We start from the raw sequence: 72089 nt of genomic DNA on the forward strand, positions 1-72089 counted from the left end.
CCATCGCCCGCAAATGTTAAGTTTCACATCTGGAGAGATTCGAAAACACGCCAACGGGGCATACAGTCATCCCCTTGGCCGGTAACTTTTCCAGGTTTTCCCTTCAGGATCCTCATCCTGTAGGCCCCCTGGAATATTTCCGCCGAAGTATCGTCCGATGTCGGTTGAGATTCGGGATCATCACTCGGCCTTGTCACTGTCAACAAAGGTTGACCCTGATTGGCCGATGCCGGTAGTGCGGCCGCGGTCTTTCGCGGTCGACCTCTAGCGCGCTTTTCGGTAGCCGGAGCAGCTGCCACTGCTGCTTCCTCGGTATCATTCTTATTTTTCAGCATTTTGTTAAAAGCCTGCTGGACTTGAGAAATGAAACCTTGGAAAGACGCTTCCAGTTTTTCCATTCTCTCGTCTAGACTCGAGATCTTTTTCTCCAGGTTTGCCTGGGAAGCATCGATAGCTGTCGGTTCTGCGAACTCATCAGAGTCGCCCGACCCGGTACTCCTCTTCCGTCCTGTGGACTCAGCCATCTACGTATTAATAATAGTGCGTTGTTCGTGTGGTTGGTCCAAGGGTTGTCGCTGGAGTGAGCCGGCAAAATTTTGTTTTGCCCCGTTAGCCGTCCGTCGGATAGGTTACCCCCACCCGAGCTTTGGGCATGCGCAGACGATCTAAGTGATTCTCGTATTCTCACTTATCGCTTCTGCTCGATAACAATTGCCCTTCGATTAATCGAATTTCGATCTAGGCGTTCGATAGCTCTGCTTCATCTACGAGCCGCTAGATGGCAGCACTAGGATCGAGTTTATCGACCTCTAGTACCATCGATCACGACCGATGGCAGCACTTCGACGAATTATTGATTCGTCTTGCCGTCGATTACCGCTAGATGGCAGTACCGGTAAGTAGATAGGCTAGGATGGTTCTATGACCGCGCGGCGAGGGGGTCGGGGTCCCGCGGGGGTAGGGGAAGTAGGGGAATAACCCCCACTTCTAAGCGGGGGGGGGGGGGAGGGAAAAGGAGGGATTTCCCCCACTCCTGGGTGGTGGGGGAATCACGTGACACCCGTGGTGGAGGGGGAAATTTAAGAACGTGACACCCGTGGTGGAGGGGTAAATTTAAGAACGTGACACCCGTGGTGGAGGGGTAAATTTAAGAACGTGACACCCCTGGTGGAGGGGGAAATTTAATTTTTTTGTAGATTTTGGTAAAATTTTTTTTTTGAGGGGGAGGGGAAAGGGGGGATTTCCCCCACTCCTGGGTGGTGGGGGAATCACGTGACACCCGTGAACGTATCGACGAAATTGATGAAAGAATCGAAAAATTGAATGATAAAATCGATCATAATAGTTACAAATTGCCAGGATCTAAATAGGAGAAGAAAGCGTTATTCTATATAAAAGAGATTGCAGTTTCAAGATTTTCTCAGTTCAACGTACTACTTCACTATGACAATAAATAAATTTGGAGCTGGTTTCAATACCGGTAAAGTGAAAAATTATTTCCACAAAATTGACAATGACACGTTAAAGTTTGATAAACAAAAGAATGCATTTAATGCCAAGAAGAAAATAATTTCAAACTTAGAATGCGATGTTACGGATGAGACAAGTGCGGTGAATATGGCTGCTCTGTTACGTAATTCGATGACTGTACGTGATAGCTTAACGAGAGAATTGTTTGAATACAGTGAGAAGCTAACTCACTATTACCTAAAATGTGACATTCTTGAGGAAAAATTTACAACTCTAATGAAAAAAATCGATGAAATTGATGAAATTGGTATAAGAATCGATAAATTGATTGATAAAGTCGATCATAATGATTATAAATTGGATCGGAAAGACAAGGAATTACGAAATGATATGATTGCTGGATTGAAAATTGTTGTAGAATATTTCTCTAATCAGCTCGCAAAAAAAGATTTTGAAAATGAGAAGAATAGAGAAGACGATATAAATTATGCCCTGAAGAAACTTATACTACCGCCAGTGCTTGATGACCTGCTGTAAACATAACACGTAGTGGAATAATTATGAGTAGTTTCCGAGAAGTGGAACGCAGAATATTATTTTGTAAAGTGGATGGATGGAAAGGTATTGAAGAAACACAAATTTAAGTAAAAATATATTTATTGGTTTTATTTACAATTTTTAAAAGTTTTTCATACATTCGATAGTATGATGAATGTATTGTTTACAAATGGAACACCACTCTGGAAGTGTACAATTAATTTTTAGGTGACCATACTTTTCACAATTAGTACACCAATAATGTGGTGTTAAATCCATTTCAGGTTCCATTTGTGTAGCCTCTGTTTTTGCGAAAATAGGTTCCGTCTGCGTGCTACTATTTTTCACCTAGGACATATTTGAAAACTTTTTTTTAATATTGTAATAACTACTTTACAAATCAAGTATACTTACAAAAATCACCTCCTCCTCCTCCTCCTCTTCCTCCTCCTCCTCCTCCTCCTCCTTCTCTAAATCAATAGCTGCTAAAAATAAAAGGAAAAAAAATTAAAATTTTTTTTTTTTTTTCGTATGTGTGTTGTAAGATTATTTCATGATTCTATGTATGGGTGGGTTTTCTTCTTTTAAAAATTAATAAAATAAGTACTTACAATGCATATTTCGCTGAAGCATCGCTTCATATTCTCGAAAATAGCGTTCATGAGAATCGTTAATTCTCCTAATATAATCCTGCATAGATTCTGCTGCAGTTTCCTCCTCTTATGCACGATTTATCGTCACAGAACACTTTTCACTTTCCATTTTTAATATTTTGCTCTTTCAACGTGTACTGCTGTAGGTTCGAGGACTGAATGAATCCTCTGAAGAAATCCCGTCGAGAAAGAGAGAGAGAGAGAGTCTTTATCGTTTGTTTTCAATATGAAATTACATTAGAAGTCCATTCTTTCTTTCTTAAAGGATACACTATACCCTCCCCGTATATAGAGATATCCATAGATATTTTTCCCTATTGTGTTATACTGTGATAAACCTACAGGTCAATCACAATGGAAATTTATCACAAGTAAGAAAAAAAAAAAAAATTACCCCTTCCATTATTTCTTTCTTAATTAAGAAGGATACACTATACCCTCTGAATAATCCCCGTATAGTGATATCCATAGATATTTTTTCCTATTGTGTTATACTGTGATAAACCTATAGGTCAATCACAATGGAAATTCATCGCAAGTAAGAAAGAAAAAAAAAAACAAAAATTGCCCCTTCCAAACATTGCATACGCTTAATATATGATAATATCGTTCATATAAAAAGTCAGTCTGTTAAACGAGAGCTGCATAGTCGTACCACGCGTGCTTGAACTATTAAGAAAAAATAAGTTTGTGTGTTTGAACGCATTACAAATAAACTTGATTCTTACATAAATAAAAAAAGGTAAGGATTTTCTTTTTCATTCGATTAGTAAATGCATTATTTAATTGATTTTTTTTTACTCTAATGAGACTAATTTTTTCATAGAGATAAAAATGAACTTCAATAAGATCAATGAATTGGGAAGTGTCATTCCAAAAAAATTCGTTAAATTAGATAGCTTAACGGAAAATGACGAATACGAAATATCTGAAGTTGAAATAATTAAGACAAAATATGGCATAAAAATTATTGTAAAGCTGCCAACAGCCGATTGGGTATTCTTGCCAGGGAGAATGGCAAAATTGGCGGAGGATACGGAGCAGTTGCAGCAGCTGCAAAAGGCTGCAACAGCCAAAAATTTAATAATGCTATACAAAGGAGGAAAATACCACAACGTGGAATTTAAGTGTAAAGTTTGATAGATATTTTGTATTAAAAATAAAAAATTAATTGATGCTTATAATTATTAATATTTATTTATTCCCTACGTTTAATCTCCCATAATGTAGAATTTAGGAATAAAACATTAAGAACTTTAAGAAAGTATTTTATTTTTTTTTTTTTATAAACTTATATTTCTAACAATAATTTTTTTTTTTTTTTTTTTTAACTTACATTTCTAACAATATTCGTAAGAGGATTATATTGTACAATTTTATCGTGTATGATTAAACAATAGGCTGTAGTATTATCCGGAATGATTTCCATACACTCGATCTCGAGTTTAACGTCGACCGTGCCGGTTTTTATGGACTCGTTCTGATGCGAGCAGTCGATGACGAAGAGCGGCCCGTACGTCAAAAAGTCCGTATAGTCGAGCATGGGTCTCCCGAGTTTCTCACCAGCGTAATAGGAGGTGAAAAACTTTACATACATGTCGTAGAGGACGGAGTAGCGGGATTTCGTGAAATCAGTGTCGAGACGATCGTACGGATAGGACTCGGAATTCAGATAGAGTTTGACATCGAGGACTTTGCAATGATTAAATCTCAGCACATCCTCGTGCTGATTACTCTTCTTGTTCGTTCTGAACGCCAGAATGACGTATCGCGGCTTCTCCAATTGCGTGGACGCTTTCACGGACCACGTGTGTCGCTGCGACTTGGGCAGAAGGGGATACTCGTAAAGTTCCCAGGCGCGAAAAGCGAGTGACAGACTCTTGTCCTGCTCGACGATACCGAGAAATTGGTGTTTCGTAATTTCGTTCAGGGTCACATGGGGTATTCTCCATTGCACTCGTAGCAGCTTGATCGACGAATCGGTGATTTTCACCGCCGAGTAAATGGCGTTTGTATCGTCGCGCGCGCGAATGAGAACGAGCTCGTGACGCGCGTTAACGACGACTCGCCGATAATCCTCGCAGAATCCCAGCAGCATTTTCAGGGGCACGCAAAAGCTGAAATTCTTAACAGCCGCCTCCTTTTTGAGCCGGTCTCTGGCCGTAGCGACGAACCATCCGGAATGATGTAGACTGGCGCTCTCCTCGGTGCTCAGGGAAACGAGATTCTTCAGAGTGCTGGTAATACCGACGTTTCTGCATCGGTCGATCTCGATACCGTTCAATTCATAACGAATCTCGTCGAAGAGGAAAGCCGCGGAATTGCAGTCGAGCGTAACTGTATCATCGTTGGTGGCGCTCGCGTCACGCGTACCCTCCACCAGCTGGCCCTCGACGTAGAGATAACTCTCGCACGGCAGGAGTATCAAATCTTGCTGCTGTATGGGAATGCGAATCTCGTCGCTGTTCGCCAACGAAGCGTTCGCATACGGATTGTAGGCATGCATCTCCATTTTCGTGATGCGATTGTCGTAGGTCAGCGGTGCGGTGACGTTCAAGGGATCTGCCATTGTTCCACTATGTACTACCTTCGCCCAATCTCTTCACGGTGAATCCCAATGATTGTAAAAATTCGATATTTCTTCTCGTTAGCAGGAAGCTCCTCTTGTCGCGATTTTCACTCCGAGCCGGTGTATTCGACTCCACGTAGGACGAACGACTAGCGAACGTTTCATCCAGTTTCACCGCTTTATAATCCTCGCTACTACTTTTGTAAATTAACATTTCTTAATGTGTAATCTTATGGTAATTTCTTCACGTCCAAAGTCTACGAGACGATCGTCCTGATCGAGGATACGTAACGTGAGACGGTCGATTACTCTGACGATGACCGGTAGATAAATGACGGTTTTCGGTGCCTCCGAGATTTTATAGCCCGGTGGTACGCTGGGAGAGAACTCGTGAATAATGTGTCGTGGTCTACCGTTGGTGTACGCACCACCCGCAATGTTGCACTCGATGCGTAGAATATTTGTTTTCACAATGTCCACGGTATCGTCGGATTCAGCCTGGACGTTCGGCTCGATCACGCGATTCGACGAGAAGCCCAGTAGCAAGCCAATGTTATTCGGTTTTCCAAAGTCAATCGAATATTTACAGAATATTTCACTCTTCAGTGTATTGTTATTCGCTCGTAGAAGAATGACGCTGTCAATGTTGTCTTTAATTTCATGTCTCGCAGAAATTTCAGACTGGAAAAATTCATTTATGGCACTCAACTCGTAACAGCCTCTGGGTATCGTCAGTACCTTATCGTTATCGTAGTAAAACTTATTATTCGTCTCGTCCACATTGGCTATCGAGTTGAACGTTTGCATGTCCAGGAGACCGATCTCGTAGCGATCGTCTTGCAGATTGATGGGGGGGAAGAAATCTGAATTTAATACTGATTTATGATCCGATAATGTCACGGTGAAAGACATTTTTGTTTCAAAGTATCTGTTCTCGCAGGAATTTCACGCACAACTGACCGCAATTGCTTTTATCGTACGATTGATATCGATCATGATTGTAGTAGATTGTAACGTTAGGGCCAAAGTAACGCACACATTCTTTCGGTGGTTTCAAATTTCCGAAGGAATCAAAGTATAGGACGATGTCGTTACGCTTGACGTAGGCTACCCAGTGGGTACCAGGACAGCATTGATCGTCGAGATTCACGATCGCGCACTCGTTGCACCGCGGCCCGTCTAGCGGCAGAGATGTGCGCATAAAGACTCCACGGAAGTATGGTATGCGTCGGCAGATGCGTGTCAATTGTACGTTACTAGTAGGACCTGAATCCGGGAAAGCATCGCCACGACGAAATTTTCCCTCATTCATTTTCTTCCTCGACCGTTTTTTTGTTGTTTTTTTTTTCCACGGATACCCTCTCCGACGACTCGCTTGTACGGTTTCAGATAAAGACCTCGGCCTCTCTCGCGCGACGCTTCCATCGCGCGATTGTGACGTTGCATTTCCCGCAATCGTTCTCTCTCAGCTTTTGCACGGTTTACAGCACTCGCTATACCCGATGCTCCACCTGCCAATGCTCCGACTGCACCTAGTAGTGGAAGTATAGGTATTATACCACCCCGTTTCCTCGGCATTCGAATTCTTCTCTTCCTCGTAATACCAATTTTTTTCTTGTTGTTGTTCTTTTTTTTAGCCGCTACTGCTTTCTTCATCGCAACAATATTATTATGTTATCCCAAGCCAAGTTTACGCTTAGCATTCATCGATGCCCACACGGCTGCGGCGACCGCGCGTTCACCCAAGGTCGCGTCTCTTGCGTTAATACGTTCACGCGCTCTCCTCGCTAGCACTTTATCGGCCTGATGACGCTCCGGTAGATCCTCGTTGTGCCAATATGCTAAGTCGTGATCGAGGCAGGCCTCGTCCAGCGGATTTATACCACGATCGCCGCGCTCCAATCTTTCGCGAAGTCGAGTGCCGGGTCCGCAATAATTGTAACCGGGCACGTGCAGCTCAAATGGCAATTTTTTCAAGACTTTATTGAAGAACGATCCAGACATTTAGAGCAACTGCTTCTCTTGCTGACATACGTAACAGTCTTTTATCCGTCTCGGTGGTCCGTCGTGGTGAGTGGTATCAGGTAGATTGTAGTGTTGCAAACAATATTGATATTGCTGCACATCCGAGTCCGCGCGAATGTGCCGAGGTAATCTTTCCCACACACTCGCGATACTGTCTGGAAAGTACTCGAGCAATACGATCTTCGGTATGTGTTCGAGCTGATGATTCGTCAAGTTATGCAGAGAATCGACGACGACTAGCATGAACGCCATCGTAATGGCAACTGACCGAATAGTTCCGTAATTCGCGAAATATAAATGAACGATACGGCTGTTCCCGAAGGTTAATAGCGAGGATGCATTTCGTGAAGCACGTGCCGACTATTCGCGTGACAAATTTGGATGCTCACAATGCTACCGCGCAAATAAAAAAAAAACGTCACGGATCGCTATTACCATCTACGATACGCTGCATAGTTTGCGGTCCGTCGAATTGCGGTAAGACAAACGTGCTGCTGAGCCTCATAGAGAGTCCGCACGGTGTGAGATTCGAGAACCTGTACGTCTACTCGAAATCGCTCCAGCAACCGAAGTATCGATATCTGGAGCAGCTTCTGCAGGAAACGGAGGAAATCGGTTACTTTCAATTTTCCAACAATTGCGAGGTTGTGAACGTCGCGGATGCAAAGCCGAATTCCATTTTCATATTCGACGATGTGGCCAACGACAAGCAGGACAATATAAGGGACTACTTTTGCATGGGTAGACATTCCAACATCGATTGTTTCTACCTCTGTCAGACTTATGCGAAAATACCGAAGCATCTGATACGAGATAACGCAAACTTGCTAATAATATTTAAGCAGGATGGAACTAATCTGAAGCATATTTTCAACGATCACGTCAACAGTGATATGTCGTATGAGAAATTTCTCACATTGTGTTCGACCTGTTGGAGTCGCGATTACGGTTTCTTAGTAATAGACAAGGATAGCTCTCTGAGGAACGGTCGTTATCGCAAAGGTTTCAACGAGTACGCCACGATCGAGTGAACGGCCTTGTCAGGCCGGTAAGGTTTCGACCTTGCCGGTAAGGTTTCGGCCTTGTGAATGTCGATAATCATGCCGGTAAGGTTTCACGATCACGGCCTTGAGTGTCAGTTTGATACTGGAGCGCAGGCTGTTCGGATCACCGTGTCAGGTCGGTTAAAACCCGTGTCGGTTCGGGGAGAATACAGCATCGCAACAGGTCGGTTAAAAACCGTTCAATTCGGGGGAAAGCTGTTTTATACAGCATCGCGATGGATGAAAAATCGCTTCTGAAGAGGATTGCCAAGACGAGCGAGGTCATTCGCGACAAGCATCGTGCCTTGAAATCGGAGAAGGCGATAATGGAGAGCAGTTTGAATGAGACATTCAAGCCGATAGTCGAACCATTGAAGAAACTCGTTTCGCAAACGGAGGATAACACAAATGATAATAATAGTTCGTTTGTCAAATACAACGATAAATTGAAGAGGGGAGCCTATTTCACATCGACACCGCATAAACGAGCAAAGAATCTTAGTGGTAGTAATATTAGTGAAACTATTACGAATCCATTGGATTTCATGACCGACGACGACGACGACGAGTATTCTATAACCGATCAACCGTCGCCCGATTCAAAAAAAAGTTTGCTAGAAAAATTAAATGTTGATGAAAAACAGGAACCAGGCTTGTTTCAACATGTCTTTCAACATATTCAATTACATCCGATCCCTGGCAAGTATATTAAATTACTTCTGACTGATAGGGATAACTTGATTGATCGTGCTTTTGGACCTCGTTATGAAGATGATCAACTGACGCTTGGTAAATGTAAATTTGAAATAAGTCATGAGGGAGATATTATTCTCGATAAGACGTTATACACCGGTACAATGGGTACTTATGAACTAATTTTCATGAGAGAACCCAATCGAGCCATTATAAAACCCGACGATTTGGAACAATACAAGAGTATTCTCAATCAAACTAAAGCGCATAAACTGTTAAACGATAGTCTAAAACAAATCAAAGGTAATAGAGGTGCAAAATATACAGAAATTATGAAACCATTGCTATTGGGAAAACCTATTTTACCGCCTTATCGGTTACCATCAACATCACGCGCAAGAAAATCGTCAACTTCTGACGCGTCAACATCGGGCGCAAGTAAACCGTCTAGCGCAAGTAAACCGTCGGGCGCAAGTAAACCGTCAGGCGCAAGTAAACCGTCATCAGCATCATCGAAAAAAAAGGGTAAAGGTCTTATGCGTGTCACCGAGGGACCAATCAACTACGTACATTGGAACGATCCGAATGAATTGATCGAACGTTTGAGACTTTTGATCGCGTCGGTGGCTGCCGGTAATACGAGTCATCACAACGAGATACAGTCGATAATCGAGGAGTTGCGCGACGAGGATCTCATCGTATAAAGAAAGTTGCACGTTACACTCTTACCTCAGTGTAATATCAACGTCTTTCGGTAGTACGAGGTAAAAAAAAAAAAAATGTCTGACTCCTGCTGCTGTGAAATTTGCATTTGTTTAACATACATCGTAGACTGTATACTCTCGACATTACGAGCCATCAAAAAGAGGAATAATAATAACGAGGAACAGGAGACTGATTTTTGAAATGTCGATAAATAAATTTGGAATTGGACTGGATGGTGAGAGTAGGAAACACGAACCAAATTTAGAGCATTTACTGCTTGAATTCAAGCAATATCTGACAATGGCATTGAATGAACAATTTGAGAAAAAGATGGACCAAATTTTTCAAACAATTTGTGAAAAATTGGATGATAAAGTGAGTAGGAAAGATCTGGAAAGAGCAATACTTAGCAACACTTTTCATTAGGAATTTCTAAGAATCTGTCTATTTTTTGAAAAAAAAAAAAAAAAAAAAATGAGCATAGAAAAGATACAGTTGGTGGAGGAGCTCCATGCACCGGCGAGGATAAATTTTCCACGCAGAAGAGTCATCGTGCGCGGCTTCGACGATCTCTGGCAGGCCGATCTTGTTGATATGCGCAATTACGTCGATGCAGGTTACCAGTACATTCTCACTGTAATCGATACCCTCTCGAAATACGCTTGGTCGGTGGCATTGAAGACCAAGAGCGGCGGAGAAGTGACGACGGCAATGACGAGAATCCTACTGAAGGACGGCAGATGTCCGAAAAATTTACAGACCGACAACGGCAAGGAGTTTTACAACAGTGACTTTCGGGCGTTGATGAAGAAACGCGGGATAAATCACTACTCGACCTACAGCGTGATGAAAGCGTCGATAGTCGAGCGCTGGAATCGTACGTTGAAGACGGAAATGTGGAAACGATTTACGTTGAACGGTAATTACAAGTGGCGCGCTATGCTGCAAGAGTTGGTGGACGCGTACAATGCGCGAAAGCATCGTACCACGGGAATGCGTCCCGTGGATGTGAAACCCGAGCATGCAGATAAGCTACTCAAGACAGTATACAGCCACATTAAGGTCGCAGGTCGTGCCAAGTTCAAAGTCGGTGATTTCGTACGAATCAGTAAATACAAGCAGATGTTCGCCAAAGGCTACACGCCTAATTGGACTACCGAAATATTCGAGGTGGCGAAAGTGCAGAGGACCAATCCCGCTACGTATCTCCTCAAGGATTCCAGGGGTACGGAACTGTTGGGTGGATTTTACGAATACGAGCTTTCGAAAACCATCAATCCCGATGTGTATCTGGTGGAGAGAGTATTGCGTAGAAAGGGCGATAAAGTGTTCGTTAAGTGGCTGGGATTCGACAGGACGCACAATTCCTGGATAAATAAGAGCAATGTTTTATAATAACTTTTATTAAGATGTATCAAAATATAGAATAAATAAATAAATAAATAAATAAATAAATAAATAAACAAATTATTTTAGACTATAATGTCCCCAGGGTAGAGTCGCCGCGGTGCCGGGTGTAACGAAACGCTTGTCGTCGTACGGACTGAGGGCGACCTTTCTCTGACTGATCGAGAAAACCTGGTGCAGCCTCGATCGAATCAAATTTTGACTGCGAGACTGTACGGTGAAATTATCCAAGCAATCCTTGTAGTCGTCAAATGTTATATTTCTATCGATAACGTAACCTTTGACACCTTTGGCTTTTTTGGTAATTCTCGCACAGTCCTGCACCTTGAAAGTATACATTTTTGCCCTCAGTCCTACGAACTCGGTCATGACACGACCATTGTTCTCGTCCTTCATCAGACCGGGTATCTTTTTGTTGACGCGTGGCAAGTCATACCGATTATCGTCAGGATAATCGCTGGTGTCGAATCGCGCGAGATCGCGTTTCATGACCGAGTAAACGTCGTCGCACTCGACACTGTATATCAGACTGTCCGTGTCGGTATACATCGCTCTACATTTACCGCCGAATGTAGGAAGCATATAGTCATAGTGAAATTCATACAAGCAAATTTTTGAAATATCTAAAATACTCATTCCCACGTAAATGGGTTTATCAAATTTCGCGGACAATTTCGACAATTGAATCGCGACCAAATTCTCGTTGAAAATCGCGAGACTGTGAAAATTCGGTTTGGAAATCAGGCTTTCCGCCCCGTATCTTCCCTCCCACTTGGTTGCGAGCCTCACGTCAACTCTATTCCTCACGTTCTCCATTGTTTTACCGAAAACCGCGTTGTTCATCAACTTGAAGAGATTCCTCTCAAATTCGTTGGTGGACGCGGTGCGCAAACGCGTGTTCAGCTCGATGTAATCGCGTAGCCAGGTGGACTGCTGAAACTTTAAACCGCGATGTATACGCTTCAGTACGAGTCCATTACGCATACATTGTTGCAGAGCGCGATAATGTATTACGTAACGGGTCTTATCGTTTAAAGTGGCCAGCAGCTTCTCCTGGCTCGCGCCCGGCGGATTCTCGCGCACCATGCAGAACGGTAGGTCCGCGTGTTTGTCGTGAAGCTCGCGCGGATACTCCAAATCGACCTCCAAAATATAACCCTCGGGATGATCCGTGGGTATAGCGGAGACATCGAGATTGGCAGCGTCCTCGATCCATTGGAATCCATGGGTGGGCAGCGGCTGACACATTGCCCACCCATACAGATTGTTTACGTCGTAATACATGAGATATTTCGACGGTTCCGCCGGATCGTAGTCCCGAATATACCGATTGTTGGCCCTCTCGTAACGATGGGAGCACTGACTCAAACCACCGCGTATACCGCGCTCCACGAACAGCAACATATCCACGTCCGTGAAAAGCTCCAGCCTGATTCCCGTATGCTTCAACATCGCGTCCCAGGTGAAGCCCGGTAGCGTATAATAATGGGCTGGATCCAACTCATAATTTAGCATGCAACTATCGCGAAAACTTTCGAAAACATCGGTCAACAATAGGACATCGGTCTTCAAGTACAGGTCACTGTACTCCCCAAGTGTGCGCATCTGGAATTTGGTCCATACCTCTACGGCATGATTGTATGCTTCCTCGCTGATATCACTGTCGGTCAGTCTGTTGCGAAACGACTGGCGCGGTGGTAAAGCCGTCTCTTCCAATCGAGCCTCACTATCTATATAGGCGTAAGGAAAAATACCTTTCCTCGTAAGCAAGTTAAACTGCTCGACGCTCAAGTCCGAAAATTGTGACCTCAAATTTGTCAGCTGAGATTCCGCCAAGTACGAGCTCAATTTGTCCAGACTGGAGGCCATAAATTTGAACGAATCGATAAATCTCAACCGTATATTATAATTTCACAAATATTTGGTGAATGAAATGTATTTTTCCTTATGTACAGGCAGCAGATATACCGATCCCTCGTACAAATTAGCGATCGTCTCGAGAATAAAATGTGAATCATAGCCGGAAAAATTGTGGAAAATAGCTGGAATGACATGCAAATCTTTAAAATTTAAATTACAATTATTGCGAGACGGTCCTCTGTATCTGCCGGTCAGATGATCGTGATCGCGAATTCGAAGTTTATTTAGCAGAAACGGCTTTTTGCATATATGACAATTGGGGTCATTATAGTGACGCGATCGTTCGGTAAGACTATGATCACGCATGGGCACGATAGTCCCCAGTTTCTAGCTCGCGATGCGCGCAATGACCTCGAGCTCGCGTACGAACCATTCGATGCAGTCGGTATCCCGATGAGCATCGTATCTCGAGAGTGACGCATCGCGAGCACTTTTTAAATAATAGCCTACACTTATAGGTTCATGTTTCTGATAAATATATTACTAGTACTGTTCGATTGTTCAACTTTTCATAATATGCACTCGAGATCCGCGTATACGAGGAATGGCAGTCGTTCCCCATTTTTGATGTTCTTGAAGGAAACCCAGCGATCCTCGGGCTCTCTCGGTAGCATCAAGTGGAGATTATCGTTGAGCTGCGCGCAATCCTGCTCATGCGACTCCAGCTTCTCCATTGTACAAAAGTAGTGGAGACATCTAAAAATAAATCATATGCAGTTATATTTGTATTATTATTAATACATACCGATCGCATATATAATGTGCAATTTTGCTCTTGGTGAATTGACTTCGCACCAATCTCGATAGATTCCTTATGCACATAAAATGTGCAGCTCCCTGTTCATCGTTGACGAGAAGAAGATTGGCATGCCTCGATCTCTTCTTCTTCGTCACCTGAAGAGGTACGATTTTTGCATCGATATCATTCTCCAAGGTAAAGATGTTGATCGACACGTCATTATCCGTATCGAATTTCGGGATCTGTTTTAGCGTAGTCGGAAAGGTTATGCTACCGACGTCTAAAACCGTCCGAAAATGTGGATAAGAGGACGTACGATTTGGATGAGCCGTAGATTTTGCCGGATAGAGTGCCGCCGTCACGGACCACGCGAAACATGCATTATCGCTGGTTTCTAAATTTATCAGAGCTTTCCTACTTGTGATAGCAGATGGCAGATTAATTCTACAACCCGCGTGCAACGGGTTAAAACGATTAATGTTAACTAATAAATAATGGATTTTTTGTAAAGCCCATCCACTATCACTCTCTTGAAATTCGCTTAATTTTTTCATAATAACGTCTAAAATATTTTTCCTATACCAATTACTAAAATTATCATTTTTATACAATGTTGCGTTAGTCGTACTGATGTTTTTTTCATCACTATTGTCCTTGGAGATGAATTGTCCGTTAAATACACAATTAACCTTAACACTATTTGCACTAACAAATACCTTATCTATACGCACACGCAATAATACTTCCGCGTCTACTAAAAAATCCTTAGGCTCTATATAATTACTGTTAACTACTATACCGCTGCATATTCGACTTCGAAACGCCGAATCAAGCTCCTCCCAGGTAAGTCCTTGTACGTCATTGCTACAACCAGCGCCTGATTTAATATGATTCAGTTCTCTCTGCGCTCGTAGCAATAGACACTTTATAGACGCGATTTCGGCGAAATTCTTTTGACGCGTTCCAACGGGCAAAGCTCGATCCGCGTTGCTCAATCGTCGAATATGCTCGCGACAATCCAGTACCCACGCATCGTACTCATTCGCGCTATTAATTGTAAAAAATTTTCTTCGCAATTCAGTCGACATTTTGTGTGTGTTTCTTAAAGAAATGACTCTGTCATACGGTGAACATAAACAATAAATTAATAATTGCGAATGCGTCTCTCGCGAAGAGTAACGCTTATATATATCGAATAGAGAAGGGAAGTAGGGGTATCTACACATTCCATTGTTTCATCCGAAATGCATACTGACATTGATATACATTGTTTTTTTTTCAGAAGTCTTTTATTCCTTTATATATTGATCATATACAGATTTCATATAGTAGACATTTTGCAGTGCTTGAACATATACCATAATGAGTCATACATTTGGGTAACGGTGGTTCGAAATTTTTACTCCATCCAAGACTAAATTTACCCCACTCACACTCCTTCGCATTGTATATATTTTCTAAGTTGCAAATTTTTCTCAACCAATCATATTTCTCCCGTCCTTTCACGAAAATCCAATCCTCCTCCTCGTATGACGTTACATACTTTCTTATTACATCTTTATACTTGTAATAAGGTGAATGACCGTCGGTCCAATTGAATCCATGGCGATTAAAATAAAGCCAACTTTAAAAAGCAAAAAAAATTATATTTTTTTTTAAAAAAAAAAAAAATAATTACTCATTCTGTTCTCTTTCGAGATCGCTCAACCAAGCTTCTTGAAATGGTGGTGAAAATACATTGTGATACACTTCATTATCACGCAACACCGCAAATTCTTTAACTATAAAACTTTTGTCGGTCAATACAAAACCTTGAAAATCAACGAATGTCGGTGCCATTATCGTCGTCGTCAGTCGCTCGATGCAATACTGAACGATCTTTTTTTTTATCGCATTTAAGAAATTTCTTTTCCCCCTCCATCAGGGGAACCAATATGCTAAACGTATTAAAATTCAATGTTATGGAGGGGATAATTTCTAAGATTTTTTCCCATTGTGATTAAGAAACAATGGACTCCTTATCAAATGTAACTTTATACTTTAAAGAAACGATAAAATCTTTCTCTCGACGGAGATATTTTTTCGGATGCTTCATTTCAGTTTTTTTCTTCATCGAGAATAGCACGAGCGCAACAATGCATAGAATAACTCACATAATGGATATAGAAGCTTTCTTAGTTTATAAAAAAGAACTTAAATATAAAGATATAGCTATAATTGATTTAAAAAGTAACCAAATTTCTTACGCATCTTTTCGTTTGCGTGACACTATGAAGAACCTTAGTGAGAAAGACAAAAAAAACTGTGTGGTATTTGCTCAATATGGTGCATGGTATAAAATACAGTGATACGGGATTCGAGAAATACGAGCAGGAGGATGTAGAAGATTTTATTGGAGATTGCTTAACCTGCGAGAATCCCGTAGTAGCCTACAAGGGAGGGAATATTGAAAGAAATATATTGAATAGGATGAATGTGGAGAATATCAATTTAGAAGTGTATGGTTGTCCTAAGTTTAAGGATTTAATTAAATTATATGATTTTGAAAAAACACCGTGTAATTTACACGTTCGAGAGACGAACTTGGACAATGAACGTATCCACTGTCCTTACGAGGAGGTGTCAGTTTTTGCCAAGTGGATAAAAGCAAATATATGATTCTTTGAAAACTATTTAGAGAAATAAAGAGGAGAACACAAGTCCTCAATTCTTCATTCAATCTTATACCGTTGTCGGTGCTGCACACAGGAAAAAAAAATGAACTGCGAAAAGTGTAAATTAATCATGATTCAAGAGGATATTGTTCCTCCTTCACCCACTCTTCCCAGAGAATTGACAGAGGAATACGTCAATCGAATTAACGATTTTTTCAATCGTTACTTCGAAGAGTATGAACGGAAACTGCATCTTTATTTGCATAAAAACTGTAAGTATTTATTTTTTACATTTTTTCATAATTATTGTTTGTTTCTTTGTTTTTTTAAATAAAGTGAAGAAAGACGAAGAGAAACAGGCTGAGGAAAAAGATATTGAGTCAAAGGACACGAAGAAGGAAGAGGAGGAGGAGGAAAAAGATATTGAGTCAAAGCAGACGAAGAAGGAAGAGGAGAAAAAAGTAGAGGAGGATATTGAGTCAAAGCAGACTAAGAGGGAAGAAGAAGAGGAACAACCACATTTCTATTTCTTTTACTATTAGATTTTGTGTATAATATTTTTAAAAAACATGAGAGAAAAAGTAGAGGTTAAATAAAATATTATTGAAAAAATATTATTGTAAATATTCCCCTTCCTATTTCATCAGGAGTAAACGGAAAGAAATCTAATACGTTTTGATTAAGAGATGTAACTCAATCTAGAGTAGAGATAGATAAGGATTATTCGTACTGGAGAGCAATCTCGACTTCAGTAGTGTTTCTGACAGTAGACGAAATGGATTCAAACAAACAAAAAATCAGTTTGCCAGACAAAAAAATGACATTATTGGATTATCAACAAACAGGAAAGCCTGTAGCCATCGTAAAGCCATTTAGGATTGTACAACAGCCAACACCGCAGTTAGTTGTACCAAATAGATGAAGACTTCTGCAGCAGCATCAACCACTTCGTAGAGCTTTAAATGCACCGCTGCAGCCTGATGCTGCTGGTGCTGGTGCTGCTGGTGATACCGATCATCAACCTATACCACGTATTGTAAGCTGTGCAATATGTGGTCTACGTGAGCATAGGGGTCGTGATTGCATTTAACAGCCACCATCACGAATCGGTAAGAAAAGTTTAAACTCTTCTAACATTACGTACTTCACGAAATTAAAAGTTAAGACTAATAATAAATCATTTTCAATTTTTTAATCGCAGATTCTGCTGCTGGTGCTGCTGCTGCTGCTACAGTTTAGGAGCAATATTATTATGTGTATAATATTATTATTATTTTAAAAATATATAAGTTTTAATTAAAAACTCCAACGATCGTTCAACTCGTAACCCCCATCTCCCTGCTCCTCACCCTTGAAATCACGCGAAAAATGATAAAACAATATTATTATTATTATTAACGTTCGTCGTATCAGAATGCTAGTTAAAATATTGAGATCATCCAAAGTATGGACGAGGTAGTGGAAGATAGTAGTAGTAGTAGTGAGATGGAAGAGGAGGAAAATAACGTGTTGATAGCTATTGTGAGGTGGCGAAAGCTAATACGTATTGATAGAGAAAATAATAATACGTATTGTTAATATATTTCGTATTGAGCTTACATCTCTTCCATTCTCAGTCTACCGAGTTTGCTTAACGTGATAGTTCCCACAAAAAAAAAAAAATGGGTGTAATTAAATTGTACAGATTATTTACTGAACAAAATATTGATAACATTCTAAATATGGAAGAATCAGTGGAGGAAGAAGAAGTAGATTTGGAAGGAGATTGGGGTGAAATTGAAGACGAGGATAACAACGTGTTGACCGCAATTGTGAAAATGTTGAGGAAGAAGCTTCAGCGGCAACAATCCTCACAGTCCGATGGGAATAATGACGATAATGATGATGATCGTCTATCAGATTTTAGTAGTGAAATGGAGTGGGAGGGTATTGATTTGGAACAAGAACTATATCCAGAAAACGTAATACGGTTCGACGAGGATGCAGAAGTTCTCCAGCTACTGTCCGATTCATCTACGGAGACCACCCGCAATCGTTAATAATCGATGCAAAAAAAAAAAAAAAATTTTTTTACATCGAGTGCTTGGATAAGTAGTATAATAAATATTTTTCCTTACTTTTTTCTCGTAGATGATACCGTTCCTACTGCTACTGTCACTACCATCTGACGCTATTTACTTAAAATAACCAATCAAAAATGATGTCAACATTTTTTCTCAGTATTTATTTATTGTATAAATAAAACCTTCAAAATAAAAAATTATACTTCCTTTTTTTTTTTTTTTATCAACCTTACAAATTAGAATTTGCATTTAGAGGTACAAATAAAAATATACGAGGATGCTAGTAGGTCTCTATTGACATTCTCTTTGACTGCGTTCCACTTCTCGGAAAGGAAGCTAATACGTTTTGATAAAGAGATGACTAATATGTATTGATAAAGAGGAAAGAAAGGCATCAGATTAACTAAAAAATACGTGCGTAATCAGTCAGTTCATATTTCATTGGAAGATCGTTTTGCATCTGAGCGACTAGTGACGAAAAATCTTGAGATCATTTTAACGCTAGCGATCAAAGTGTAAAGAACAATGTTGTGTAACATACCGAAAAAGCAAGAAAATAATTTGTGGGAGAATGTGGAGGTGGTGCAGGACATTGATGATGACCCAGATTTTGCCGCATTAGTTGAACAACATATGGAGATAACTAATGAAATGGAGCAAGAGGAGGAAGAGGAGCAAGAGGAGGAAAAGGAGCAAGAGGAGGTAGAGGAGCAAGAGGAGCAAGAGGAGGAAAAGGAGCAAGAAGAGAAAAGAGATGAAGAGGCGGCGTAAACCTAAAAATCGCGTGCTGAATTTTTGTAAGTATACTTGCTTCGTTAAAAAAAATAGAGCTATTACTATGCGAAAAGTAACAACATGATTTCAATTATGTCTAAGGTGAGAAATATTGGCTACGCGATCGGAGTCTTTCGTCACGGGAACACAAGCTGCGCGCAAATGGAGCCTGAGGTAGACCTTACTTCGACGAGGCAAAGTGGACCATTTTGATTTTAGTTGGAAGAACTACTCAAAAACGCAGAGCCCAACTATCTCGCTGCAGAATATCAGAAAAAAAAAATGAAGATTGTGAAAAATATATATATTTTAAATAATAAAGTGCGTTTTTTATGCCGCAAGGCTGTTTCACCAAAATCTACGTATATTTATACGTTCCCTCAATTCCTTTCATAATAATTTAATTTTACAATATGTGTTCTCTCTCTCTTATATCTCTCGCGTAAAGGGCTGGGACGTTAGGCGGACCCGTTGCGAACACCGGCTGGAATTTTTCATTTGAAATTAGGCATACCAATGGATGAAATAACAAAATAGGCAGATAGGCGCGCGATGTACTACTTAGATTCGCAAACTTTTTATAAAATTATACCACGTTATCAGTACCAAGAGATCTAACGATATAAATAAACCTTTTTGTTAAAGGCTAAACAATTGGAGTGTCACGTGATAAATTTTCCCCCACCACCGGGGTGTCACGTGATTATTTTTCCCCCACCACCGGGCTTCCCCCACCACCCTGGAGTGGGGGCAATCCCCCTCCGCTAAGAAGTGGGCGTATTTCCCCTACCTCCCCTTCCCCCGCGAAACCCCGACCCCCACGCCACCCGGTCCCAGAATCCCTATAGCCACACTACTGACAGCGTCTAGCCGCTCTATCTCTCCCTCTCTCCGCGGCGCGCTTGCGCATCTTCTGGCCCTGGCGCGTCACGGCCGCGAAGCGACACTACTTGCGCGCTTGGCCACTAGGTGGCCAGCGCCCGCAGCAGCACACTCGCTGGCAAGATTAGTGTCGCGTAATTATATAGATGGGTCCTTGATAAGGACCCATCGCACCTCAGCCTTGCTCGACCGTTGCCTTACCCGCAGCCACCGCAGCACCTTCTTTTTTGAGCCCTTTCGGCACCACCGCCTCCACGGCATTTTTGAAGCCTCCACCAGGCCAGCCAACGAGCGCCTCCACCGGCGAACTCTACGGGTCGACTACTTTGGTAAGTATCACCCACCACCCACTGCCAACCAAGAGGGGACTACCCCTCTGCGGCAATATCCTCCCTCCTAAGGGAGATTTCTCCGGGGACTTCCCGGGAGAAGTTAACCATCTCCTTCCCCTCCACACTGCCTCCGAGGACTACCTCGGACCCAGTGTTCCGACCCTAAACTCCAGGGCTCTCGACAGAGTCGGGTATTGGGAGGGGTAGAATCACCCTAGGGGTTGGGGTGGCTCGGAGCCACCAAAGCACTTGGAGAAGGAGGCTGAAGGGTAAGGGGACTTTCCCTTCCCTAAAACCACTTCTCCAAATCCGCTCCCTCCCGTGGCTGGGGATTTTACTAAGGAATACCCTAGGGAAAATTGTCCAGTCCGGGAGTTTATAAGTCCGCGCTCCTTTCCGGGGAATTCTAGTCTCTGGGGTTCTTGGGAATCTTCGGTTACCGAAATTCCCTAGAATTTGACGACAACAAATTCCCTAGGAATTCGAACATTTTAGTCTAGCGGTTCTTTTGTAAATATATTTTAAAATTTTTGTACATTTTATTTATTTAAATAAAAACTCCTTTTACCTCTTATCTTTGGCTTTGAATATTTTATTCTAGAATAAGACCTTCCCTTCTGACCACAGGTTCGGAGCCAACTTGGGACATTGTTTCGCACAAATTTTTGGTCCTTCGAGCCGGGTTTCCGGCAAAAAAACGTTCGAAGTGCATCAGTGTTCCTGAGTGGGCATTGCGGACTGTGTTTTGGATTGTGGTTTGTTCTGGAATAGAGTTTCAAAATGGCTAGCTCAGGGGAATTATTAGAAGCAATCAATTACGTGCCCATGATTCGGGATGAATTCGTTCGGTTGGTCGTTAACATCAAGAAGCGTGGAGTGCACAATTTCACCCTTCCCTTCTTGGAGGATAGGCTAGCAGCCTTAGAGAAGTGGCTTAACGTGTTGCATAAAACTCACGTTAAGATCACTACTCACACTAAACCGGCCGAATTAGCTAAAATGGAGTACGTGACTGAAAACTGGTATCAAGCAGCCCTTGATGCCCACAATGACGCTGAGGAATTTATTCTGGGACATCTAGACGAATTCCGATCCAGTGGTGCAATGTCTGCATCAGGCCCCACTGCGCCTTCAGGCGAAATAAACCACATCAGGCTTCCAGTTATTGATTTACCGAAGTTTTCCGGGGATTATTTAGAATGGAACAACTTTTATGAGACGTTCCGTTCCATTGTTCACGACAAAGTGTATGTCTCCGGTCGGGACAAGTTCCATTATCTAAAATCCTATTTGCAAGGAGAAGCAGCTACGGTCATTAAATCTTTAGCGATCACTTCCGAGAACTATGAGATAGCATGGGACACTCTGGTAGCTCGGTACACGGACAAACGGATGATCACGGATACGTTCTTAGATCAAATCTCGCAAGTACCCACGCTTCGGGGTGACAATTTTAAGGTTCTGAAAGAAGTTAGGGACTCAGTTACGGTTGCTCTCAACGCCCTTAAAACTATGGGATACGGCGTCGATCAATGGGATCCCATAATTGTTCATTCGCTGAAGAACAAACTGGATGACACCCTTCGTTTAGCCTGGGAAATGTATCTGGGAAGCAGCAAGGATTATCCCTCGTTCATTCAATTCTCTGAGTTTCTAACGCGTCATATTAACTCCTTGCAATCATTAGGTAACAAACCTAAGACTTCCAAAAAGGAATCGGGGAGATCCTTGAAGTCACACGCTACTGGCGTGAATAGTACCGGTTGCGCTCACTGTGGTAGTAACCATCTCTTGTATCAGTGCAAGGACTACCTTGCATTGACCCCTCAGGCCCGTTCAAAGTTCGCATTTTCACAGAATCTTTGCATCAACTGTCTGAGGCCCGGGCATAGTTGCTCCAATTGCTCTTCTTCGTCACGATGCAGGAAATGTAGTAAAATGCATCATACTTTATTACATTTTGACAAATCTGGCACCGGGGGGAGCAAGGCACGGGGGACTACCCCCGCGGTCAATTCCTCTTCCGAGCCAGAACCCTCTAGCTCGAATACTACAACACATCTCAGTGTTTCCGACACTCGATCAGTTCTATTGGCCACTTTCTCTGCCAGAATCGACGCTCATGACGGTTCTCGTATTATAGTCCGCGGTTTAGTTGACACGGGCTCCGAAACTTCCTTTATTTCGGAAAATCTAGCTCAGCAGCTACGGGTATCACGAAAACGTGTCAACGCGACCATTCATGGCGTCTCTCTGAATTCGGCTCAAAACGTTCGAGCAGAGGTACAGATTACGCTTCATTCTCTATCACGACACGGTGTCTCGTTGGACGTAACTGCATTGATCTTACCCAGGATTACTCAGTATATGCCACCGACTTATTCTCCGTCGTCCTTTCCAGCACTTAGCGAAATTGATCTGGCTGATAACTTCGCTTCAGCCAGGGCTCCAATTGATGTGCTCATTGGTGCAGACTATCTTGCAGCATTGATGGAAGGCCCGTACATGCATTCTCCTGATCATACGTTGCTTGCTCAGCGGACTATTTTCGGGTGGATCGTTTCAGGGGTCGTACCCAAGACTGGTCGCTCTCATAGTGTCACGGTGCATCATTGCTTTGAGGTAGAAATAACTCTTCGCGACTTCTGGGAACTGGAAGAAGTTCCGGAAGTCAAACCCATGTCCACAGAGGACTCCCTCTGTGAACAACATTTTGTGAATACGGTATCACGCACCTCTTCAGGTCATTTTGTCGTTGCTTTACCTTTTCGATCCGACATCGAGAAGCATAGCTTAGGTTCTTCCTCTCGGGTAGCAGAGAAAACCTTAACACGAATACTTCGGCGATTGGAAACCTCTCCAGAACTAGCTGAAAGTTATTCTCAATTCTTACAGGAGTATCAATTGTTAGGACATATGTCTCTTGTTCCTTTGAACTCTGATTTTCGCGTCTTTCCGCCTCATCATGCAGTTTTTAAGACCGAGAACCAGAAAACAAAGATTCGCGTTGTATTCAACGCATCTTCTAAAACCTCTACTGGCGTATCGCTTAACGACACGTTATTCATTGGACCCAAGCTCCAGCAGGACATCACGCGGATCCTAATGAATTGGCGTGCCTTTCGATATGTTGGCGTGACGGACATTGTTAAAATGTTCCGACAGATTCTTGTGCGTTTTGAGGACCGCAAGTATCAGAACATTTTATGGAAGACTGATTCCGGTGAGCTTCAGGCTTTCGAACTCAACACGGGGACCTACGGTACGGGACCGGCACCTTTCTTATCCTCGCGAGTTTTGCGCGAATTAGCTTCCACGGACGGGGCTGACTTCCCTCTCGCGCAGGATGTTTTGTTAAATTCGACATACGTAGATTATTAACTTTTCGGGGCTCATGATTTAAAACAACTCAGTTCGGTCAGGGAACAACTCATCGCTCTACTAGCGAAAGGGGGCTTCTCCTTGAGCAAATGGGCATTCAATCAGCCGGGGACTTCCCCGCTTGAACCTACCGAGCCGCACTCTTTCTTTGAGGATCCTGCTGGGTCAAGTAAAATCTTGGGCATATATTGGGATCACGGGGATGATAGCTTTCGCTTCCGTGTTTCTCCTTCATCTATTGGTGTACTAACCAAACGCATCCTCTTATCAGAGAATGCTAAGATCTTTGATCCATTGGGATGGATCTCTCCCATAGTTATCACTTTAAAACAGTTAATGCAATCCACCTGGTTGCTCAAACTCTCTTGGGATGAAGAGATTCCTGAGCCTATTCAGTCCAAGTGGCTCAAGTGCTATGAGCAGCTCTGCGACTTACAGGCTTTGAGTATTCCACGATGGACTGGTCGATCACTTACTACTAGAAAACGCGAATTAATCGGATTCTGCGAAGCCTCAGAGCTGGCCTACGTTGCAGTCGCTTACGAACGTCTCACGGACGAGAACGGTCATTTTTCGGTACATTTAGTAATGTCCAAAACAAAGGTCGCGCCGATTAAGACCACTTCAATACCTCGGTTGGAGTTGGTTGCAGCCGCACTTCTAGTCAAGTTGTTGGTTCACGTCAAGACAAGCTTGGTCGGGAGTTGTGATGCGATTCGGTGTTACTCGCATTCACAGGTCGCGTTAGCTTGGATAGCAAAGCAACCCGTCCATTGGAAGACGTTTGTGGCCAATCGCGTTTCGTACGTTCAAACGCATTTACCGGAAGCCAGCTGGCATTATGTACCCACTAAGTTGAATCCTGCAGACTTGTGCTCAAGAGGAACCAGTGTTCAACAGTTATCAGAGGACTCACTTTGGTGGCATGGGCCTGCTTTTCTCCGTGAGCACACCGCAAAACCTGTTCAGGTCTTTGAAACCGAGGAAGAAAGTCGGAAGGTAGCGTTAACCGCTCAACTAGACACAACTGGGTGTTGGTTTTTTGATAAGTTTTCGTCTTGGTATAAGCTGGTCCGAGTTATGGCCTATGTTCTTCGATTTGTCCAGCGGACCAGGAAAACCGGCCAATGGGAGGACTCCCTCCTGTCTGCATCGGAAATTCGCAGTTCGATTGAAGCCTTGGTAAAGATTGTTCAACGAACACACTTCGCGAGCGAAATCTCAGCCTTGAATCATGAGTTACGTATACCGTCGCGGTCCAAGCTTCTTTCCTTACATCCGGTCATTGATTCACAAGGAATCTTAAGAATAGAGGGCGGCTTCGGAACGCCGAAATTTCTGAACAAATGAAACACCCCATTATTTTACCGGATTGTCACTTAACTGCCATAATCATTAGGCAAACCCACCTAGAGACACTTCACGGGGGACTCCAATTAACCTTGTCCACGTTGCGACAAAGGTTTTGGGTCGTGAATGCGCGAAATCTAGTAAAATCATGTGTTCATAAATGCATCACGTGTGTTCGCGAACGCGCTAAACTCGGTAACCAACTCATGGGTTCACTTGCTGCCGCTCGGGTTTCTCGCAGTTTCACTTTTGAACACACCGGAGTAGACTATGCCGGGCCCTTTTCGGTGAAATTACATCACGGTCGTAATGCAAAAGCCATAAAATGCTACGTGGCCGTGTTCGCATGTCTATCTACCCGTGCTGTTCACTTGGAACTCGTCTCTCGACTGGATACCGAGGCCTTCCTCGCCGCGCTGTCTCGTTTTATCTCTCGTCGTGGAAAACCCGCCGTCATGTACTCAGACAACGGCCTCAACTTTCAAGGAGCGGACGCAGAACTCAAACGCGCCTACCAATGCGCTGTAGAAGCCGCCCGCGCTCGGAAAACCTATTCTTTCGGCGAAATCGAGTGGAAATTCATTCCGGTCGCCACTCCTCACTGGGGCGGTCTTTGGGAGAGTGCGGTAAAAAGTATGAAGCACCACCTAAAGCGCTCCCTCGGAGTCTTCGTGCCAAATTTCGAAGAAATGACCACACTGCTGACCAAGATTGAGGCCTGCCTCAACTCACGGCCTATTTCGCGGTTACATGATGATCCTGAGTCGTTGGACGTACTCACTCCGGGGCATTTCTTGTCAGGTCGGGCGTTAAATTTTCCACCGGAATTTTCCACATTGGATTTACGCGAATCGTCATTAAACCGTTGGCAAACCGTGACTAGAATCACCGAGACATTCTGGAAGAAGTGGTCTTCCGAATACCTACACACGTTGCAGAATAGGCCAAAATGGCAGAACACTAACTCGGAATTTGGTGAAGGAGATCTGGTTCTGATCAAAGTACCCAACAATCCCCCGCGCATGTGGACCTTGGGGCGGATTCTCAAACTAGTCCCTGGTGTAGATGGGGTAGCTCGCGTAGCTATACTTAAAACCGCGAAAAAAGAGATTCAACGGAGTCTCTCGCAACTTTGTAAACTCCCTTCTTAGCCCTTGCTTTCGGGTCGCATCAGGGTCTATCTTTACCCTGCCTTACGGCATCCTGGGATTCTTCAGGTTGTCATCTCTCCTTCTCAAGCTTCCTGGGACTCTGCAGGTTGCTTAACTTTCTTTTCCTGATTTCCTGGGACTCTTCTGGTTACCACCTCCTCTCTCGGGCGTCCTGGGACTCTTCAGGTCGTCCTGTTTCCTGTTCCTAACCTTCAGGAACACTTATGATCTCCGCCATGTCTTTTCTTCCAAAACTCCAAAAATACTTATTGAGTCTTCGCACTCATCATTTACCTTTTTTGGTGCAGCGAGATTTTATCATGGCGGATTATCCCTGGGCTCAACTATTGGGCATCGGATATGAGGACGAGGGGGACGATGTCCTCGAGTTACATGCCCCCCGGGAGGAATCTGAGTTTCGGCGGTTGTTCGGCAGTATTCCCCCGGAGGGGCTAAAGGCGCCACCACCACCACCGCCACTGAAACCACCGGCGAACCCGCGATGTCGGAGGCCCGTGGTTGCCGCCCAGAAGAGCATTGCCTCGACGAACTGGGTTGGGAAAGTCTTAGACGATCCCAGCGCCAGGGAACTCGAGCGCAATGCGCAAAAAATTATCGTAAGGCCATTCGGGCAAACCATAGAGGTGCCCCTCTACACGGTCCTCAAGCTGAGGCGATGGAAGGCCTGGGCCCCGCAGGGCAAAATCACCCTGCGGTGGTCGCCGGCCCTAGAGCTTCACTCTGCCAAGCTGCATATGAAGCCTTGTAAATAGTTGTCTCGTCCTTATCTGTTTATATTTTGATTTTGTAAATAAAAATATTGAAACTGATACTGTATTCTTCCTTGTCTTGACGCTATCGCGTCAACGGGGGGAGTTTGTTCGAGATTGGGAGGAACAGAAAATGTTGCGAAGTAGATTCCGCATTTCTCTGTTATATCTCCCATCTCTATTGCGCTCACAATAGACGGCTAGACCGACAGCGTCTAGCCGCTCTATCTGTCCCTCTCTCCGCGGCGCGCTTGCGCGTCTTCTGGCCCTGGCGCGTCGCGGCCGCGAAGCGACACTACTTGCGCGCTTGGCCACTAGGTGGCCAGCGCCCGCAGCAGCTCTCTCGCTGGCAAGATTAGTGTCGCGTAATTATATAGATGGGTCCTTGATAAGGACCCATCGCACCTCAGCCTTGCTCGACCGTTGCCTTACCCGCAGCAACAGCAGCATCTTTTGACGCCTATACGGCAACTTTGACGCCTCCACGGCAGCGCCTCCACGGCCATTCAAGAGCGCCTCCACTGGCGAACTCATTGGGTACCATACTTTGGTAAGTATCACCCACCACCCACCGCCTACCAAGAGGGGACTACCCCTCTGCGGCAATATCCTCCCTCCTAAGGGAGATTTCTCCGGGGACTTCCCGGGAGAAGTTAACCCTCTCCTTCCCCTCCACACTGCCTCCGAGGACTACCTCGGACCCAGTGTTCCGACCCTAAACTCCAGGGCTCTCGACAGAGTCGGGTATTGGGAGGGGTAGAATCACCCTAGGGGTTGGGGTGGCTCGGAGCCACCATAGCTCTTGTAGAAGGAGGCTGAAGGGTAAGGGGACTTTCCCTTCCCTAAAACCACTTCTCCAAATCCGCTCCCTCCCGTGGCTGGGGATTTTACTAGGGAATACCCTAGGGAAAATTGTCCAGTCCGGGAGTATATAAGTCCGCGCTCCTTTCCGGGGAATTCTAGTCTCTGGGGTTCTTGGGAATCTTCGGTTACCGAAATTCCCTAGAATTTGACGACAACAAATTCCCTAGGAAGTCGAACATTTTAGTCTAGCGGTTCTTTTGTAAATATATTTTAAAATTTTTGTACATTTTATTTATTTAAATAAAAACTCCTTTTACCTCTTATCTTTGGCTTTGAATATTTTATTCTAGAATAAGACCTTCCCTTCTGACCACAGGTTCGGAGCCAACTTGGGACATTGTTTCGCACAAAGTATTTATTTTAGCAGACACATAAACATCCACTGTTATTATCGGACAATAATTTTCTGATTACATCTGTATTGATATTTATTAACTCCTTTGTGTTTCAATGTTAAAGGAGTAAATGCTTTAGTATCCGAAAGATACTTACATATGTATCCAATGATTTATTAACCAACTGTTTTACATTTATTTTAATGTTTATTGGGATGGGATTTTTTTTTCTTTTTTTAAAGAGGTTAAAATGCCTTTATGAACACCATCAAGCAGACTTATCATTATAATTCTTGTCTCCTTGTTGGTAGTGTGGGACTCATGACCCCCAGGAATTACCATTGCTCCGATTATTTCAAAGTTGGTTCAAGCTCCCTGGTTCTTTAAGGTCTAAACACTACCCACTAAACAATCCTCCTTTCATTACTCCTTACAATTGTAATGATTTTATTCATATTGCTTTGCAAAGTAGTCGCTAAATGCAGACTGAAATTATGTATTGAAGCTTTACAAAGTAGTCGCTAAATGCAGACTGAAATTATTTATTATTGCTTTGCAAAGTAGTCGCTCAATGCAGACTCAAATAATTTGTTGAAGCTTTGTAAAGTAGTAGCTAAATGAAGACTGAAATAATTTGTTGAAGCTTTGCATAGTAGTCGCTAAGTGCAGACTTTCCTTTCACATTTTATTCTACTTCAGTATCATCATCACTATCTTCATATGCATGCAGATTTAAGTTACTTTTAGCTGTAACAAGTTTTGAAGAATATAATGAATTTTTCATTAATTCTAAGTGCTGTTTTGTTACAGTCATTGATAGTGATGTTTCTTCTTTGGATCGAAGTGCGTATTTTACTACGCAAATTGCATTCAATGTTTCATGTGAAAGTTTATTTCTTTTTCTTGTTTTACTATCAGGTATGATAGAAAAACATCTTTCTGCTTCCGCGTTTGAATGAGGAAGAGATCTTACTAAATTTAGTAATGCTCGTAATTGTGGATATCTCAGCTCTTTATTGCTATTTTTTGCTGAACATATTGCTTGCCACATATTATCGAATGATAATTTCGACCAGTATGTCTTTACATCATATGTTTCATTAGAATACAGAGATGTCCATTCAATTTTGGTTGAATGTTCATCAAAATATCCTAAACGACGGCAAATTTCCAGTAATTTTATACTACTGGTTTCTCGATCCTCATCAAACAATGCTTTTTCCATTTGAAATATATTTAGATTTTCCAAAAATTTATCAAATATTGGAAAACGATTACGAACCTCTTGACTGGCTTTTATCAAGAAAGATAAACAGTTTTGACGAATTAATTGAATTTGTTCTTCGTTCAATTTTTCTTCAATCAATTCATCTTCTAAATATTCAGCACAATCAGGGCCGATATCTATTGACTGAAGGGGAAGCTGGTTATCAGTTCTTCCAAAATCAATATTCCGTAAATAAGGAATTAAGATTTCATCTTTTAATAAAGGAAGCTTGATAAATTTTTGTAACAAAAACATTAAGAATTTCATGCACGATTTATGCAGTACATGAATTCTAGTTTCGCTTGCTTGAAAAAATGCATTAAAAGAATTAAATTTTTTCAATACATTTTCCAGAAAATATAAGTAAGCCTTTGTTTCTGGATTATTCATTGATAAAAGCATTTCTTCTGCTTGACTTTTATTTTCTGACATTTGTCCTAATAAAAAAGTATGAATAATGTTCCATTGTTCTAAAATCCGTTCTATGCATGTATGACGAGAGAGCCAACGCGTTTCTGCATATTTTAATAAATTTTTAGTCTCTTTCTCAAAAGACTGCTGAAAATCTTTAAAAATAGCTGTCCTTTTAGGACTTCCATTTATAAAAGTGACTATCTTTTTTATAAAGTTTCCGCATTCTACTAGCAACGTTTTACATGCATTAGAAGCTACTAGTGCAGAGGAGTGACAAATGCATGGCATTGTTACTAATCGTGGACAATTCTTTAAAAGTCTAGTTTGGAAAGAATCGTGCTTTCCAACCATTACCGATGCATTATCACAGCTTAATCCAATTATCTGTGATATTGGTATTTCTTTTTTTATAAGTTCACTACTAAATGCTTTAAACAGTTTATCTGCTGAACAGTCGCTTGCATCTAAGTTTATTAATTGAAGTAAATTTACTTCCACGCGTAATGATTTACTGTCCACGTATCGCGTAAGTAGTGTCATTTTTTTCTCATTACTAATGTCTGAAGTTTCATCCTCAAATACGGAAAACTTATGATTTTGTAACTTAGTAGTTATCCGTGCTGTTTCATAAGGACATAAGACATTAGTAATAATATTTCTTAGTTTTGTTTTCCCCAAAGACATTGATTGCAGAACATCCGGTTCCTTACCAATTTCTTTGAAGATTGTCAACAACTCTGCACTGTACGTAAATGGAATATTATGTTCCACGAAGAAAGTTGCTAGCTTGATTTCAGCGACTTTAACTTTATCATTGAAATCAAGGTGACCTTCTTTAGAAGTACCAGGATATGTCATTTCCTCGTCTTCTACAATATCTAATTCTTTAATTTTTACTTTATGAATCTCGGAATTAGCATGCTGAATGACTTTTGCTTTACCGGATTCATAATATTTTTTGCAAGCAACGCAAAAAAATTTATAATTGTCGTTAGGGACGCTCCGTAGCCAAATCTTCCAAGAAGGGTTTTCATCAAACCATTGAGGTTGAAAACGCTTCCGTCTGGAGATTAATGATTTCCCCTTTTCTTCCATTTTCTATTTATATTATTATTAATATATTGTACTCACAATATTAATGTATTCCTCTACAGGTAATCCTTTATCGTTTCTTTAATAAAAATCACTAGTCACCAAAGGTAAAACACTTGAATGAACCTAGTAATTATTATAAATATCTTTTCAAAAATTAATAATTTTTGAAAGGCACAACACGCTCACTTAATTACTCAATATTTGTGTAATCTTTATTCGCGTTATTATTTTAAGTCGTTCAATGTAGACGATTGAAACCGACTGAACGATGAATATATACATTAGCTGGAGAATCATGTTATTGTTTGCATTTTCTGATAAGAGATACATAACACATATAACTGGATCATCCTCCTTAAGCCTTAAGCGTTAGCCTTTACCGGTATCAATTTGGTGCGAAAATAAACAAATATTGACAGCCCGTGTGAGGTCTGGTTGAAATAGACGTCTCATTTCCAATGGATCAGCTGGCCCGTCAGTTTGAAGCGTAAGTACTCTAACTTCATTTTGTCCTAAATATTCAGATTTAATGACAAATTTTAATACTTAAAAACAATTTATAATAATATATTCGTTTGAGTGTTACAATTAAAAATTTTATCTTTATAATATTCATTTTCTAGAATTTGAGAGATAATCGCAATTCTTATCAAAACAGTGTATATTATTCTTGGTTTAAAATTTCGTTTGTTTTGTTTTCCAGAATGCCATACATAGAGGAAGCCTCAGAAAGTAAGCATATTTATCTCATAATCTAAATAATTTTAAATTATAAAATTATATTAATTTTTTATTATAATTTTTATCATCAATAGACGACAACCCCAGCATTGGCGACCGGCTCCAAAAATTGGAGCGAATGGTGCGCGCATTGCTGGTGCGCCAGCAACAGCCACAGCAACAGCCACAGCAGCAAAAGCAACAACAACGGCAGCAACAGCCGCAGCTGGAGTGGCCGGGAGAAGGGCCCTCCCACCCACAAAACAATGTGGGTGAGGGTGTGGGGCAGGCGGTGGCCACAGACGAGCGAACCCGTAAGCATACATATTTATTAAATTATTAAAATTATCATACCCGCGGTCCACTGGTTGAAATAGGTATAGGTTCAGATTCATTCCTTAATGTATAAAAAATTGCAATAAAAAACTGCAGTTGTTGGAAGATTCAAAATTCTTTAAAATACTGTTAGCCAATTGTTAAAATCATTTAAATTTTCTTGAACTCTGTATACGTTTATAAATAATTGTACTTAAATAAAAAGGTAAAAATTCTCTTATTAAATTAACTATTAATTTATTACATATATTATATTGCACGAACTGCGCGAGGGGGTAAGGCCCGGCGCCATTTGGCGCAAATGCGCGGTAGAGGAGTTGGGAGAGGAAGAGGAGGAGGAGGATTTAGAGGAAGAGGAGGATTGAGAGGAAGGGGAGGATTCAACGGAGGTGGTGGAAGAGGAGGATGGAGAGGAAGTGGAAGAGATGGATGAAGAGGGAGGTGTGGCGATATAAAAAATTTTTATTTCAATTTTTAAATAAAATTTATATTAAAATGTAATCAGGTCTACTTATTCATCTTATTCTATCCCATTTTCGTAATAATTCTTCGAATTTGTGAAGGGTTATGAAAGGAGGATTGTTTAGTGGGTAGTGTTTAGACCTTAAAGAACCAGGGAGCTTGAACCAACTTTGAAATAATCGGAGCAATGGTAATTCCTGGGGGTCATGAGTCCCACACTACCAACAAGGAGACAAGAATTATAATGATAAGTCTGCTTGATGGTGTGCATAAAGGCATTTTAACCTCTTTAAAAAAAGAAAAAAAAATCCCATCCCAATAAACATTAAAATAAATGTAAAATAGTTGGTTAATAAATCATTGGATACATATGTAAGTATCTTTCGGATACTAAAGCATTTACTCCTTTAACTTTGAAACACAAAGGAGTTAATAAATATCAATACAGATGTAATCAGAAAATGATTGTCCGATAATAACAGTGGATGTTTATGTGTCTGCTAAAATAAATACTTATTATATCCACAGAGCATCAATATATGCATTTATATCTTTAAGAAATATTGTCACTTTCAATTGTGCTATGGTAAAAGTCAAAATGGTTTTCTCCTTCCGTATGTGAATATTAGAGAAGAAGGAATCATTTTTCGATCTATTTGACAGATCAGCTGTTTGATTTCGAAGCAATTACTCTGGGTTCAATAGCCTTTGGTTTTTGCGGCATTTGCCCGAGTGTTGTGTGTTTATCAGTCTGTCTTCTTCTCGCACTTTAAATAGCGGGCTCTCTCTCTAGCGCACGCTTTAGTTTACCTGTTCGCTGCATAACACAGGCTATCTCTGTTGTACTTACTCAATATGTAAGTTTTATATTCTGATAGCCTCTTAATACAGTATATATGCTATATAAATACTTTGTTTGGCTACATCGTCTCATCTCTGTCTGTCATGCGCGTTTACTTGTCAAGAACGATAAATCGTTTTTCTATATATGAGCTATTTCAAAATAAATTGATTGCAATAGAAATAATAAATTAAATCCCAAATACAAATCTTGGGTTACTTATTTTTAATTCCACAGCCATCAAAAATATTCTTCGTAATGTTGGAGTCACTTTTTGAAGCTGCAGCTGTTAAAGTCATTAATGATTAGAAATATGCAAAAAAAATATTTTATTTCATTAGGAAAAGACATGCGAAATAAATATATGTACGATTATAATTGATATTTTATTCTGTCAATTGAATTTCATAGAGAAAGCTTCCATCGATCTAACAGGCCACTAAGCTTCTTGGTTGACAATTGCGTCCCGTAGCGCAGATGATAAGGCGCTTGCTTGCTACTTAGGCGGACTCGGGTTCGATTCCCGCAGATTCATGCAAACTTTTTTAATTTTTTTTTTCGTCATGAATTTCTTTTTTTATTACCATTAACCTACTAGATTAAATAATAAATTAAGAAAATAAAATATTTTTAACAATAATACGTTACATATGAGTCTTAAGAAAATTGACCAATGTTACGTAATATCATCGCATTTCCTTATTTATTATAAAATCTAATAAGTTAACGGCTGCTTATAAATATTTTATCTTAATACATTCACATTTAGCGTATTCAGCTTTTATCATAGCTGACCGCGAAAAAGACATTTCTTAATTTCCTTCGGCTAGCTCGGCTTCTCTCGTTTAAGCTCGTTCGCTAAACGAGCGAAGAAGGAGTGCGAGAAAGAGAGGTCCGAGAAAAGTATACCGCTCTCTCTCGTACTCGAAATATACCGGAGCTATACGAAGGAGACCGAAACATGCACGTACTGCAGTAATGGTATGCGTGCAACGTTCGAGGAGGTAGAAGTGGGGTGCTTTCACGGATGCTTCAGTAGCTCTACGTGTTAGTGAGCCTATGGAGGCAGAGTGGGGAAGCATTTTAGACCCAGTCTGGTTTCACTGGGTAGTAGAAGATAATAGTGAGATGGAAGAGGAGGATAATAACGTGTTGATAGCTACTGTGAGATGGCGAAAGCTAATACGTATTGATAGAGAATATAACAATACGTATTGTTAATATATTTCGTATAGAGCTTACATCTCTTCCATTCTCAGTCTACCGAGTTTGCTTAACGTGATAGTCTCTACAAAAAAAAAGTGGGTGTAATTAAATTTTATAGATTATTTACTGAACAAAATATTGATAACATTCTAAATATGGATGAATCAGTGGAGGAAGAAGAAGAAGAAGTAGATTTGGAAGGAGATTGTGGTGAAATGGAAGACGAGGATAACAACGTGTTGACCGCAATTGTGAGAATTGTAACAAGGCAAATTCTTTTGCCTTGATACATAATTTATTGCTGATTTAAAACGCCGCGCGTAAATGAGGTTGCTCTCGATCCCGGGTGGCGGCGCAGTGCACGCGTGCACAGTTGCCACGCTCGCCTGGACGAGCGCAAAAATTTAGGCGGACACACCGCTTTCACCAGTCATCAAGGCAAGACGTATCTTTGTGGAAAATCCAAGGAAACCTTCAATCAAGCTCGGATACTTGTGTAAGTGGACCCCGAGACTGGATTCTATATACTAAGAAGGAAGGAAGGAGGTTAGACAGGAAATTGGGAACTGTCATGAGGTTCAATTGGGGACTTCACTCCATCCACTACACCTAACCTTAAATTTGACACTGCTGTGCATGCCTGGCTTGCACTTTGTTACACTGTTTATTGCATGAAGGTAAGCGTTGAGCACTGACATTAGGACCCAACGTTTAACTAATAATATTCCTCTGTGATTAACTTGGTGGCTCCAGACTTGGTGGAGCGTAGCCGGTCTATGTAGGAAGTGTTATCGAATCCAACTCCAATTGCAGGAGACAGATACAGAGCTTTCCCCTTTGGCTCTCATATAGTCTAGTATTTCCAATAAGGAAGGTGGACTATCATTGAGAGGAGTTGGATTATAAATTCCATAGCCTGTACGATGACAGGAGTTAGGCTTTAATGCCATATATATATATACTTTTATTTCCCTTCTTATATACTTGTACATAGTCTTATTTTCTATCAAGTATCTCCGGGCTAGGTATTGAATTATATTATGGTTAACATAAGGTTTATGAATTTGGTGCATACGCACATTAAGAAAGGAGATTTAGAGACTCCGTTGGAAAACCCTATCCAATTAACTTTCTGGTATTGATTTGAATATTGATGGACTTGGCTACGCCTTACTTGACCTGGTGTTACTTCTTTGCTTGTGCCTTATACTTCCTACAGGAATAGTGCAGCAAGTAATTAGGTTCTTGGAGGGCTAGCGGTGGATAAGCTTGAAAGGGGTCTTTTGTCCATTTGGACTTGTTCATGCCTGGACTGAGAGTCATACGAATGATCCACCTCCTCAATATTATCTAATTTTCATTCTTTTATTTCTTATGTATATATAAATATTTTCTTGTAAATGATTATCATCTCATTGCTCTTGTCGTATTAAGTTAACGGTAGATTTTGGGGAGAAATCCCATATACAATTGTATAATTATCTTAACTAGTATACTTGCAAAATTGATGGACAGAGCAGTGATAGAATATAATTCTTATTTTAATTTTTATTAATGTGTACTAGTAATTTTCCAAGAGAATCCACTTTAATTTCACAGCATGCCACGTCCTTGAAAAGTCTCAAGCCGGCAAGCCTCAGACTGGCTCATATATAAAGTTCATGAGCCTGGCGCTCTTTATAAGTAAAGTCTGTGTGCCTTTGCACTGATTCTTGTTAAAATTGTGCCTTCCCCACAATAGCAGGAAATCATGTCGCACAATGTCGAGGAAAAAGCTTCAGCGGCAACAATTCCCATCTAATATCCAGTCCGATGGGGATAATGACGATTATGATGATGATCGTCTATCGGATTTTAGTAGTGAAATGGAGGGGAGGGTATTGATATGGAGCAAGAACTTTCTCCAGAAAACATAATACGGTTCGACGAGGATGCTGACGTTCTCCAGCTACTGTTTGATTCATTTACGGAGACCACCCACAATCGGTAAGAATCGATGAAAAAAAACAATTTTTTGACATCAAGTGCTTGGATAAGTGGTATAATAATAAATATTTTTCCTTACTTTTTTCTCGTAGATGATACCGATCCTGCTGCTACTGTCATTACCATCTGCCGCTATTTACTCAGAATAACCAATCAAAAATGATGTCAACATTTTTTTCCCAGTATTTATTTGTTGTATAAATAAAACCTTCAAAATAAAAAATTATACTTCCTTTTTTTTTCAACCTTACAAATTAGAATTTGCTTTTAGAGGTACAAAAAAAAATATACGAGGATGCTAGTAGGTCTCTATTGGCATTGTCTTTAACTGCGTTCCACTTCTCGGGAAAAAGCTAATACGTTTTGATTAAGAGAAGACTAATATGTATTGATGAAGAGAAAAGAAAGGCATCAGATTAACTAAAAAATACGTGCGTAATCGGTCAGTTCATATTTCATTGGAAGATCGTTTTGCATCTGAGCGACTAGTGACGAAAAATCTTGAGATCATTTTAACGCTAGCAACGGTAGTGAAAAGAACAATGTTGTGTGATATACCGAAGAAGCAAGACGACGATTTGTGAGAGAATGCGGAGGTGGTGCAAGACATTGAGGATGATCCAGATTTTGCCGCTTTAGTTGAGCAACTTATGGATATAACGAATGAAATGTAAGAACAAATGGAGGAAGAAGAGCAAGAGGAGGAAGAAGAGAAAGAAAACGAACGAGAGGAAGGAGATGAAGAGGCGTCGGAACCCTAAAAATCGCGTTGTGATTTTTGTAAGTATACTTGCTTTGTTAAAAAAAAAAGAGCTATTACTATGTGAAAAAGAAAAGTAACAACATGATTTCAATTATGTCTGAGGTGAGAAATATTGGCTACGCAATCGGAGACTTTCGTCACGGGAACACAAACTGCGCAAATAGAGCCTGAGATAGATCTTACTTCGACGAGGCGAAGTGGACCATTTTGATTCTAGATGGAAGAACGAATCAAAATGGTACGATTAGCAGCAACGAGAATAACAACACGCAGAGCCCAGCTATCTCGCTGCAGATTGTTAGAAAAACAAAGAAAATATTTTTAAAAAAATGAAGGTTGTGAAAAATATGTATTTTAAATAATAAAACTAAGTGGATTTTTTATGGCGCAAGGCTTTTTCCCAAAATCTACGTGTATTTATATAATTAACCGTTTCCTCAATTCCTTTCATAAATAAAAATTAATTTTAAAATATGTGTTCTCTCTCTCTCTCTTATATCTCTCGCGTAGAGGGCTGGGACGTTTGGGTGGAGAGGATCGAGAGGTTGTCACGTGCTCAATTTTCCACCACCACCACCAGGGATGTCACGTGCTTAATTTCCCCCTCCACCGGGGCTGACACGTGCTTAAAATTTTCCCTCACCACCGGGATGTCACGTGATTAATTTTCCCCCACCACCGAGCATCCCCCACCACCAAGGAGTGGGGGAAATCCGCTCTTCCCCCTCCGCTTAGGAGTGGGGGTAATTCCCCTACCTCCCCTTCCCCCGCGGAACCTCTACCCCCTCGCCGCCCTGTCCCAGAGGCCCCTTAGCCACACTACTTTCTTGAAAGCGAAAGGCTTTAAGGTGATTTTGGGTATAAAATGTTAGAAATATAATTCAAACAGTTATTGTGAATACAATTTTAAAAGCCTTTAAAAGTGTAACTATGATAAGAATTCATCATTGTAATATTTTGTATTTTATTTAATAGAATAATAAATTAATATTTTGAATTGAAACTTTACATTATAGAACGATGAGATTATTGGAAAATGTTTTGTTAGATTGAATTAGTTAAAATAATTTATCAGTTTGAACTCCTATATTCTTACAAAACGTTATAAGATCCCACAAAAAACAAGCTTCGCTTGTAAAGAAAGAACGGCAAATACATAAGTCGTATCTAGCATAATTAATATAGTAATATAAAATATTTTAATTAAAAAAAATAGTGAAATCCAAATGCTAGGCAAGTATAAATTTTTGTTATCATGATGAAAATTAAAATTTGGAAAAAGGAAAATAGTAACACAAAAATTATACTTGCCGGGCCCGTAATATTCATGTGTAAGTCGCTATCTCGCAATTTAAGCGTTGCTTCTCAAAAGTTAAAAATGTGGCTATTTAATACGATTGCATACAATGGGCCACCGGCAAGTATAATTTTTGTTACTATTTTCCTTTTTCCAAATTTTAATTTTCATCATGGTAACAAAAATTTATACTTGCCTAGCATTTGGATTTCACTATTTTTTTTAATTAAAATATTTTATATTATTATATTAATTATGCTAGAAACGACTTATGTACTTGCCGTTCTTTCTTTACAAGCGAAGTTTGTTTTTTGTGGGATCTTATAATGTTTTGTAAGAATATAGAAGTTCAAACTAATCAATTATTTTAACTAATTCAATCTAACAAAACATTTTCCAATATTCTCATCGTTCCATAATGTAAAGTTTTAATTCAAAATATTAATTAATTATTCTATTAAATAAAATATAAAATATTACAATGATGAATTCTTATCATAGTTACACTTTTAAAGGCTTTTAACATAGTATTCACAATAACTGTTTGAATTATATTTCCAACATTTTATACCCAAAATCACCTTAAAGCCTTTCGCTTTCAAGAATATGCTCCTAAATTTACCTCTAAATCCACCTTTTTCTTAGGTGTTACTCTCACAATCAACTTTGCATTATGGTTCTTTCTCTGGTAAATTAGTGCCATTTATTTATTCTTTTGATTAATATAAACTGTAAAATATATACCAGTTAATACAATGGAAGCCTATGTATTTTAAGTGTACTGCTTTCAGTTTCCTGAAGTTATACACTGTATGCTCTATTACATGTGAAATATTGAAATAATGATTCCCTTTCATATTTACACATCTACATGATTTTATTATAATTTTCATCAACTATATGAGTTCTAAATCCAAAATTGTATGCCCAAAATTACCTGCAAATCCTTCCCTCTCAAGGATTTTCTTATCAATTGACTCATTTTTCCACCTTTTTCTTAGGTGTCACTCTCAATATCAACTTTGCATTATGGCACTTTTTCCAGCACATTAGTGCCATTTATATTTTCCTTTCATTAATATAAACAAGGAAATACGCCAACTCCTGCAATGGATGCCTCTCTTCTTTAGATATATAGTTTTCAGCTTCCTAAATTTATTCACTGTATGCCCCATCACATGTAAAATATTGCAATCATGAATTCTTTTCATATTTACAGATCCACATGATTTTGTTATAATTTTCATCAACTATGAGATGTTTAATTGCAAAATTGTAAACCCAAAATCATCTACAAGCACTTCACTTTTAAGGATTTGCTTGGAAATTTATCCCTTTTTCTTAACCGTTACTCCCAATATCAACTATGAATCAGGGCTCTTTTTCAAGCAAACTAGTGCCATTTGTATTTTCTTTTCATCAATATAAACTATAAAATACACAAATTAATGCAATGGAAGCCTCTATTTTAGATATACCGCTTTCATTTTCCCAAATATATTCACTGTATTATCTATCGCATGGAAAATATTAAAATGATGACTTCATTTCATTGTTTCACTTCTAGATGATGTTTTCATTATACTCATTATTTAATTGACTTATATATTTCAAAAAGTTTATGTCCAAAATCACCTGCAAGCCAACACTATCAAGAATTGGCCTCCAAATTTGTTAATTTCTCCACCTTTTCCTTAGAATTAACTCTCACCATTAACTTTGCATTATGGCTCTTACTATGGCAAACTGATATCATTTCTGATTTCTTCTATTTAATATTACAACTGAAGCCTGCACAATGACACAATAAACACGTTATTATAATTCAATCTGAAATAAAATCTCACTAAGTTCCAAAAAATATATTACATATTATATTATAAAACTCAATGTTATACTTATAAGAAATTAAATAATTTTTCTGCAGATAATAATAATTTCTTTCTACTCTGATTAGGGAAGCGTAGATAAATATTTGATTTTAATACTTTTTTATATTATAATTGAAAATTAAGTAACGATTAGCAAATATTCATCTAGTTTTCTTTAATCGTAGTAATAAGAAAGTTTTATTGTTTCCTTGATAATTGTATGTATATATATTATAACTTATCGGACAGTTAAATTCCACATCAATTTAAAGAAAAAACAGTTAAACATGCATTTTGTTAATGATTTCAACACTTGGAAGTTTAGCATATGATTTTCAAATACCTTAATAATTTCTTGCAATTAATATGCTCCTGATAATCACTGATGCACATTAATGTTGAAAGTATACATCTTCTTCGCACAGTGTTGAAAATATGTAAATATTAATTTTACTTCATCCAGTCAGCTCTATCCTCAACATTTCAAATAGAAATATTCTATCTTAATTTATCTGAAAAAGAAATTTCACAAAGTACCACAGTGTATACTAACATCCTGTTCGTGCCCGCACGAACCATACCGTTTCTACTTATTAGCGTCGAGGCTTTTCGCGCGGATTCGAGTTACACGTTTTCTACTTCCTCACTATAGGGTACGCATGGGAAAGTAGAAATACATCTTCGGGAATTATCGCGACCTCGTGACCAGGTCTCGGCTGCGTTCGCGGTTGACAAGTGAGTGGTGGGAATCGAGACGATCTCGAGATGGATTATTCCGAATGGATCGATCGCCTAGCAAGGTACATTTTTGTACTTGTAACATTTAACCGCTTTGTGTAATACCCAATTGTATTAGTTGTATTATTGGAATAAGATACAATAATCATTGAGAGATTGTAACGAGGAACCATCTTAAGTTCATGGTGTACTCTCCAGCATAAGGAAATTTGGAACCAGGGTTTTCCCACCACGTTCGTGGGTTTTTCCCTTTATCAAGGTTGGTAATCAATAAAAGCAATAAATTAAAAGTTAAAATTCTCAATTGTCCTTCACTATCAATATTATTCTCACCCAGGAATTCAAGAGGTAGTTGCTAACAAACATTAAATTGTCCTTCGAGCCGGATAGTTGAAGGATTATTGAAGAATTTTGATTGTTAATTTTTCCGATTATTGTTAAACATTGAGTGCGTGTAATTGCAATATATTTTAGTTATTTGTGTATTAGCTTATTAAAACTATTAATATTGCGTTATTGTTAACGTGTTCAGACGCGTTCGGTCGGTTGAGATATACGCAGCGACAGTGTTGTCATAGCAGTAGGTAGCGCTCTTTGAGATCGCGCCACTTCGTAGAAACCAAGGCGCTTAGTTAGTGCGGTTGAGAAATAAGATAGCAAAATAAACATGGCACCAGTTACAACTCGGAAACTCATTGTACAACAGCGAGACCGTGCAAAGAATATGTCATGAATTCTGCCGTCAGTTAGGGCGATTGAAAAAACTCGTTTAACCCGATCTTTAATACGAGATAGGTTACAAACACTTAATAATTATTGGACTGAGATATGTAAATGGCACGATGAGATTGTTAGTCGCGAAGATGCTATGGACGATGCATACTTAGTAGAATCATTTTATGCGGAAACTGAGAACATTCGAGATGAATGTAATGACGAGCTTTCTAATCTTCTTTTAAAACTTCCGGACGAAAGTGATCCTTCAGCATCATCCAGCCCGCGTGTTAGTATTGGCAGTGACCCTGGTCAGAACCTTTGCAATAATTTACATCTTTCTAAAATAGACTTGACTCATGTTTCTGGTCGGCATGAGGAATGGGATGCTTTTGAGAACCGCTTCACCTCTCTCATTCACGACAAGGCTCAGTTACCTAACGTGGTAAAGCTTTAATATTTAATGGGCTGTTTTCGGGATTCGGCCGTGGATTTCGTTAAGGACGTAGCAGGCACTGAGGCGAATTATGCGTCTACATGGAGCACGCTTAAGGATAGATTTTCAAATCTCCGTCTTCAAGTCTACCATCTTACGCTGCCTTTGATAAAAGGTACGCCATTAAAAAAGGAATCTGCTTCTGGTTTGAGAACCTTGGTAGATGACATTACTCATCGTTTGAGAATGTTGAAAAATTTAGGACGTCCGGTGGAACACTGGAATGACTTGTTGATCATACTGATTTGCGAACGCCTCGATCCAGTGACGCGCAAAGCCTGGAAGACATATCTCAGCACTAGAGGTATGAACGCGGATGGGGGAGTTGGCATGGTCACGTCGCGTAAAAGACCACCCTCATTACGAGAAATGATCGATTTTCTTGAGGGAACGATTCAGGCATTGCTGTCCGTCGAAACAGAAATGAATGTTGAAAAATCAAACCATAGCAAACAAGCATTTACGGGAAAATCTAGGAACGTTGTTAAAGCCCACAATGCGAGCTTCAAGCCCAAGGCTAAGGGTCAAAGCTTCAACAGTTCGACATTGAAATGTCCTTTATGCTCAGCTGAGCACTATATAGGTCGTTGCGAGGCATTCATGAACATGAAAAGCAATGATAGACATAACGAAATTAGACGACTTGGACTTTGCTTCAATTGTCTGGACCACCATCAGGTTAGAAACTGTGCATCCAAAAGAGTCTGCAAGAGGTGCCAAGACAATCACCATACCTTATTACACAATGATCGTTCTCAAGGTCAATCAGATTCAAATGCGGTGGCTACAGTACCTCCAATCGAGCTTGTCAGCTCTAAGACAGCATGGCCATCAAGCATGCATTCATTCTCGGCCCAGGTCTCCCATAATAGATCTCTGTCTCTATTACCAACTGCTGAAATCGTTCTTATTGGTGCCTTTGGTCAGCAGGTTCGAGCACGAGCGCTCCTTGACCAAGATTCGGAGATAAGCTTTGTCTCTGAGTCATTGGTGCAATTTCCAAAATTGAATCGACAGAGGGTAAATATTAGAATTGTTGGGGTTGGTGCAGCCAAGAGTGTAATGGCTCGATCATGTGTTTCTATTCGTCTAAAATCAGTGGTAGACAAAGAGTTCGAATTTGAATCAACGGCTCTAGTTTTGGCTCGACCGACAGGAAAGCTTCCTTCTTGTACATTGCCTATTTCAGATTGGTCTTCGTTTACCAAATTTCAATGGGTTGATACGAGTTTTCATGTTCCTGGAGAAATTGACTTAATTCTGGGAGTTGAGGTCTATGCCACTATTCTCAAGCTCGGATTATACAGCAAATCGGTACGCGCAATATTGTAGCCCAAAATACTGTATTTGAGTGGGTTTTTTCTGGTCAGATACGGGGAAGTGATTTCTCACAGCATAAAAAATATACCGGGATTTTGAGAATCGCTGCTCATACCTCACCGGAAGTTGATGATGGTAAAGATATTTCGGAAATTTTAAAAAGCTTTTGGCGTATTGAGGAGGTTCCTATTTCTGCGCGAATTCTGAGTCAAGATGATGAATTGTGTGAGCGTTTATTCGTTGACAATCATTCTAGAACTTCGTCCGGTCGATACATAGTAAAGATACCACTTAAAGCCGAACCGCCTTCAATCGTTGAAAATATTCGACGAGTAGCATCAAATTCCTTTGTCGCTCGAACGAAACGTTGCGATCGTGATCCAGTTCTGGCTCGTGAATATTTTGAGTTTATGCGGGAATATGAAGAACTCGGTTATATGTGCCGCATTCCGGAAAATGAAATATCATGTACAAGAGCGTGTACCTACCACACCACGCGGTAATTCAGAAAAGTGTCTGCAACTAAACTACGAGTAGTGTTCGATGCGTCCAGACGCACGGCGGATCAACTCAGTTTGAATGATTATTTATTATCGGGACCATCTTTACAGAGCGATCTTTCGCTTATTCTTCTTGGCTGGAGGGAACATCGTTTTTTGTTTACAGCCGATATAGTTAAGATGTTCAGACAAATAGGTATTGATGCTAGTGATCAGGATCTTCAACGAATCGTGTGGTCCCCGATTCCTGGTCAACCACCGCATGATTATCGCTTGACGACAGTTACATACGGTACTTCGTCTGCACCATTTCTGGCTATCAGAACATTGTTTCAGTGGCATCTGACGAAGGTGCTCGATATCCAGTTGGTGCTAATTGTCTGCTTAAGCAGACATATGTTGACGACATTTTTTCCGGTGCCGAAACTCTCTCCGACGTTATTCAAATAAGAGATCAATTAATCTCAATACTTAAACCTGCCGGAATTACTCTGAACAAATGGGCTGCAAATTCTTCTGCAATTATACCCAATTACTTAGACCTAGATCGAGTTTCTGACTCTAGAAAAGAAATTGATATTGATAGAACTGTAAAAACATTGGGTTTATTATGGAATTCTATTCTAGACTCTTTTGGCTTTAAAGTTAGACCTATGCACTTCTCGAACACAGACTTAACAAAACGGAAGATTCTTTGAGGTTTAGCTCGATTGCTCGACCCGCTTGGATGGTTAGCTCCCATAACAGTTTGTGCAAAAATTTTGTTACAGGATTTATGGATTCTTAAGGTTGATTGGGATGCTGTCCTCCCCTCAGACATTCTAAAGAGGTGGAGTAATTACTGCCATAATTTATCAAGAGCATCTGAAATTACTGTTAATCGTTGGTTGGGAAGTTTTTCGAATACGAAATGTGAGTTACACGGATTTTCGGACGCATCGAAGCGAGCTTACGCGGCAGCTATCTATTTACGTGTCACTGATGACACTGGTAATTGTCAGGTCTCTGTGCTTATTGCCAAATCGAAAGTGGCACCAGTAGAAACGGTTACAATACCGAATTTAGAGTTGTGTGAAGCGGTATTGTTGGTAAAAATAGTCAATTATATTCGACAGTTGGAAATTTTCAGAAACCTTTCGATTACGACTTGGTGTGACAGTAGAGACGTATTGGCCTGGATTAGGAAGCACCCTTCATAATGGAAAGTTTTTGTTGCTAACAAGGGTGTCATACATCCAAACAGAGTTGCCTAATGCTGTTTGGAAATATGTTCCATCACATGATAATCCAGCTGATTTAGCTACCCGCGGTTTGGACTCTGAAGCTTTGAAAGAGTCAACTATTTGGTGGCATGGTCCAGGTTGGCTGCAAGACTCGTCTGATTTGTGCCCTGAACAACCTCTTAGAAAACATCCTGTTGAGGTAGAGTTCAGTGCATTTTCAGCAATTGGGTGTGTAGGAGAAGATCCAATTGTAACAAGATTCTCGACGATTACGAAACTGACCAGGGTAGTAGCTTACTGCTTGCGCTTTGTGTACAATTTTAGAAATTCGAAAGTTCGTCAAGCTCGAAATTTAGGGTATCTTACATCAAAAGAATTGGAAAGAGCTCGCATTGCTATACTTCGTTTAGCTCAGTCTAGTGCGTTCAAAGATGAACTAGTTGCTTTGAAAGCTAACCGTCCACTGACAAAACGAAGCGTTCTGTATAAGCTATGACCATTTGTTGACGAGCATGGGTTAATTCGCGTTGGCGGTCGATTGACACATTCTGCGCTACCGTTTCCGGCTAAGCATCCGCCGATATTACCGAAAGCATCAAATCTTAGCCAGTGTTCATTCACCATGCGCATCGTATTGCACTTCACGCAGGGACGACTTTAACATTAGGAATTCTGTTACAGCAGATATGGATAATAGGGGCTATCGGGTTAGTCAAGCGCCATGTTCGCGGATGTATTCGGTGTTTTCGCGTTCGCTCACGTAAAAGTATTCAGTTAATGGGCAATTTACCCTCTCCAAAAGTAACGCCGTCAAGAGCGTTTACTGTGACAGGTTTGGACTACGCAGGTCCATTTAAACTCAAATCTGCGAAAGGTAGAGGACAATGGACATTTAAAAGATACATAGCATTATTCGTGTGTTTTTCAACAAAAGCGTTGCACCTCGAAGCTGTAAGTGACCTTACGACCCAGTCTTTTATCGCAGCTTTTAGACGATTTTCTAGCCGACGCGGTGTATGCAAGAGAATTTATAGCGATAACGGCAGCAACTTTCAAGGCGCGGACAAGGAACTTCGTGCGTTGTTCAAGACCTCGTCCGAATTCTACTCCAACATCGCTCAGAACCTCGCCGAGTAGGGAATCGACTGGGAATACATTCCTCCCACTACCCCGCATTTTGGTGGTCTATGGGAGGCAGGAGTGAAGGTGACTAAACATCACCTGCTGTGAGTTATTGGAGAACATATCCTTACCTTCGAAGAGTTCTCTACTATATTATGTGAAGTGGAAGCCTGCCTTAATGCCAGGCCACTTTGCCTCATGTCCGGAGACATCGATGATTTGATTGCACTCACTCCGTCACATTTTTTAATCGGTGGGTCCTCAGGATTGATTCCGGATGTTCCACTGCAATCTATACCAGAAAACCGGCTTGACAGATTCCAACTCATGACTCGCAATCAACAAGACTTCTGGAAACGATGGTCCTGTGAATATTTGCACCATTTGCAAGAGCGAACGAAATGGAAGAACCCCAAAGAGAATTTCGCCGTGGGACAATTGGTGATCGTACAGGATGATCGCTAACCACTTGCAAATGGTCATTGGGAAGAATTGTTGAGACGAATCCTGGGAATGATGGCCTTGAAAGAGTAGCCACTGTGAAGACTGAATCTGCCGTCTTAAAACGCTCTATTGTGCGTCTTAGTCCACTTCCGATGTCTAAATCAGGATGACTTCTGTTTGTCACGGCGGGCGGATATCATATTTCATCAGAGTGATGAAAGGCGGTCGGGATGTTCGTGCCCGCATGAACCATACTCTTTCTGCTTATTAGCGTCGAGGCTGTTCGCGCGGATTCGAGCTACACGTTTTCTACTTCCTCACTATAGGGTTCGCATGGGAAAGTAGAAATACATCTTCGGGGATTATCGCGACCTCGTGACCAGGTCTCGGCTGCGTTCGCGGTTGACAAGTGAGTGGTGGGAATCGAGACGATCTCGAGATGGATTATTCCGAATGGATCGATCGCCTAGCAAGGTGCATTTTTGTACTCGTAACATTTAACCGCTTTGTGTAATACCCAATTGTATTAGTTGTATTATTGGAATAAGATACAATAATCATTGAGTGATTGTAAAGAGGAACCATCTTAAGTTCATGGTGTACTCTCCAGCATAAGGAAATTTGGAACCAGGGTTTTCCCACCACGTTCGTGGGTTTTTCCCTTTATCAAGGTTGGTAATCAATAAAAGCAATAAATTAAAAGTTAAAATTCTTAATTGTCCTTCACTATCAATATTATTCTCACCCAGGAATTCAAGAGGTAGTTGCTAACAAACACATCCTGTATTATAAAATATAATGTTATACTTATCTAATAATTGTCAACCCCTTATGTCATTATTATTCGAATATATTTGTCATTTTAAAAATTAAACTCATTCACTAACATAATAATGAACATTCTCACTGCATTAAATATACATAACCTTTCATTACTATTGACAGTTAACAATTCGCCGGATTAGTTACATCGATTACATCGATTTATTTGCAAGTTCACTACTATAGTTTCGTCGTTGAGTATAGTTTGTTGGAAGCGATGTGACAATGACGTCACTTTCATCAGCGGCCAACTTCAGCCCGAGACATACAGAATCAGCCTGGGACATACACTCGAGAAGAAAGAAGGGAGAAGAATTTCAACTTCGGCATATATATAGCTAACAGAGTGTGAGATCTCTGGATTACGTGAACCGATTTTAGTGTTTATAGGCTCGAATAAAAGGTTTTTCAAAACCATTTTAAGTAAAGCTTTACCTATATCATGACAATTGATCATTCATAGAAATAAATCGGTTTGAAAATTAGGACGGCAAAACTTGATGTATAAGTTACACGGTAGTGCTCGGCGGTATACACATGTCATTATCTACTTTTATATGTACTTGCCGTCGAGACACTACCGTGTCTCTTGATTTTATAGAGAAAGCTTCTATCGATGTAACAGGCCACTAAGCTTCTAAGTTAACAAGTGCGTCCCGTAGCGCAGATGGTATGGCGCTTGCTTGCTACATACGCGGACTCGAGTTCGATTCCCGCAGATTCATGCAAACTTGTTTAGTTTTTTTTTTCGTCATGAATTTTTTTTTATTACCATTAACCTACTAGATTAAAGAATAAATTAAGAAAATGAAATATTTTCAACAGTAATACGTTACATATGTGTCTTAAGAAAATTGACCAATGTTACATAATATCACCGCATTTCCTTATTTATTATAAAATCTAATAAGTTAATGGCTGTTTATAAATATTTTATCTTTATATTCACATTTAGCATGTGGTCAGCTTTTATCATAGCTGTCCGCGAAAAAGACATTTCATAATTTTCTTAGGCTAGCTCGGCCTCTCTCCTTTAGGCTCGTTGGATAATCGAACGAAGGTGGAGCGCGAGAAAGAGAGGTCTGAAAAAACTATACCTCTCTTTCTCGTACTCGAAATATACCGGAGCCATACGAAGGAGACCGAAACATGCACGTACTGCAGTAATGGTATGCGTGCAACATTCGAGGAGGCAGAAGTGGGGTGCTCTCATGGATGCTTCAGTAGCTCTACGTGTTAGTGAGTCTATGGAGGCAGAGTGGGGAAACATTTTAGACCCAGTCTGGCTTCACTGAGTGAACCTGATATTTTCTTAGTTTTCTCAAATTGAGAATTAACACTTTATTATATCCAGCACAGAAATATAATATAATCTTGATAAACCTTTTGATACACCATAATGCTGCATTTTAAACCTGATAGTCCAATTAACCTTTTATATTAAAAGCAGATATTTCTGTATAGTATGTTAAAGCCTATAACAAATATTGCTTACATATATAAGAAATAGCAAATGCTTACCCATTTGTAATTGGATCTTTTCTCATGTGTTTCACAATATCGAACGGAGTAGTTTTTATTTTTGGAATATTCTTATGAGCCACTTATTATAAATGAAAGAAATTGCACTTTTACTCTGATATATATTTAATAAAAGTTAAATATGGAAAAGAGTTCTTACCTCCTAGTGAAATCTTTTAAAAATGTATTCAAACATTAACGATATTAAAGAACCAGTTATCTCCAATCATTTATTAACCTTAAATAGTCATTATAAACCGGCGTATGTATGTACATACATTGTACATAAAGGGTGATTCTCTAACGGCGGGACATAGGAGATTGGTGTTAGTTGATTATAGCACCCCAAATGATGAAATCCAAGAACCCTGATTGGTCAATATCGTATAGTGCCAGCTTAAAATAGGCCATTATCAATAGTTTGATACAAAAAATGAGACCTATCCGCCATTTTGGTGTAAAAGTGTTTACACACTTTTCGTAAATAGAAGCAGAAGGAAATGAATTACCTGTCAAAAGTAGTGATTCAGATTAATTTGTGATAAGTGTAACTTTGGCAAATAAAAGTGATGATTGTAATAAAAAGAGGAGATAGGGAAGAACTTGGTTTTCATAAAATTCGTTATTTAATGTATTAACCATGACTGACTCAATGAGAACTTAAATATGTTTTTCTTTGATGGAAATGGATAACTTCTGATAGGTCATTGTGTCCACTGGTATAACAAGAAGTTTAAATTTGTTGTTACAAAAATACACTTGATTATTAAAGAAGATGGCAACGCTGTAATGTAAGGCTTTGACTGAACTCATTGAGTCAGTCATGGTTAATAAATTAAATAACGAATTTTATGAAAACCAAGTCCTTCCCTATCTCCTCTTTTTAATACAATCATCACTTTTATTTGCCAAAGTTACACTTATCACAAATTAATCTGAATCACTACTTTTGACAGGTAATTCATTTCCTTCTGCTTCTATTTACGAAAAGTGTGTAAACACTTTTAAACGAAAATGGTGGATAGGTCTCATTTTTTGTATCAAACTATTGATAATGGCCTATTTTAAGCTGGCACTATACGATACTGACCAATCAGGGTTCTTGGATTTCATCATTCGTGGTGCTATAATCAACTAACACCAATCTCCTATGTCCCGCCGTTAGAGAATCACCCTGTATACCATGGCTACCAGATTTATTTTTATGCGTTTTCGAACAGCTTCCTAACAAGAAGGAAGTAATTGGATGAATGGTGGTTAAGGACAGGAGATGGCGTTTCTAACGTGATAGAGTGAGAGATCCGAGTCGGTCGGAATAATTCTCTGGTTTGAAATTTTGGTCGGTCGTAATATTTTTGGTCGGGAAAAATTCCGGCCAAACCAAATTGGCTGTTGCGCAAAAGCATATTTGAATATCTCTGCATTGCATGAACCCATTTGAATGTTTGTAGTCTCGTTGGAAAGCTTAAGATCGAATTATACAATGAAAGTTTCATTAGAATTTTAAATAAATTAATCAATTTCTAAATATAGCCACCGAAAAAAAAAAATTGGTCAAACTTCGCGTAAAAGTAGGTAGTGTCACGAGACTTTTTTTTTAAATTACTTGTCGCGTAACACTACCGAGCTACTTGATTCAATTAAAAGTGTACTATTTCGTATAGAAGCAGACAATGTTCTAAAATCGTTTATTTTTGCTTACAGAAACTATTGATAAAACATTAGAGAATATTGATATTAGACAATATGCTGAAATCCAATTTGTTGGAAAGCGGCAGTATGATGCTAGTGGTTTTATCACTGCTCTGTGTGATAAATTAAATTACTTGAATCGCGTTGTGCAACATTATCTAATAAAAACGGTCAAATGTAGTACTTCATGTGGTCATACAGATATTACCCAATCTTGTAATAATATTTTATTACTTACGCTATTTGATGGTATGAAGAGTTTGTTAATTCCCAAAAAATTATACAAAAATAATTCTTTGAGCACATGAAAGAAATAATTCATAGCAACTTCTTTAAATGGAAAAAACTATAGAATTCTTTGTACAGTAATTGCATTAGTTTTTAGAACTTCAGCAAAATATTGTTAACACAGATTCTAACAAAGCACTGATTATTAAATTATCATTATTTAATACCAAAACAGAAAATATAGAAAACTTTAAAGATTAAATTCTTAAAAACTGGAATATTAAAGGTATACCTACTGAGAAATTAGAAATTGCTGATAAAGTTTATAAAGCAAATTGTGCCATTTTCCATGATGGCAAGGATGCTGCAACTGGTCATTATACGTCTATGATACGTAAGGATAAGTCATGGATATATGCAAACGATCATATCGTTCAAAAGAAAATATGGCCCAGAAATTCAAAAGGTACGTTTATCATATTCTTTGAGGAAATTTAATTAATTCAATATTACGTCATTCGTATCTCTAACGGCTGCTTTTATAAATGATGAAAGTTGTTATTATGGGTAAAAACATCTTACTCCTAATAACATGTTCAATAATATTAGCACCACGCCTGCGTTTAAACTGCCATTTCCCTAAATATTGGCCGCAATTATAGCGCCTTCGGCTGCAATTTTCCCAGCAAGTAAATTATTTGAAAATTATATTAATTCCACAATAACGCTATCATTTTCAAAAAGTTTTTTACTGGTTATAGAGCGCCATTTAAATTAAAATCATGTAACGAATATTTTTTTCATAAAAATATTGTATCTTTCCTAAAAAAAAATATTCATTACGATATTATAAATTTTTTTCCTTGTTTTATTTACTTTTAAATGTTATAAATATATTCTTAAATGTTATACTTTTTCTCATTTATTATTGTAAAATAAATTTAATTATTCTTACGAAATGTTATTATTTATATATCAAGAGACACGGTAGTGTCTCGACGGCAAGTACATAAAAGTAGGTATAGACGTGTCTATACCGCCGTCGAGGCACCACCCTCTTATACAGCAAGTTTGGCCGTCTCAATTTTCAAATCGATTTATCTCTGTGAATAATCCATTGTCATTGCTTAAGTAAAGATTTTCTTAAAATGGGTTTGAAAAAGCTTTCATTTGAGCCCACGAACATGAAAATCGGTTCACGCAATCCAGAGATATCATACTCTGTTATCTATATATATGCCGAAATAACATTTTTCTCCTTCCTCATCTCTTTTTTCAGCCAAAATGCATGTCTCGGGCTGAAGTTGGTCGCTAACGAGATAATAAACTATAACCAACGACTGAACTGTTTGTGAACTGTCAAATAAAGTCGATATGATCGATATAATTAATCCGGCGACTATTGTAAATTGTATATTCTAATGTGAGGTTATTTTTATTTAATGCAGTGAGGTTATTCATCGTGTTACGATATTGCATCTGTTAAATTTATACAATCACAAATAAATTCAATTAACAGTGACTGAAGGATTCGCGAATTAGATAAGTATAACATTATATTTTACAATGCAGGATGTAGTATACTTTGTGGTACTTTGTGGTCTTTCTCTTTTAGATTAAATCAAAACAGAACATTTTCATTTTTATTGATGAGGATAGAGCTGACTGGATTAAATAAGATTAATATTTACAACTTTGTGCCTATGAGAAGTATACTTTCAACATTAATGTGCATCGGTCATTATCAGGAGGATATTAATTGAAAGAAATTGTTAAGGTAATCATATGCTAAACTTTCAGGTATTGAAATCATTAATCAAATGCATGTTTTGCTTTTTGTTTTCTTTAAACTGATATTGATTGTAACTATCCGATAGTATATATCATATATATACGAACAAATATTTGAGATTAAATTATGGCAATGCTTATTTGAAAGATATGAAACATTCCAAAGAATCTTCATTTACGTAAAATACAAGTTGACCAGTATATGAATTTGAACAAATTATACGATAGTAGATGTTTACAAAAGATGCGAAGACAACCAAATATTACAGAAGTTAGGTCAACAAGCAATAAAGAAAATGGAGATGGGGCAAAATCAAATACTGGTAAGTAACTGAGATGCTTCATGTTGCTTCAAATATTTATTTTCTTTGAAGATTAAGATTGTTAAATGATGAATTTGATTTCAGGCTTACTCATAGTGTTATCATTTAGTATTTTACAGTCACTGTGGAAGTGTCTTATAGCAAATGGTAATACTTGTGCTTTGACATAAATACATTTGGTACAATAGAGTTAAAAATCCAAGGAAGAAGGTTCGCTCACATACTGACTATTGGAGTTGAATCAACAACTGGGCTTTTCACTCCTGTATTCTGGTACTTGAAACAGGCAAAGATGAGAGCATAGAAAGATTGGCAAAGTAAGAATAAGCCAATATTCAGAAAAACGTCATCAATTGCTCAGCCATAATTTCAGGATGAGACTCATTGGATGAAATTCTGAAAAATTGAGTTAATAACTATTAATTGTTTTCCTCTGTTACCTATGCTAGTATTCTAGGCCAAAGGCAGTATACTGGTCATTGGTATGAATGAAAAAATGCAATGTTTATTCTCAATTGAAAGTCAGTCCAAAAATTAATGGTTTCTACTCCATTTTGTAGCACCAGAAGTTCGGCCAGTTTCAACAGTGTATAGAAATTAGCGAAACGAACATCTGAGGACTCTGGCACAGGAAATGTTATAAGGATAGAACATACAGTGAATAAATTTGGGAAAATGAAAGCAGTATATCTAAAATAGAGGCTTCCATTGCATTAATTTGTGTATTTTCGAGTTTATATTGATGAAAAGAAAATACAAATGGTACTATTTTGCTTGAAAAGAGCCCTGATTCATAGCTGATATTGGGAGTAACAGTTAAGAAAAAGGGATGAATTTCTAAGCAAATCGTTAAAAGTGAAGGGCTTGTCGATGATTTTGGGTATACAATTTTGGAATTAAAAATCACATACTTGATGAAAATTATAACAAAATCATGTGGATCTGTAAATATGAAAAGAATTCATGATTGCAATATTTTACATGTGATGGGGCATACAGTGAATAAATTTAGGATGCTGAAAACTATATATCTAAAGAAGAGAGGCATCCATTGCAGGAGTTGGCGTATTTCCTTGTTTATATTAATGAAAGGAAAATATAAATGGCATTAATGTACTGGAGAAAGTGCCATAATGCAAAGTTAATATTGAGAGTGACAGTTAAGAAAAAGGTGGAAAAATGAGTCAATTCATAAGAAAATCCTTGAGAGGGAAAAACTTGCAGGTGATTTTGGGCATACAACTTTGGAATTAGAAATCACATAGTTGATGAAAATTATAATAAAATCATGTAGATGTGTAAATATAAAAGTAATTCAGGATTTCAATATTTCACATGTAATAGAGCATACGATGTGTAACTTCAGGAAACTGAAAGCAGTACACCTAAAAATCATAGGCTTCCATTACATTAACTGGTATATATTTTACAGTTTATATTAATGAAAAGAATATATAAATGTCACTAGTTTATCAGGGAAAGAGCCATAATGCAAAGGTGATAGTGAGAGCAACAACTAAGAAAAAGGTGGATTTAAAGGTAAATTTAGAAATAAATTTTTGAAAGCGAGAGGCTTTAAGGTGATTTTTGTTATAAGATGTTGAAAATATAATTCAAACAGTCATTGAATCCTATGTTAAATGCATCTAAAAGTGTAATCATGATAAGAACTCATCATTGTAGTACTTTGTATTTTACTTATTTGATTAATAAATTAATATCTCGAATTGAAGCGTTACATTATGGAACGATCACAACATTGGAAAATGTTTTGTAAGATTGAATTAGTTAAAACAATTTTTCAGTTTTTATTCCTATATTCTTACAAAACGTTATAAGATCCCACAAAAAACAAGCTTCGTTTGTAAAAAATGGACGGCAAGTACATAAGTCGTATCTAGCATGATTAATATATAATAATATAAAATATTTTAATTAAAAAAATAGTGAAATCTAAATGTTAGGCAAGTATAAATTTTTACCATGGCGAAAATTGAAATTTGGAAAAAAGTAAATAGCAATACAAAATTTACTTGCCGGGCCCGTAATATCCATGTGTAAGTCGTTATCTTGCTATATAAGCGTTGCTTCTCGTAAGTTATAAATGTGGCTATTTAATACGACTGCACACAACGGGCCCGGCAAGTAATTTTTGTATTGCTATTTACTTTTTTCCAAATTTCAATTTTCGCCATGGTAAAAATTTATAATTGCCTAACATTTGGATTTCACTATTTTTTTTAATTAAAATATTTTATATTATTATATATTAATCATGCTAGATACGACTTATGTACTTGCCGTCCATTTTTTACAAGCGAAGCTTGTTTTTTGTAGGATTTTAATATACAGGGTGTCCGGTTAACTATGGCCAATCCGGGATATTCGGATAGAGGGTAAAATTTCGAGTAAAAAAGTTCGAAACACTTTGTGGCTAGCACCCTTAATTAAAAAGTTATTAGCTATTAAAAATCCTTAGTTTTAATTGGATTTGCTTAGACGGAGGACTCTATTGGTCGCATTGTTAGCCCATAAACGCTAAGATTCAGTAAATGTTAATACTAATGCAGACACACGAGCAGTGGACACACCCACTTGAGCCTGTGGTAGTGACCGAAAGCCGAGCGACCGAGTCTGAAGAGCGAGCGTCATAAAAACAATGAAAACATCAAAACTCTTGACAATAGTCGCAAGCTAAAATTTAAACTTTTGTAATTTTCAAGTAAGAAGTTAATAAATATCATTATTGAATTGTATGTATTTTTACGATTAAAATGAGTCCAAACACAATATAATTACGCCAATTTAAGAGTATAATTAACAGTTTGAATTAATTAATAATGTCGCTAAAAAAGTCATAATTATGTCGCGCTTGGACTTATTTTCACCATAAAAATATGAAACAAATCAGAAATAAGAATTAGAAATTTAATAAAATACAATTGCAAAAGTTAAATTTCTGATAAATGTATTAATTTCATTACCCCGATTCCCCCTTTCCACTGCCGATCAAGCGCATAGAATTATCGAGCTCCAAAGGCTATTCATTCAACAATAGGCCTCGATTAAAAAAACAGAAAAACGTAAACACATTACATTAAACAAAGAGAAATTTAACTTTTGCAATTGTGTTTTATCAAATTTCTAATTCTTATTTCTGATTTGTTCATATTTTTATGGTGAAAATAAGTCCAAGCGCGACATAATTATGACTTTTTTAGCAACATTATTAATTAATTCAAACTGTTAATTATACTATAAAATTGGCGTAATTATATTGTGTTTGGACTCATTTTCATCGTAAAAATACTGTTATATTCACATAACTACTTCTATTACTTTCTCTATTAACCTAGAACCTAGCCAATAACTAGCCTATAACTAGTATTAAAATATTTAATTAATTAAAATTAGTTAAATTCAAAAAGGCTCCGGTTGCATTCTTCCAAGCGCCGTGTGGCGTCATTCGTATGCAACCTGAACCTCTTTCTTAGGCAACAGTACTTCTCTGTTGCCAGGGCCTCAGAGCGCGCGTGGTTAAAAATCTTAGTCAGCTATTAGAACAATCGTCTTATTGACGCACGGTTGACTTAGTAACCACTGACGCACGATCGATTCCCTAAAACCATACCATATATGGTCATGAGAATCGATGCATTTTTGAGGCAACGACTTGACTGCTCGGTTCCTGACCGATCAGTCCAGGCCCAGCAGTAACTAGAACAAGTCATCCGACTTGATCCGAGCATTAGCTCTCTAGTTACCCTAAATTCATTCTAACTTCAATTAGATAACCATTTAATCAAAAACCTCTAAAAACTTGTATAACTATTAATTTATTTTATAAACGAACATTGTAAAATAATTCTACAAGGACTGAATAAATTTAGTTGTACCAAAAGTACTTGAATTAGTTTGTCGCGGTGTGAACCCATAACAAAAGTGGTGGCAGCGGTGGGATAGGCTGAGAGATCTATCGACTGGTGAAGCAGCAGGAAAAAGAAAGGAGATTTCCTTACGCTCATCAACTACTACGACGGCAACAACTGGAGGAATTCTCACTTCAAATCAACCCCTCAGTACTCCAGTCCTCAAGGGACTCATCGATCATTATCGCAGTCTCAACACTTCGACCTCGTTCATTCAGAAGATCACTGCCTATCCTAGAGGATTCAACATCACCGACCAGCTTACTCAAGGAATCTACAAGAGGACCTACAACATCAGGACTCAACTGAAGAAGAATGGATCTTTGGTGAGTACGGTTCCAACTTGTAAAAAATCAGTAGCAAACATTTACTTTGCGAATCATTGTAAACGCGAGCCCCGCGAGCGAAATTAAAATTTAGAGGAAAAATTTTCTCATGAGTCAAGACGACCGAAACCTTGACCGGACTCAATCGGTTCCAAATCTCACAGCAACTTCTAGGCGTTTATTTAATCAAGTTTCTATCAGTGACGAAGTAACTTCCTTCTTGCACGAAGTGCAGGAAAATACCGAACGTGCATTATTCGATTCAGAAAGCCCAGAAGTGACCGATACTGTTGCACTTCCTAGCACATCAAACACAAACCGAAATCCATTAGTTGGGAGCGTAGACCGCAGTGTTTTTAGACGTAACGTAACTACTCGTAGGCGCGGAAGCTCCATCATGGCAAATCGCGATCGTGTTGTTTTTCATGACCCAAGTTTGGTCCCTGAACAAAATCCAGAGAGAACTCTGGATACCAGATTACCTGTTACACCTGCCCCAAGGGTGTCTCAGTCGCCAATAACGACCGAAATAAACAGATTATCTGAAACCTTACGACGGGAGGTCAACCCTCTCGAAGAAGAGAATGCTAGGCTAAGAGAAGAACTTAGACAACTACGTTTCCGGCAGGATGCGATTTATTATGCAACAGAAAACGAACCGCGACCTTGCGGAAGTTCCACAATAAGGAGACCTTCACGGAGGACCTTCTCTAAACCATTAAACCATGGTTCAAATCACGAACGGGAAGAATTAACTCATAACGAAGACGAACCGAAACCCCGATTCTCGTTCGAAACAGCTATGAAAATGTTACCCACTTTCTCAGGAAGTCCAGATGGATTAGATCCGTTTATAAGTACAGCATACCTTATTCACGACGGTATTGCACCTAGAGATCGGAGCGACTTATTACAATTCATTAGATTCTCAAGTCTAAAAGGCAGAGCGTTCCATGAACTTAAACATAGGGCCATAGATACAATCGACGATTTAGTCGTAGAATTAGAAGCCATATTCAGGCCTAAACGATCAGTAGCAGTCGTACAAAACGACCTATATACTAGCCGTCAAAGGAAGGACGAGCCAGTTAAAGCATACGCTAACCGAATAGAAGGATTGCTAACTGAGCTATTACAGTTAAGCCTAGACCCAGGAAACTCAGCAGATAGTAATGCCGCAATAGAAGGATTGCTGAGAAAACAAGCATTGATTCAATTTAATCACGGTTTAAATCCGCGTATTGCAACGATAGTGAAGGCTTCTAAATGCCTCACTCTACAAGAAGCTATATCCATGGCTATCGAAGAAGATAGTACCTACCCATCTTATCATGAACCTAATCACAATAAGAGAGGAATTCAACAAGGTTCCCATACAGGTAACAATAAGAAAAACGATAATCTACATTGCGAAAGGTGCGACAGAAAGGGACACCTCGCAAAAAATTGCTACGCACGATTAACTACTGCAAAAAGACCTCAAGAAAAGAGAGTATCCATAATCAAAGCGTCAGATGTATGCAATTATTGCAAAAAACCTGGACATACAGTCCAAGAGTGCCGAACCTTAAAAAGGAAAAAACAAAGGGAATCCACTCAACAAACAAGTGCCGCAGAGTCACAAATAGAGGAACGAGTACGACTCGACACAACGAGACTAAACGTATTACAGAACTCTTCACATAAAAATTTAATAGAAGTTCAAGCTGAAGAATTTAAAAAACGAACAGCTATGTTACTTTTTGACACGGGAGCTGATATTTCTATCATCAAGGCAGGAGTTCTCCAAGGAAAAACGATGATCAACCAAAAGGAAAACACCGTTACTGGATTAGGAAACTACCCATTCACCACTGCAGGAACAGTGGAACTACATGTGAAAATAGGGAAACACGTAATTTTGCATCCATTCCAGGTAATACCTAGTTCATTCCCATTAATCGCAGACGGAATCTTAGGTGTAGATTTCTGGGAGAAAAATGTTTACACGGTAAACCGAGATCATTCAATTACAATGCTAGGACACAGCTGGCAAATGCACTACTCAGTTCCCCGGACAGTGACCCTGAAACCAAGAACCGAAACTTTAGTGGCGGCGATAACACATAGCACGAGTGAGGGGCTAGCGACAGCTCAAGAGATTAGACCAGGCGTATACATGGGAAACTGTGTCACCAGGCCGTCTGAGTCTACCTGCTGCGTCAGCATAATCAATGTTACAGAAGACGAGCAGGAAATAGATACCCCAATAGTGGAACTAGAAAAAATTCCCGACCCACCCGAAGAAAACACTGAGCACTCTCAACCTCCAGCAATCTATCACATAAACAATTACAACGAGGATAGAATTGACAAACTGACAAATCTCATAGATGTAGCCCATCTCAATGAAGAGGAAAAACGGAAATTATACATGATTTGTAAAAGCTTCAGCGATATATTCCAAATAGAAGGGGATCGTCTTTTGACTACAAAAGCAGTAAAACACACACTCACCCTAAAAGAAGGGACCACCCCAATCTTCAAGAAACCTTACCGTCTGCCAGAAAAACATAAAAACGAAATAGATAAACAAATAAATCAGATGGAAAAAGAAGGCATCGTACGTACGAGTAAAAGTCAATGGAATGCACCACTCCTGGTAGTTCCTAAGAAACCCGATGCCCAGGGAAATGCGAAGATGCGCATAGTCGTAGACTTTCGTAAACTAAATGAAGTAACAGTAGGAGATGCATTTCCTTTACCAAATATAACGGAAATACTAGATCAACTAGGATATTCTAAATATTTCACAACATTAGATTTGGCATCAGGCTTCCATCAGATAGAGATGGCAGAAAAAGATAAGGAGAAAACAGCATTCTCTACACCAATGGGACACTACGAATATAATCGTATGCCATTCGGATTGAAAAATGCACCCGCAACATTCCAGCGTATGATGAACTCAGTGTTGTCAGGACTGCATGGAATCAAATGTTACGTGTATCTGGATGATATAGTAATTCATGCACCAACTTTAACAGAACATAATAAGAGGCTACAAGAAGTGTTTACCAGATTAAGGGAAAATACACTAAAACTACAACCAGAAAAATGTCGTTTTTTGAGAAAAGAAACATGTTATCTGGGACACATAATTTCGGATAAAGGAATCTACCCTGATCCAAGCAAAACATCAGCTGTGGAAAAATATCCACGACCCCAAAATGTAAAAGACATTCAATCATTCCTAGGATTAGCAGGCTACTACAGACGTTTTATAGACCAATTTGCTGACCTAGCCAAACCGCTAACAGAACTCTTAAAAAAGGGAAAAAATTTCCATTGGACTACGGCGGAAGAAACTGCTTTTAATACACTGAAAAGGAAACTCGTAAGTGCACCTATATTACAATACCCAGATTTTAAAAAACCTTTCATTTTAACTACGGATGCATCTGAATTAGCAGTAGGAGCCGTATTGTCACAAGGAATTCTGGGAGAAGATCTGCCAGTGGCATACGCCAGCAGAACATTAAACAAAGCAGAAATAAACTATAGTACAACCGAAAAAGAACTAGCAGCCATAGTTTGGGCAGTTCAAAACTTCAGACCATACTTATATGGAACAAAATTCACTATAGTTACAGATCATCAACCTCTGACATGGTTATTCAATATACAAGATCCAGGATCAAGACTCATGAGGTGGAGACTAAAACTTGAAGAATACGATTACGAAATAAAATATAAACCAGGAAAACAAAACACCAATGCAGATGCTCTTAGTAGAATACATGTTGTTACAAGAGCTACAGCGAAAATGATACCCTCAGAGCCGCTAACAAATAATAAGACAAAATCTCCAATAGCAGATCCTAAGTTGATACAGGAGAAACAAAAAATCAGCAAAGAGGAGACGACAGCTGAAACTGTTACATCACTAGCGACACCGAACGTGGACCCAGAACAGGAGACGCCGAACGTTGACGCCGACACAGCTGACTCGTCAAGGCCAGAAGAAAGCGAATCAGAGGAAGAAAGCGAGTCAGAAATATTGGAAAAAGAAGAGACATATTCCGCCGAAAAAATAGCTCGCATACTGTACGAATACCATGACACACCCTTTGGAGGTCATGAAGGTATACACAGAACATTAAAAAGAATTAAACTCCGACATACCTGGCCCAACATGAAAAAAGATATACAGGAATACATCGCAAAATGCGACAAATGCCAAAGGAATAAGACAGGGGGAGTAAAAAGGGCTCCAATGCTTATTACGGATACACCGTTAGAACCCTTTGAAAAGGTAGCACTCGACATCATTGGACCCTACCCGCCAACACCACGTGGAAATAAATATGCGCTGACGTTTCAAGACTTATTTACGAGGTATAGTATTGCCTTACCAATACCAGACCAGTCAGCTTCTACAGTGGCTAAATATTTTGTGGAAAAAATACTTTTTACATTCGGAATCCCGCAAAAAGTATTAACTGATCAAGGTACTAACTTTGTCAGTCAATTATTTAAAAATGTATGCAAATTGTTAAAAATTGAGAAAATCCAAACAACTGCATACCACCCACAATCAAATGGAGCTCTAGAACGTTCGCATCGAACACTAACGTCATACTTAAAAAGCTACGTTAATGACGATTTAAACAATTGGGATGAGTGGTTACCATACGCTATGTTTGCATACAATACAACCCCTCATACAGCAACAAATGAAACTCCATTTTCATTATTATTTGGGAGAGAAATAGAACTCCCAACATCGCTAGAAACACCGCCGAAACCATCATATACATACGGAGATTACCGTGAAGAATTACGCGAAAGAATGCGTTCGGCAGGTATCATGATGAAAGATCATCTTATAAAAGAAAAAGAAAAATCTAAATTACAATACGATAAAAACACGCGAGAAATTGACTTTAATATAGGAGATAAAGTATTATTAAAAAGGGAAATGATTCGGCACGGTAGACCGAAGAAACTTGAACCTATCTACGATGGTCCCTATACGGTTACAAGGAAACGAAACGATCTAAACTATGAAATACTAACCGGAAAGAAATTCGTGAATGTACACGTAAACAGATTAAAACCCTATATCATGTAAAGAAGTCAAATAAGTATAGTAAATAATCGCGTAGTTTTAATAATTAGTATTAAATTTTTTTTTAAATAACCAATGTACTCTACTGCAAATTAGCAACCAATCGTAATTAAAATTAAACCTGAGCTATCTTATATTAAATACATACTAAAAGGAAGGAAAATACAAATAAAATACAAAAAGAAATTAGGTAAAATCAATAATTTATTCAAAAAAATTGGTTTGGGAAAGGAAAATATAAGGGAGAATCACAAAATCGAGTAAAAAATTTTCAATTTAATATAAAAAGAAAAGAATTAAAACATAAAGTTATACAAAATTTTTTTTTTTATCCTCTTAATTAATAAGCCCGTGGAACCACAGGACATAGTCATCCGAGGGGGCATGTGGATACCATTCCTCCGGATACTCCACTTGACGATTAGTGTACCCCCAGCCACGTTGGGGTACCACGCCGGTGTACTGCAACCACCGGATCCCGTAGTAGTCAAAGACTTCATGGAAGTCGTTGTCTTGCTCCGCGAAGTCCGCGTGAGCCTCCGCGAAGTACCGCTCCTGCCGACGATATTGTTTCCGCGCAGTGACGGCTCGGAGATTTTTCCATAAAACTAAAACAAAACAGACAACGATATTAAAAACGGAAAAGTTACAACCAAATATATAATAAAAGTAATTCTTTAAATACTTACAACCACCAAAAAATCCAAACAGGGGAACGCCATGCTCGTTGCATAATCCCCGATCATGAGGCCGGTACTTAGCCAACTGTTGCTTTCTTGCACTAACCATATTTTCTTTTAAAAACGTAGAGCAACTGTGCACTTCGAAACAAGGAACGAAAATGACTCTTCGTCCGAAAAACGCACATTATATAGGAAAATCCCCACTTAAGAACACATATAGAAAAAAAGCTGACCTGGCGACTGAACGTTCAAGCCACGGGTCGTAAAATATAGAAAAAAAAAAGAAAGGAGAAAAATCTTTCACTTACTAATAAGTAAAAAATTCATTTTTAGGTTCCTATTGTTATTAACAATCATCCATATTGGACGGACGAAACAACAAGTCAAAATAAACCCTATAGTTGGACAACCAGGACTCTTTTACGAACGTATTGGAACTATAAACTATTATAAAGAAAAATGGAAACTAGTAATTACAACGGACGTCACTGAATACTATACGAGACACAGGACACTAGAAAAAATAATGTCGCAACAACGATTTTGTACTAACGACAACAACAAGCAAACTTGCATGAACACGATAAACGACATAGACTACAAACTAAACACGACAAAACGAAACTTACAAGAACTTTCCGAAATAACAGAACACACAGATAGGTCAAAGCGAGGTTTAATTAATGCGATTGGTTCATTAGGAAAATCGTTATTCGGAACAATGGATAGCGAAGATGAAGAAAAAATAAATAAACATTTAGAAGATCTAGATAATGAAGTAGATACTAACAAAAAAGCGTTAAAAAGCCAAATACAAATTATTGATAGAAATTTAGAAATATTTAATAGTAGCGTAAGAAATTTGTACGCGAACGAAGAAATTCTATCACGCACGGTGAATAGTGTGCTTACGCAGCAAGCGGAAAAAGAAACCTTATACAATGTAGATTTTGCCGCGGAACAGTTAATGATAGATACCGATCATCTCCTAAATTTTGCAATACAGGCAACAGATGGAATAATCAATCCAAAGGTTATCCCACATTCAAAAATTTTACAATATTTAAAAGATGCGGTACAACACATTCCATCGGGTACGCAATTCCCAATAACATTAGACAATTTAAACATACACTTAATAGCAAAATTAATGAAACCGACAATTTGGTCTAAAACCAATAAACTAATAGTAATATTAAGTATACCATTAGTTACACCAAAAGAGTACGAGCTTATACACTTATATCCTATTCCGATTCCAACAAACTTTTCAAAAACACTCTTTACAATAATAAACCTGAAAAGAGAATACCTAGCAATAGATAGTACAACAGAAAGATACACGGAATATGACCTAAAAGAATTAGAAAAGTGTAATATAATTAACGACCAATATTTTTGCCCGTTAGAAAAACCGATGATAAAGATAAAAAGCGTAAACCCGTGTGAAATTGCTTTATATTTAAAAGCGATAGAAACAGATACATGCGAACATAAAGCAATACACCTGGTTCAGCCAATGCTGATACCAATGAACAATCCATCATCATGGATATTTACGACTCCGCATAAAGAAATAATAGAGATAATTTGTAAAAATAAACCGAAATTTAGCGTAGATTTAATGGGCTCCGGGACAATTCACCTACACAATAATTGTTTGCTAACAGCTACTGATTTTGTATTGGAAACCGTACAAACCTATAGAATAAGCAAGCGAAGGAATTACATTCCAAACTATAACTTTTCTTTAAATACAATTGATCCCAAAAACAGCATAAATGCAGCGGACACCAACAAGATACCTCGACTTCACAATGTGTTAAGCAAAGTGAACGAACTTAACACCCTCAGTGTTCAACTAAAGGACCTTGAGAAGGATCTAGAAAAAAAGGGTCAAGGGACGGGTCACTACCTGTTTCACCATACAGTATCTTCTTACTCAGCCTTGGTTTTACTTCTACTTGGAATAGGACTCTACGCATTATGGCGCCATTATCAACGTAGGCCCACACCCAAGCCAAGGACCAGAGTAATAAAAAAAGAAACTATGGAGATGCAAGAGGATGCTAACTCTCAAAACTCCGATCATATGTCCGTGCTGTAACAAATTAAGAGTCCCGTGTGGTACTCTTCCCCCAGGGGGGGGAGGGGTGTTATATTCACATAACTACTTCTATTACTTTCTCTATTAACCTAGAACCTAGCCAATAACTAGCCTATAACTAGTATTAAAATATTTAATTAATTAAAATTAGTTAAATTCAAAAAGGCTCCGGTTGCATTCTTCCAAGCGCCGTGTGGCGTCATTCGTATGCAACCTGAACCTCTTTCTTAGGCAACAGTACTTCTCTGTTGCCAGGGCCTCAGAGCGCGCGTGGTTAAAAATCTTAGTCAGCTATTAGAACAATCGTCTTATTGACGCACGGTTGACTTAGTAACCACTGACGCACGATCGATTCCCTAAAACCATACCATATATGGTCATGAGAATCGATGCATTTTTGAGGCAACGACTTGACTGCTCGGTTCCTGACCGATCAGTCCAGGCCCAGCAGTAACTAGAACAAGTCATCCGACTTGATCCGAGCATTAGCTCTCTAGTTACCCTAAATTCATTCTAACTTCAATTAGATAACCATTTAATCAAAAACCTCTAAAAACTTGTATAACTATTAATTTATTTTATAAACGAACATTGTAAAATAATTCTACAAGGACTGAATAAATTTAGTTGTACCAAAAGTACTTGAATTAGTTTGTCGCGGTGTGAACCCATAACAATACATACAATTCAAAAATGATAATTATTAACTTCTTACTTGAAAATTACAAAAGTTTAAATTTTAGCTCGCGACTATTGTCAAGAGTGTTTATGTTTTCATTGTTTTTATGACGCTCGCTCTCGAGACTCGGTCGCTCGGCTTTCGGTCACTATCACAGGCTCAAGTGGGTGTGTCCACTGCCCGTGTGTTTGCATTAGTATTAACTTTTACTGAATCTTAGCGTTTATGGGCTAACAATGCGACCAATAGAATCCTCCGTCTAAGCAAATCCAATTAAAACTGAGGATCTTTAATCGCTAATAACTTTTTAATTAAGGGTGGTAGCCACAAAGTGTTTCGAACTTTTTTACTCGAAATTTTACCCTCTATCCGAATATCCCGGATTGACCATAGTTAACCGGACACCCTGTATATTCCCGTTCAATAAAATTCAATAAATCGAATACACATATATACTATCAATAGGAGTTTACTACGTTTTCTTTCGTTTTCATTAAAAAATATATTCCTAAGACGACTTCGAAATATTACAAAAAGTCCTGAGATCCCCTTAAAAAACAGTTTCATGTAAAAAAAAGATGGCAAGTAATTTTGCTCTTTCTCTCAAAAAATAATAATTCCAACAAGAAAAATTATTACAGAGAATAAATTGCAATCAAAAATATCGGCAACACAAAGTATTAAGATCATTTAGATTAGATAAGTATTTATAATTGGTCCCAATCAAAGTAACAACAAAAATAGTTATTATAGAAAATAAACCTCAAACGAAAATACCAGCAACACAAAGGATTGAAATCACTTATAAATTCGACAAGTAATCAAGCGGTAACATAAAACACTGAGATCGCATAATTTAGGCAACTAAAAAAAGTGGTTGAATAATTAATTATTATATAATTTTTCTATCCATACTACTTGCGAGGACGGGCCAAATAGTGTAATGTTTATTTAAATCTTCGTTACAGTTGCATTTTGAAATATCTACTGCTATACACATTTTGGCTCTTCCTGGCAAGTAGTATGTATACAAAAATTATATACTAATTATTTATTCATCCACTTTTTTTACTTGTCTAATTTATGCCATCTCAGTGCTTTATGTTACCGCTTAATTGTCGAATTTATAAGTGATTTTAATCCTTTTTGTTGCTGGTATTTTCATTTGAGATTAATTTTCTATAATAACTTTGTTTGTTGTTATTTTGATTGGGACCAATTATAATTACTTGTCTAATCTAAATGATCTCAATACTTTGTGTTGCCAGTATTTTTGATTGCAATTTATTCTCTGTAATAATTTTTCTTGTTGGAATTACTATTTTTGGAGAGAAAGAGCAAAATGACTTGCCATCTTTTTTTTACACGAATTTTTTTTGGGTGGTATTTTATAACCTATAATAAAATTCTCCAAAATATCTCAAAATATTACATTGTAATATATTTTACAAAACAGTGTTACTTATCAGATTTTCTTACTACCTTCTTCATGTTTATTTCCCTCTTATTTATTTATCCATAATTTTAATCATATGACATTATCATCACAGCCGAGCAAATTAACCAAAATATTAGGGTTATGCCGGTATGGGTTCATAAATCTGTTTATTTTGTATTAAACTACATGTTACGACACTCGAGTTCGATTACGTACTAATTAGGGCAAAGACATTCGTCAAAACTCTCTTCAAAACGAAGACATACTCCAAAATATTGAAGAAATTTTTATTTGATAATGTTTTTCGCATATCAGTAATCAGAGATATGAGATCTCTGGATTGCATGAATCGATTTTAATTTTCAGGGCCTCAAATGAATCGTTCTTAAAACCATTTTAAAAAAGGTTTACTTAAATCATGACAATGAATTATTCACTGAAATATATCGGTTTGAAAATTTGGATGGTCAAACTTGCTGCAGTGATGATAGAAAGCGGGTATTCGTTCCCCCCACTATGCAACCATAGGCTCACTACGACTCCGAAAGCCTTCTGGAAATTCTGGCATGCGTGAGACATCCCCACTCGTGCCCCTTCTTGCTGATCACATATACCATCACAGCGATGCATACGTGTCTCGGCATCCGTCGCTTGACTTCGGCTAGTTTCGTTGAACGTAAGTACGAAAGAGAGCGGTATACTTTTCTCGGACCTCTCTTTCTCGCGCTCGATCTTCGTTCGTTTAGCCAACGAGCAAAGCCGTGCTAGCCGAAGCAAATTAAGAAATGTCTTTTCTGGCAGCTATGATAAAAAAGCTGGCCACGTTGAATGAATATTAAAATAATATTTATAAGCAGCCATTAACTTATTAGATTTTATAATAAATAAGGAAATGCGATGATTTTACGTAACATTGATCAATTTTGTTGAGACTCATATGTTACGTATTATTGTTAAAAATATTTCATTTTCTTAATTTATTATTTAATGTAGTAGATTAATGGTAATAAAAAAAAAATCATTATGAAAACAAAATTTAAAAAAATTGCACGAGTCTTCGGGAATCGAACCCGGGCCCGCGATAACAGCAGGCAGTTGCCTTACCATCTACGCTATGGCGCTTATTTGGCAGCTTAGAAGCAAAATCGCAAGTCGCTTATTAAAGCGATGGAGCCTTTCTCTATTAAGTTTAATTTCCAGAAGAAAGTATTAATTATAATCTTATATTTATTTACTTCGTATGTCTTTTCATAATAAAACAAAATATTTTTTTTACATATTTCTAAACATTAATGACTTTAATTGCTGTAGCTTCAAAAAGTGACTCTAACATTGCGGTGAACATTTTTGAAAGCTGCAGAATTAAAAATAAGTAACCTAAGAACCGTATTGGGTATTTAATATGTCATTCATATTGCAATCTATTTAATTTAAAATATCTCATAAATAGAAAAACGATTAATCTTTCTTAATAAGTAAAAGCACGTGGCTGACAGAGATTAAGACCATATTTATAATAGATAATATATGAAAATAAACAAATAAATAAATCAATTGTGATCGATTTTCTGCATTTTCAAATAATAGTGTCGCATAATTAAAAGAGGTAGTGCAAAAGTGGATGAGCTAGTCTAAAGGATCGATATCGCAATTTTGGCAAATCATCGAATAGTTCCTCCCTATCTTTCTCCGTTAATTTTCACAATTTCTGAGAAATAAGCATATCTACGTGTAGCCCTAAATGTCTACTTTCTACGATGTCTAAACAACTTTTTTCGATAAAAGCAATTTTTCCGGCTCAAAAAGGCACTTCACGCGCCGTGTACCCGAACCTTAATGTTCGTACGGAAGGAGAAAATCAAAATTAGCAAACGATGCTTATTTCTCAGAAATTGTAAAAATTAAAGGAGAAAGATCGGGAGGAACTATTCGATGACTTGCCAAAATTGCGATATCGATCCTTTAGACTAGCTCATCCACTTTTGCACTAACTCTTTTAATTATGCGATACTATTATTTGAAAATGTAAAAAATCGATCACAATTTATTTATTTATTTTCATATATTGTCTATTATAAATATCGACTTAATCTCTGTCAGCCACGTGCTTTTACTTGTTAAGAACGATTAATCGTTTTTCTATTTATGAGGTATTTTAAATTAAGTAGATTGCAATAGGAATGACATATTAAATACCAAATACGATTCTTGGGTTACTTATTTTTAATTCTGCAGCTTTCAAAAATGTTCTCCGCAATGTTAGAGTCACTTTTTGAAGCTACAGCAATTAAAGTCATTAATGTTTAGAAATATGTAAAAAAATATTTTGTTTTATTATGAAAAGACATACGAAGTAAATAAATATAAGATTATAATTAATACTTTCTTCTGGAAATTAAACTTAATAGAGAAAGGTTCCATCGCTTTAATAAGCGACTTGCGATTTTGCTTCTAAGCTGCCAAAAAAGTGCCATAGCGTAGATGGGAAGGTGACTGCCTGCTGTTATCGCGGGCTCGGGTTCGATTCCCGAAGACTCGTGCAATTTTTTTAAATTTTGTTTTCATAATGATTTTTTTTTTATTACCATTAATCTACTACATTAAATAATAAATTAAGAAAATGAAATATTTTTAACAATAATACGTAACATATGAGTCTCAACAAAATTGATCAATGTTACATAAAATCATCGCATTTCCTTATTTATTATAAAATCTAATAAGTTAATGGCTGCTTATAAATATTATTTTAATATTCATTCAACGTGGCCAGCTTTTTTATCATCGCTGCCAGAAAATACATTTCTTAATTTGCTTCGGCTAGCACGGCTTTGCTCGTTGGCTAAACGAACGAAGATCGAGCGCGAGAAAGAGAGGTCCGAGAAAAGTATACCGCTCTCTTTCGTACTTACGTTCAACGAAACTAGCCGAAGTCAAGCGACGGAAGCCGAGACACGTATGCATCGCTGTAATGGTATATGTGATCAACGTGAAGGGGCACGAGTGGGGATGTCTCACGCATGCCAGAATTTCCAGAAGGCTTTCGGAGTCGTAGTGAGCCTATGGTTGCATAGTGGGGGGAACGAATACCCGCTTTCTATCATCACTGGCTGAGCCATGCTGCCTGGCGGAGCCCGACCGGCTAACTGTCAGAGCAGTTCAATTAGCCAGCTATCGAGATGTTGCCAAACATAATTACCGAATTAAGCGCAGAATAGGAAATTTGGCAACTGATGATAACACCTCGCTAACGCTCCGCGAGCCGGCAAGTCGCCTCACACCTCATCCTACCCTGGATCCCGAAAGAACGATTGTTCTCTCCGTCGCTCTCTTCTCTCAACCTTCTTCACACTCTCTCTCTCTCTCTCTCTCTCGATATTACAATGGCTTCCTTAAACACCTCGCCCTCGACCACGACTGCCGGCGGAATCGCCGACGCTCCCGTCGCTCCTATGCCGATGGCACAGGACGCGTACGACGAGGAGGCCCTTCTGGCTTCCCCGTCTCCCGCGGGAGTAGAGGAGCTATGCGGTTCCGATGACAGGGAGTGGGGGAAGCTGTTTTGTGGTGTGGAAGGGGGATGGGTGGGGATAAGACTCTCTTAGTATGGTAGTGGTGGGGATGAGGAAGGAAAGGGTCTTATAGTGGGATCGCGTTTGGTTAGGGAGGGTGGGGGTATTTTTCACCCTATGTCACAGTTGGAAGGTCTTATAGTGGGACCGAGTTTGGTTAGGTAGGGGGTATTTTTCACCCTATGTCACAGTTGGAAGGTCTTATAGTGGGACCGGGTTTGGTTAGGGAGGTGGTATTTTTCACCCTATGGTACCGTTGGTTAGTTATCCTACGGGGACCTAAGTTATCCTACGGGGCCCTAGTTGAGGGAAGGTTTTTTCACCCTTCGAAGTCGATGGTTAGTTACCTTACGTAGCCTAACTATTTCCGACTCTGCTACACAGATAAACTAGGTTGAGTTAATTGCTAGTTCCAGTAGTCACCGCTAGGTGACTGCCTTCCTTAATCTTCTTTCGCGCTAATGGTATTTTAATATTACGTAATTACACACACGGGTGAACTAGTTCAATTTAATTGATAGTACCAGTAATTGCCGCTAGGTGGCTACCGCAATCCCCCCTTTTCTCGTTAGTTAAATTGTAGATAGCTATTGTGATAAGTTGCTGATATCGTGCAAGGAATTAACTTTCCATCGAGCATGGAATTATAACTTTGCATGGCTTTAACAAAACCTATGCAGCGAATAACAAAATATCCTCTAAATGAAAGGGTATAGTTTTAATAGTCTCCCCTATT

The 72089-nt window shown here is 38.8% G+C and overlaps 3 protein-coding genes across 3 annotated transcripts; 2 read left to right on the forward strand and 1 right to left on the reverse strand.

The window, feature by feature from the left end:
* Window positions 1-21246: 21246 nt before the first annotated feature.
* LOC136774899 (uncharacterized) lies at window positions 21247-27121 on the forward strand. The gene is made up of 8 exons (XM_066729374.1): window positions 21247-22199; window positions 22392-22600; window positions 23438-23819; window positions 23880-24738; window positions 24817-24908; window positions 25247-26267; window positions 26349-26454; window positions 26565-27121. Exons 1-8 carry the CDS (start codon window positions 21247-21249, stop codon window positions 27119-27121), a joined length of 4179 nt encoding a protein of 1392 aa, XP_066585471.1.
* A 1881-nt stretch (window positions 27122-29002) lies between these two features.
* On the reverse strand, window positions 29003-31093 carry LOC136774900 (zinc finger MYM-type protein 6-like). The gene has a single exon (XM_066729375.1). The coding sequence runs from the start codon at window positions 31091-31093 to the stop codon at window positions 29003-29005; it is 2091 nt and encodes a 696-aa protein (XP_066585472.1).
* An 11397-nt stretch (window positions 31094-42490) lies between these two features.
* Window positions 42491-46062, forward strand: LOC136774901 (uncharacterized). Its single transcript, XM_066729376.1, has 7 exons — window positions 42491-43837; window positions 43894-44342; window positions 44397-44635; window positions 44680-44987; window positions 45114-45255; window positions 45345-45414; window positions 45459-46062. Exons 1-7 carry the CDS (start codon window positions 42491-42493, stop codon window positions 46060-46062), a joined length of 3159 nt encoding a protein of 1052 aa, XP_066585473.1.
* The last annotated feature ends 26027 nt before the right edge of the window (window positions 46063-72089 follow it).

The sequence above is a fragment of the Prorops nasuta genome, unplaced genomic scaffold (genome assembly GCF_024137725.1).
Source record: "Prorops nasuta isolate Cenicafe-Biocafe unplaced genomic scaffold, Cenicafe_Pnas_1.2 PNAS00007, whole genome shotgun sequence".
NCBI classification, from domain to species: domain Eukaryota; kingdom Metazoa; phylum Arthropoda; class Insecta; order Hymenoptera; family Bethylidae; genus Prorops; species Prorops nasuta.

What these genes read in the sequence shown, in the direction of transcription:
- LOC136774899 (XM_066729374.1), top strand. Translation starts at nt 21,247, where the DNA reads ATGGCTAGCTCAGGGGAATTATTAGAAGCAATCAATTACGTGCCCATG. An exon ending in TGTGCTCAAGAGGAACCAGT is followed by an intron (nt 24,739 to 24,816) that starts GTTCAACAGTTA and finishes AAACCTGTTCAG; the next exon opens with GTCTTTGAAACCGAGGAAGA. An exon ending in AGCTTCCTGGGACTCTGCAG is followed by an intron (nt 26,455 to 26,564) that starts GTTGCTTAACTT and finishes CCTAACCTTCAG; the next exon opens with GAACACTTATGATCTCCGCC.
- LOC136774900 (XM_066729375.1), bottom strand. Translation starts at nt 31,093, where the DNA reads ATGGAAGAAAAGGGGAAATCATTAATCTCCAGACGGAAGCGTTTTCAA.
- LOC136774901 (XM_066729376.1), top strand. Translation starts at nt 42,491, where the DNA reads ATGGGCTGTTTTCGGGATTCGGCCGTGGATTTCGTTAAGGACGTAGCA. An exon ending in CTTGACGACAGTTACATACG is followed by an intron (nt 44,636 to 44,679) that starts GTACTTCGTCTG and finishes ACATTGTTTCAG; the next exon opens with TGGCATCTGACGAAGGTGCT. An exon ending in TAGACTCTTTTGGCTTTAAA is followed by an intron (nt 44,988 to 45,113) that starts GTTAGACCTATG and finishes ATTTTGTTACAG; the next exon opens with GATTTATGGATTCTTAAGGT.